At 42.3% G+C, this 72,089-nt stretch overlaps 1 protein-coding gene and 1 pseudogene across 3 annotated transcripts; both read right to left on the bottom strand.

Annotated features, from left to right (window-relative positions):
- Positions 1 to 30,142: 30,142 nt before the first annotated feature.
- LOC147881032 (LYR family of Fe/S cluster biogenesis protein) lies at positions 30,143 to 50,388 on the bottom strand. Of its 3 annotated transcripts, XM_087370104.1 has the most exons (3): positions 50,352 to 50,388; positions 50,063 to 50,167; positions 30,143 to 30,679 (listed from the first exon to the last, which is right to left on the bottom strand). In XM_087370104.1, the coding sequence occupies exons 2-3, from the start codon at positions 50,132 to 50,134 to the stop codon at positions 30,398 to 30,400; spliced, it is 354 nt and encodes a 117-aa protein (XP_087226230.1). In that variant the 5' UTR covers positions 50,135 to 50,167; positions 50,352 to 50,388; the 3' UTR covers positions 30,143 to 30,397. The 3 variants fall into 3 exon arrangements, with proteins under 3 accessions (XP_087226230.1, XP_087226231.1, XP_087226232.1); XM_087370105.1 differs by lacking the exon at positions 50,352 to 50,388 and having other exon boundaries at positions 50,063 to 50,244; XM_087370106.1 differs by lacking the exons at positions 50,063 to 50,167; positions 50,352 to 50,388 and adding an exon at positions 49,865 to 49,983.
- LOC147881033 (uncharacterized) lies at positions 43,661 to 45,590 on the bottom strand (annotated as a pseudogene).
- Positions 50,389 to 72,089: the final 21,701 nt, after the last annotated feature.

Here is a 72,089-nt window from a genome sequence, read left to right as displayed (position 1 = left end):
AGAGGAGATGAGAAATAAGGCCTCTAACATGGCCTCTTTCTTTCGTATCCATTTCCTAGATCTAGTACCAATACTTATTAAAAACCTTCCTTGTCATTGCCATTCCCACATTCTATGTAATATCAAACTCTACAATATAACCTACCCGAACAACAAGTTGCTTGATGTCAATCGCTCTCACCCTACCCAAAATCTACTTGAATGCTTTCCTTCTCCATGTTTGTCCTAGACCAGCTTGCACTATAGTACTTGAAAACGTTGTCTTTACATATGGTTCTTTAATAGATGGTCAATTATGGATTTTTCTCCATATCTTTCCCTTATCCATGTCTATGTGCCTCAATGGACTCGAGGAGCTGCAAGCAATCTTTGCCATAGCACTCAAAATGATATTGACACTTGGACTCATATTCTCCAAATGTGTTCCCACACACAAATTCACAACATTCACATGGCTTGCCATAATTAAGCCATCCACATCCTCTATGAGAACTTTATAATGATGCAAAGCAACTTGAGGTCAACCTATAGGGTATTACCACATCCTCTTGGATAAAGGTCTTCAAAAAGATTCCACTTCCCCTCCAAGCCTACAAAAACATTATTGTTATAATTCATTGAGTTTACCCCTTGCGATTGTAGATTTTCAAAAGAGGCTACCAATAGAAACGAAGAAACATACAAGCCACTAATAGAAGTTTTTGAGGGCATGTATGGAGTTTAAAGGTTTGTATGTAAATGTGTGGAGCTTTGAAGGAGGAATATGAGAGGAATATATGATGTAAGCATCTCTACAATTTATTCATTGGGAATCATGAACTATCACATGTAGGAAACTATTTTTAGAATACATCAAATTGCCATTCAATTCATGGTGGGCAATTTGGTCACCATGAAAAGAAAGCTAGAGATACCTAACTTTAGATCACCCATTTTGCTTCATATTTAGAGGACTTTATCATCTACATTGTAGGACCTTGACATTGCATTTGTTTTCATACTCTTTTGGTGTGATGGGCCTTGTGGATTTGTTTCTTTGTCAATCTATGGGGCCTCTTAGACCACCATACCTTTGGGCACTAGGCCCTTCTAGATTGGTCCCTTTGCAAAGCTATAGGATCCCTCAACATGCCTTACCTCTCTCTCTTTAGTTGTGTGATTGTCTTGTATCCATAGAGTCCACCTCTTTGAGGATGTACCCATATTAAGGAACTAAGCCCTTTACTTACTTTGGCTTCACCAAAGTTTTGTCTTTCTTTATACGTTTTTTTCAATACACTATAATATAATGTAATCTAATGGAAAAGAGGTCCAAATGAGTCCCTATGCATGGTACAATGTTAAATATATTCATTTTATACATGTTGATCTGCAATCATGACTTGATGCATCTTTAGTTGTTCTTGATCAAATTTTGCATCGTTGAGCTCTCTGCATAGAGATCAAGGACTGTAATCTTATCAAACAATTTTGTTCCTCATTGTTGTATACAATGGAACATTAGGACTAGTAGAGAGTACTAGAGGACCAACGATTAAGGCCAAAGGAGAGCTAGAGGTTGCATAATATCTTGGAACCCTTTTGAATTTGCAAGCCACACTATATAAGAGAAATGAGATCACTAGGGGCTCAGAAGGCCCCAGAAGATAGATCAAGTCACCCTAATGAGTACATGATGACAGATTGAGAGGAGAATGAGTTTTGTTGAGAAAAAGACACAAAGTATTTAAGGGAAGCTTGGATCTACTTAGAAATGGATGATTACTCCACGAAACTTGGTACCTAGTTGTATGATTGATGAATGTCAATCTTGTATATCAAGATTTGTATCAAGGTGAGACATGAAACCAATGGAGTGATGGTATCTCATGAGGAATAAGGGTTAAGAAATAAGAACAAACTACCCATATCCAAAGGATAAAACCCAAATTAAGATAAGAATAAACTACCCAGATCCAAATGATAAAACCCAAATTAAGATAAGACCACACCCAAATGAAGGTGACCCAAATGTAGGTATTTCATGAGGACCAAGGGTTGAGAAATAATACCAAACCACCCGAATCCAATTGTCAACAAGATGCAAATGCAGGTGACTTATATTTGATCAAGGAAATGGGAAAGTGATATGCTTCTTCTAGGAGGAGGAATATGTAAAACCAAAAGGTAAGCTATTTCAAGAGAATTACTATTGCAATGTAAGCTCTTGCAAGAACATGTGAAGCTACTTTAGTCAGAGAAGATGGATGTTGATGTTCATCATGGACTAGTGCTACTTGAGGTGATTGGACTAGCCTTTTCATTATGATTGTCACGTCTTGATGCTAAGGTATATTACCTTGGATAGTGAGGAGAACTTAACATGAAATAGGGGATATTTGAAGGGAGTAGATAAATGTAATATAAGTAGGTATGGCGGGTTCCTTAACCGTGTGATAAACAAGACCCCAAAGACTAAATTAAGGATTCAAGAAATATTGCATCAATTGAAATAGGCTTTCATGAACAAGTAGAAGTTTATGTAGATTGGGACATGGAGTTGCTAGATTGACGCTAGAAAGTAGAAAGAGTTGGCTAGCCTTAGAGGCTATCAAGTCTTTGGTAAAGAAGACTTTTAAAATGTTCTCTGCTCCCTCTTTGGATAGAAATTTACCATTAGACTTCCATTTGTTGCAAGTCGATAAAAATGCCACAGATGATCCCATGATTTTGAGTAGACATTTGTAGATGAGAAGAGAGGGCACAACTAGAGAGGACACCACAAATGATTAAATGTACACTAGATTTTGTTGAAAATGTAGAATATATACAAACCCCTTTACGGTTTCCTTTATAGCACTCTTTTGGGTTAGTGCTATGCACATATGATAATAAATGTTGTTGACATGGTTTCTCATCACCTTTCCTCAAGATCAACATCATGAAGTAGGACTTCCCTCAAGATGATTATTCTGGAGAATTGAAGGACTAAACATTAGATTCCATCGCACCCCTTTACTGGGAATTTTCTTCCTCTGCATCAAACCAAGAGCTTGTCGGGTCTTTCTCAAAAAACTCTTTGCCAAGTGGTTTGGTAAAGATGTCTACAACATTCTCTTTTCTGTCACAATGTTACAATGTGATCCCACCAAGTAACACTCTTTCTCTGATTAAGTGATCTCTAACATCAATGTGCTTGGTCCTAAAATGGTATATTGGATTGGCTAATGATTGGCCCAGTTGACTATCACAGTATATTGTTGTTGCCTTTGATTCATCAAAGTAATTTGTTTTTGACAATAGTCTTCTTAGCCATATAGTCTCACATGCACCTATTGTTGTGAGTGCCCTATGTTATGATTTTGTTGAAGGCAAAGAAACAGTGGGTTGCTTGTTTGACACAATTATGTAGCACCTTGACCAAGGGAAAATGCATATCCTTGTGTGTATCTTCTAGTCTCATGAAATCCTACATAGTTACTATCATAGTATCCATGCAACCTTGGATGACTTTCTTTGTATTCTATTCCAAACTATATTGTACCTCTGATGTATCTCAAGAATCTTTTGGTTGCATTCCAGTGAGACTATTTTGGATTGCCATAAACTATGCTAGTGAACTTATTGCATAGCAAATATCTGGCCGTGTGATAGTTAGATATATAAGAGATCTAATGAGCTATCAATAGTATCTATCATTGATTGTGGGCTTGTCTAGATATTTTCTAAGTTTCAAACTCCAATCCATGGGAGAGGTTGCAATATTGCAATCTGCCATATGAAACTTCTTCAAGAGACTATCAACATATTTTAGTTTGACTCGTGAAGGTGTTTTCTAAGTCAACTCAATTCCAAGAAAATGATGAATAGTCAAATGCTATGGATAAGTCTTGTTTTAGCTTGCTAATGAAGCTATCATTGCTTCCTATTACAATCAGATCATTTACATACAAAAGTGCAATAGCTATGTCTTCCCCTTGAACTTTGTAGTAGAGAGTATGATGTGCATTGGACTTCATGTATCCCATATTAGAAAAATACTTGTTGATTCTACTATACCAAATTCTAGATGCTTGTGTTAAGCTGTAAAGATGTTTCGTAAGATGGCAAACGTGATGCTCTTTTCGTGGCTCAACATAACCTACTAGTTTGTGCATTTAGACTTCTTTGTCCAAGTAAACATTGAGAAAAGCATTCTTGACATCTAGGTGGTACACATTCCATCTGTTGAGTATCGCTAGTGATATCAAAAATCTTATGGAATCCATCTTTGCTAAAGGAGCATAAGTCTCATCATAGTCTTGACTATATTGCTGTGCAAATTCTTTTGCAACTAGTCTGGCTTTGTATGCTTCAATGCTTTCATATGGATTATACTTCACTTTGTAAACCCATTTGTTTTTTATGGCCATCTTTCTTGGTGGAAGGTTGCATAATTCCCACATATTGTTTCTATATAAAGCTTCCATTTCTTCATTCATAGTAGTTTGCCATTCTGTCTTGTTAAATGTATCTTTGAAGTACAGTGGCTCTTCTATAGCCATGATGGTAGTGATAAGAATATAATTGGTGGGGTTAAATCTGAATTGCTTTGCCTTTATGAGATATGTCAATCTTGCTGATGGTCTACTTTCCTTGGAAGACCATTTGAGTTGCTATTTCTCTTCTTAGGGTGTCTCCAGAAATTCTTGGTCTTCTTTCATCAACATTTTTTGTAGTTGACATTAATGGTTGTGTCTTTCTTTGGAGATAATGACCTTTTGGTTGATGGGATCATATAACTTCTATGCTTTGCTTTCTTCACTGTAGTAGCAAACCATGATGCACAATGTTCAATGCATTTTGCATGTTGGAGAGCCATCTATAAAGAGCCTTATTTTTGTCTCTCCAATCTTCAAGCTCGTTTTGCATCATTGCTAGCTCCTCAAGTCCGTGATGTCCCCATCACTCCTAGCTTCTTCAAGCCTACTATCTTGGAGCTCCTTGATGTGCTTCTTTGCTTCTTCTCTTCTATGCCTTTCCATATCGACCATTTTTGTAGTGGCCTTAGCTTGTTCTCGTGCCTAAAAGTCCCTTTCTTTTGCCTCCTCTACCTTGGCTTGTGCACCCTCGTTGAGAATCTTCTTAAAGCTATGTTGCCTTTGCTACATCGGTGGCTTTCTCTTGTAGAAAAGTCACCTTCTAAGACATCTTTTTATCGTATTTCTCAAAATTCCCTTTGAGGGTAGATGTCATCAAGTGCATTGCAATTCCAGCGGACTGATATGACAATTTGGATTTGCTTTCCATGCAATTCTTCACGTTGGTTATCATGCTATTGGAGATCGCCCTTGAGAAAGAGACATCACGTCGTTTAAGTTGCTCTACTACTACTTGAACCTGCTAGAACTTCACCGTTCCTCTCGTATTAGGAAAGAAGTCCATTGTCTTCTTTAGCACATCTTAGAGGTCTATTGGGAAGCAAGAAAGCTTGACTCCACCCTCTTTACTAATCTAAGCATTAGGGTATACATATAGAATATCTTGTCTCTTCCAGTGCTTCTCGAAGACGTGCTTACAAATTGCCTCCAGGAATGCCTACTTCATTTTCAATCATGATTTTAGTGATGGTAATCTTTTGATCTTGGTTGACTATGTGTCCCTCCTTCATGTTCAACTAACCTAGTGAAGTTGCTGAGAGCATCCAAATTGGGCTTTTGTAGAGCGAGAGGAGCTCCTAGATGTCATAATTTCAAGATTAGGGAAGGAGAGGCTCTTGCATTTGCTCTAGAGGGGAAGGAAAGATTGTGTGAGGAGCTCCTAGACTATGCAGGGGGGAGGAAAGATCATGTGAGGAGATTTCAAACTATGCAAACATGTTTTGGAGCTCAGTGTGTCTAGATAATTCCATTGCGAGAGGGGCTAGAAGTTGCAAGAAGAGTGCAAGGGAGATAGAAATGGTCGAGAGGGATAGAAGATGAAACAGTGAAGGAAATGGAATAGTGGAGGCTTAAGTTTGTAGTCTGAGTCCAAGGGAGAAAGAAATGGGGTCAAGAGGGATAGAAGATGAAATAGTGAAGGGGATGGAATAGCGAAGGCTTAAGTTTGTGGCCAAGGAACTATCAAGGTGAGAGCCATGGTGGTTGGCCCAAATTTTGATTAATTCAAGGCGGTAGTGTTACCTTGGATGGTAATGAGTGATTAGAGGTGGTTAGGCTTCATGATTTACGTTGGATGGACAAAAGTAGTAGAGCCTAATCCACCTTCATAGCCACCCTCATCCATGTTTAAAACACAGAATAACAACAATCACAAGGCAAGGCATCCATTCAACATCATTGTCTCTACACATACCTTCTGATACAACTCACACTTTGGCCACACTTTCTCCAGAAGCCAGACAACCTCTAACAAAAACCCAGTGGACTACACAGCCCAACATAAGCTCCATTGAGCCAAAGGCTCTCTAGCCTCAATCTACAATTAATGCAAGCCCATGCTCTCTACAATGACCACACTATAAACACATAGCCAAAACTCAGACAAAAGGACCTTGATAAGCGCCACCTGCACCACCAAACTCATCATCACCAAGCACCTAAAGTCCATTTACAGTGCCAAGCATGCAGTCAGAGTTCCACACCCTGTCATGTACTTATGCCTTCACATGATATGGGCACTCCACCACCTTCCTCTTAAGCACAACCTCCTTCATCTATGAGCCTCTCCATCCAACTGATCATCCACCCTTCTCTTGAAAAAGCCTTCTTCAAGGGTGACATAGATCCCTCCACCAAGCTCTTCTCGCTAGTTCCAAGGTCTTCCAGCTCTCGTAGTAGTGACCATGTACCTCCTCTACATCAACAACAATCACATCCCCCTTTGTAAGACCTCTAAACCTGCAATAATGACACCTCTCTTTAGACCCTAGAGTTTGTAATCACGTCCTCACTGCAGGCACTCTCCCTTGCTCTAGAGCTCATGTATCTTCTCGGCATCCCCACAGTACCATGCAGATAGGCTTCGCTATAGTTTAGTTACTATTGTAGCCATGAATTCCTCCAAGAGCTTCTACTATCATCCACAAGCTTCTATTTGCACTTGACCACCCAAATTTTGCATGCGCTACTCAATCAAAGCCCGTGCCAACAAATCAAATGATGACTGAGTGCTGCTCCATCTGCTAGCCTCCACAGTCTTGTTTCCATGATCTCCTAGATCGCATATGCATAACTTATTCTTAGTCTCCTGAAAGTCTTCATGAGATCCACCTGCAACTTATAGTTGTGCGCATTCAAGGTGATGTCGAACTATTTGCCTTTCTAGGCTTGTTTCCACGACCTTCCTCCGACTTCTCTTGTACATAAGACAGGCCGAACCTGTTCGTCAATGCTGCATGGACCTCCCACTATCAAACAATAGACCACATGCATATATTAGGAACTGCAGTTGCTTGTCGTGCATTTACTGTGAGCCTTCACGCGATCATACTATCTCATTGCTTCTCCCCTGCTCATGAAGCACACATCAAATCCAGAAGCTCCCCACACCAGCCACAGTCGACTTCTCCACCACCAGTAGCCCTTCCCTCCTGTGAACTCCTCTACTTCAGAGATCCTCCTAGCCCCTATCTTTCACTCCCCACACATGCCTCCTTTACGAGAAGCTCTCGTCCCCCTTCTAGAGCTCTCTCCTCCCTCTGTTGTGACTCCCGAGCTCCACGTGAAGTCGACCCTTCCTCCAAGCCCATGCCCTTCTGGCCAGCTTCCATCTGCACATTCATGCCAGCTCTCACGATCCATAACCTCCTCTTTCCTCGTTACGTAGCATGCATGGCTTCCTTTGATTATAGCCACATCATCATAGTTAGCCACCTCATGCTGCCTTTTTACCACTCTCTAAGTATTCCCACAATTTCATACACCAAGGCACTTAAGCACATATTCATTGAATATGTGCACACAAATGCATGTCACCGACATTTAGCATCTAATCGCCCACTGACCATCCACATATGATGAACACAATCCTGACCCTAGATACCATGAAGTGCTTGAAAGCTGCTCACACAAAATCGGATTGAACGCTAGCAAGCATAGACACAATTTGAACATCACACATGTACATATGTACAAGACAAGTTTGGGGTTTTCAAAAATATTCACAAACCTTTAGCAACCCCTTCTCCTCTGCTGTGACATCAGCAAGCCACCTAGATCAAAAACAAAGCAAGCTTGTACTCTATGCCTCTGCTTTCCTCCTCTCGACTATGCATAATCCACCATCCCCTTGGATCAAAAGGAATCAACAATACACCAATTTGATATACTCCTTCCATATACCCACGTTCTCACTGAGCCTTAAGGATCCCATAACTTATCCTGCCACATAGATCTCACGGGCACAACCAGCTCATTATCTATGATTAGGGACTTCTCAGCATACCCTATTGCCTCAACCTTGAAAGCTGCAAAATTTAAACCATCACATGAATTATCAAGATCACCCAGGAGCAAACAACCATCCTTCCCACTTGAATAATGCTCAAACATATTAGCACACTCTTTCTTGTCATTACCAACCACACATGCAAAATCCGTGAGGGTATCATCAAGTAAAGCATCCAACTGATCATCAACCACACTATCACTACCATCTTGCTCAACATGCATACTGGTGTTTACATTCTTTTTTGAAGAGATCAATGCTAACATATCATCCAGTTCATCATCAAGAACACAATCCAACTCATCCTCTGAATCACCATCATCTTGTAAACACTAAATCTTAACCTCATCATACACATCATAGTCCACATGCACACAATCAACACTTGCTGGTCCCACCCAAACTAAGTGTTTTAACTATAGGTCTTTCACTTTATCAGTAATAGCCACATCAGCTTCATCACTGTCACACATGATTGAGCTCTCATCTTCACCACTATTTTCACACCTCTCTTCCTCACTTGCTGAACCTGAAACCTCAGCCTCTTTAGTATGCACAATCATAGTGTCAACCACTAACTGATTGCATTCAACCATCATAGGCACATCATCACATAACATTGGAGCATGATCATCATCTACACACATAGACTTATCCTTAGCTACCATTAATGGGCTCTCAACTTTTTAGCCTCCATTCATAAGTGTAATGATTTCCAGCTCCCCTACATCATCAACTCTATATGCATCTAGTTCCTTCAATTGTGAAGACAACTGACTCTCTTCTTCTGATGAGATGCTCTCTTCATCTGTCTCACTCAAAAAATCTATCTCTTCATCCGTGATTGTCTCCTCAGGTTCCTTTTCCAATTCCAACCTACAAATCATCACATAACCTGGTACTCTCCTTGCACCAGCGGAACTTTCTTCTCCTCCATCCATAGCCTCTCTCTTGTTATTTTAACCTCTACTTCTTCCTGCAGTCTCCATCCAATTTAGGCTGAGTCTTTTCATGAGCTCCACAGCTTCATGTAAATCCTTTCTCAGGGAATCATCCTACATAGGAATAGACACCGGCTCTCTCTCTACATATGCCTTAATCATTTTTGGCCTGCTGACCAGGGTTTTAGGCTCCTCTTGCATGCCAAGCTCCCTCAATCTCTTGACTTTCCATTCCTTCTCCCTAGCCACTCTGACTGCATCCTCAAAACTATCAATATTCTTCAGCTCCACCTTCAAACAGAGTGAAGGCTCCAAACTAGCCACAAATCGGTCTCTCTTTATCATATGCAGGGGTACTTCAGGAATCAAAGCCTCACACTATAGACTCCATAGTCTACCAAACTCTATCAGATACTGATCCACATCCTGACTATCCTTTTGCTGAATTTTGCACAACTCCCTCCATACTTCACTAGGGCTCTTGCATTGTGCAAACCGTGCAAGAAAAGTTGCTCTCACCACTGTATACTCTGGATTTTGTTGCTAAGGATGAGCAGTCTTGAAGGTAGCCACTTGAGTCTGCAACCATGCTTTTGCATCTCCCTGCAAACAATAATTCATGATATGAAACAAAATCTCAGGGGTTGCCCTATCCTTCATCAGTGCTATAAATTCCATCTTTTCCAAGAATCTCACTGCATTCTCATATGGCATCCCCCAAAACTCTAGGAAGTCTTGTGCCATCTCTCTCGGATCTTCAACACTACAATTGACTGCATAACTTCACACTTGTAAACTGAAGTGCACAGTCCTCTGTGGAGGCACCAAAACGTGGATGGACAAAAGCAATAGAGCCTAATCCACCTTCATAGCCACCCTCATCCACGTTTAAAACACAGAACAACAACAATCACAAGGCAAAAGGCATCCATTCAACATCATTGTCTCTACACATACCTTCTGATACAACTCACACTCTAGCCACACTTTCTCCAAAAGCCAGACAACCTCTAACAAAGACCCAGTGGACTACAAAGCCCAACACAAGCCCCATTGAGCCAAAGGCTTCTCTAGCCTCAATCTGTAACTAATGCATGCTCTCTACAACAACCACATTATCAACACATAGCCAAAACTCAAACAACAAGACCTTGATAAGTGCCACTTGCACCACCAAGCTCATCATCACTGAGCACCTAAAGTCCATTTACAGTGCCAAGCATGCAGTCGGAGTTCCATACCCCGTCACGTACTTATGCCTTCACATGATATGGGCACTCCACCATCTTCCTCTTACGCACAACCTCCCTTCATCTATGAGCCTCTCCATCCAACTGATCATCCACCCATCTCTTGAAAAAACCTTCTTCAAGGGTAACGTAGATCCCTCCAGCAAGCTCTCCTCACCAGTTCCAAGGTCTTCCAGCTCCCATAATAGCGACCATGGACCTCCTCTACATCAACAACAATCACATCCCCCTCTGTAAGACCTCTAGACCTATAGTAGTGACACCTCTCTTTAGACCCTGTAGTCTGTAATCACGTCCTCATTGCAGCCACTCTCCCTTGCTCTAGAGCTCATGTATCTTCTTGTCATCCCCACAGAACGATGCAGATAGGCTTCGCTACAGTTTAGTTACTATTGTAGCCACGAATTCCTCCACGAGCTTCTGTTTTGCACTTGGCCACCCAAAATTTGCATGCACTACTCAATCAGAGCCCATGCCAACAAATCAAATGATGACTGAGTGCTCCTCCGTCCGCTAGCCTCCACAGTCTTGTTTCCACGATCTCCTAGATTGCATATGCATAACTTATTCTTAGTCTCCTGAAAGTCTTCATGAGATCCACCTGCAACTTATAGTTGTGTGCATTGAAGGTGATGTCGAACTGTTTGCCTTTCTAGGCTTGTTTCCATGACCTTCCTCCGGCTTCTCTTGTACATAAAATAGGCCGAACCTGTTCGTCAATTTTGCATGGACCTCCCACTATCAAACGATAGACCACATGCATATAATATGAGAAACTGCAGCTGCTTGTCGTGCGTTTATTGTGAGCCTTCACGCAATCATACTATCTCGTGGCTTCTCCCCTGCTCACAAAGCACACACCAAATCCAGAAGCTTCCCACACCAGCCACAATCGACTTCTCCAATAGCCCTTCCCTCCTGTGAACTCCCTCTACTTCAAAGATCCTCCTAGCCCCTATCTTTTTCTCCCCACACGTGCCTTCTTTGCGAGAAGCTCTTGTCCCCCTTCTAGAGCTCTCTTCTCCCTCTGTTGCGACTCCCGAGCTCCACGTGAAGTCGACCCTTCCTCCAAGCCCACGCCCTTCTGGCCAGGTGCCATCTCCACATTCATGTCAGCTCTCACGATCCATAACCTCCTCTTTCCTCGTTATGTAGCATGCATGGCTTCCTTTGATTATAGCCACATCATCATAGTTAGCCACCTTATGATACCTTTTTACCACTCTCTAAGGATTCCCACAATTTCATACACCAAGGCACTTAAGCACATATTCATTGACTATGTGCACACAAATGCATGTCACCGGCTGGCATTTAGCATCTAATCGCCCATTGACCATCCACATATGATGAACACAATCTCGACCCTGGATACCATGAAGTGCTTGAAAGTTGCTCACACAAAATCTGATTGAACGCCAGCAAGCACACACACAAGTTGAACATCACACATGTACATATGTACAAGACAAGTTTGGGGTTTTCAAAAATCTTCAATGTATGTGGTAATTACTACCATCTTCCATCACTTGTGGCCATCGATGGTAGTGTCTAAGTTTACTAGTCATGTTTGTGGTGGCAGTTAAGATTCCAATGGGCTGGCAGTTAATTACAAGCCACCACAGTGGCTCGCAACAACTACTCACCTGCCAGTTACCACCATTGAGCTTGCCTACATGATTACTATGAGTGCAGTAAATTACCAGTCATCGGGCTTGCATGCTTAGTAGAGTGCATGGTTATGAATGATTTTAGGTCAATCCAATTAGGCTTCATGATTTTCTTTTGTGGTAGTAAATGCTCGGTGGTGGTGGCTCTCATCAGCCACATCTGTGGTGGCTAAGATTCCATTGGGCTAGTAGTTAATTCCTAGCCACCATAGTGGCCTACAATTACTCACCTACCAGTCACCACCATCGAGCTTGCATGCATGATTACTATGAGTGCAATAAATTACTAGTCACAAGGATTGCGATTAGAGGTGATTAGGCTTCATGATTACTTTTTTGGTAACTACTGCTCGGTGGCGGTGGCTCTCATTGGCCATGTCTATTGTGGCTAAGATTCCACTAGGTTGGCAGTTAATTACCAGCCACCATAGTGGCTTGCAATCACTCACCTACGAGTTACCACCACCATGCATCTACTTGATAATTATTAGCCACATTGTAATTAATTGCCATCGCCTATTTGGGGTGGCACCTAAGATTCCACCACGGTAGCCTACAATTAATATGGATGGAACACTAGGCCTCCGGGCCTCTAGCCACCATGGTGGCTCGAACTTTAAAATATATAAGATTTGTGGCATTTGGCATTTTAATACATTTCTCTCATCTGCCCTTGCTCTACTACTTTTCTCCACATGCTCTGCTACTTTGCTCTACACACCCTTCCATCTCTCTTCCACCCTTGCTCTACTTTGCTCCACGATCCCTCCTCCAACTCTCATAATTCATCTGCTCCCCTGCTCATCCACTCCACTATTCACCCACTCATCTTCACCATGTCTATTGTGGCTAAGATTCCACTAGGATGGCAGTTAATTACTAGCCACCATAGTGGCTTGCAATCACTCACCTACGAGTTACCACCACCATGCATCTACTTGATAATTATTAGCCACGTTGTAATTAATTGCCATCGCCTATTTGGGGTGGCACCTAAGATTCCACCATGGTAGCCTACAATTAATATGGATGGAACACTAGGCCTCCGGGCCTCTAGCCACCATGGTGGCTCGAACTTTAAAATATATAAGATTTGTGGCATTTGGCATTTTACTACATTTCTCTCATCTGCCCTTGCTCTACTACTTTTCTCCACATGCTCTACTACTTTGCTCTACACACCCTTCCATCTCTCTTCCACCCTTGCTCTACTTTGCTCCACGATCCCTCCTCCAACTCTCATAATTCATCTGCTCCCCTACTCATCCACTCCACTATTCACCCACTCATCTTCACCATGCCTATTATTGTAGCTACGACCACCCCTCGATGCAATGCGATCCTAATATTATCTGCCTTCTCATATAAGGTGATGGCATTGCACTCACTTGGACTAGAAATGCTTGCTCTAGTGGACACCCTTTGTTCCCATGGTCGATTCCCCCCATATCTGCATGTCACCACCTTCGACGACATGGTCATAGAGGGCCTTTATATTGATGTTCTATATGGGTTCTCCCTAGATGCCGACGAAGGCGGCAATATTTTTATACCAGAGTACTCTTGTCTTATTAGGGGGGATGTAATTTGAGTCCTAGCAATGTGCATGGTCTTTGGCCTCTCCATCTTCTCCTTCATTGGCTCCTAAAAAAATTTAATGCAACAAGCTGGGATGGCGGCAATACTGAGTTGTACAAATTTCCACTTGCTCAACAAGGGTCATAACCACTCATTAATGGATGGATGTAATCTTTTGGCCTTTAAGGCTCTCAGTAATCTTTTAAATTGCTGGCATGGATGACTTTTTCAAGTTATTTTCATTAAGAAGTTAAAATTTTATATTGCCATCGATGCCCTAATAAAAATAATGTTTGAAACATTTGCCAGGATTTGAAACTTTAATGCAAAAAATGTTAAAGTTTCTCCAAGATTTGCATTTTTTGCTTTAAAATTCAAAAGGAAAAAATATAAAAAGGTACTACATTCTAGTAATAGTGTGAAACTAAAAAAAAGATCTTGGAAACTCTTGCCAAGATTTTCTATTAATATATAAGCATAGCTTTGATAAAAATATCCCTGCTCACTGGACATAATATTTTAGTCTCTAAGGCTCTTAGCAGTTGCTGAGTTTTTACATTTATGTAATATCTTTTGTTCAATTTTATGCACCATTCTTAACTTTTATATTTGCGTGGTTATGGTCGCTAGATGTAATCTTTTGGCCTTTAAGGCTCTCAGCGATTGTTAAGCTTTTATAAATGTAAGCTCCTCTATTCAATTTTTGCTCAGTATAAGTTGTTGTTGCTTTTTATATAACCTTTTATTGGATGGTGATGTAATCTCTTTTGCTCAATTTTCACTCGATTGTAGATGGCACCATCGGGCCTGCAGTCACTATGGTGGCTCAGAATACTTTTGCCCTTATTTGGGATTTACTGCAATAAGCCTGACTAAAATACCAGTAAAGTAGGACTACAATTTCTTGGTTTAGGACCAAAATAGTGCTAAAATAGCTCCAACAACCCACCATTGTGATTGCATAGAGATACATCTAGAATTAGAGTTTTAGAAAGTGCAATAAATGATATGGCCCTTAATGGGTCCCCTCTAGGGGCAAGGGCCATATCGACATGCATTATACAATATCCAGTATGCCACTAGATAGATAAGACATGTTGATATGGCCCTTGCCCCTAGAGGGGACCCCTCAAGGGACATATCGTCAATTGCATTTCCTTGGTTGCACAAGGAAATACATTTTCCTTGGTACACAAATATATAACTCCAAGAACCAACACGGTGGTTGTCATAGATCTCCTTTTATTTCCTAGTGTGATGGTCATCATAGATATCCTCTTGTAATATGTAAAAATAGGTAATGGATCCATAACTCCAAGAACCAGTGCAGAGGTCACTCCAAGACAACCTTGAATTCCAAGACAACTAGTACAGAGGTCGCTCCAAGACAACCAGTGCGTCGCTCTAAGACAACCTTGAATTTTGGGCGATGATAGGTGGTTAGGCCAGAGACTACGCTATGGTGGTGTTTAAAATGATAGATTGTGTCTCATTATTATGCCAAGAACTAGCACGGTGGTCCCTCCAAGCCAACCTTGAATTTTTATGATCTGCATGGACGTGCTACCCAGTGACAGGTGGCAAAGCTGCAGCAAAAGGATGCATGATGACAGGTTGTTAGGCCAGAGATTGTGCTGCAGTGATGTTTAGAATGAAATATTGCATCTCATTATTACGCCAAGAACCAGCACAGTGGTCTGTCCAAGCCAACCTTCAATTTTTATGATCAGCATGGGTGCATTGCCCGTTGACAAGTGGCAAAGCTACGAAAAAAGGCAACATGATGATAGGTGGTCATGCCAGAGAATGCACTGCATGAAGTAGTATAGAGATGCATGATGTAGTGTAGAGCTACTGTATGTCAAGCTCTACGGTGTTCATAATAAATAGATTGCATCTCATTATTACCCCAGTGCGGCATCATGACATTGTGAAAATTTCTAGTGAGAGTGCAGGTCCATGCAAAATTCAAAATTTCACCTAGGTTCGCATCGCATTGCAGCCCCAAAATGGCCTTGAAAATAGTTTCGCGATTGGTTATAACCAAGAAAATGTTGATCCATCAGGTATTGTTCGTTCATGTAGTTTTACAATGTTTTTAGTTTCTAACACAATCAGGGTCTATCAGAGCAACTTGCATGGAGATTGAGGTGAGAAAACCTTTAGAACAATGCAAGACAATGAAAATAACAAGATTTTATGATGCAACTTTGAAGAAACAATTAATTTGTAGTTTGTTTTAGTAATTGTGTTGTTGTCTTTTAGTACATGGTTTGACAGAGGAAGAAGGATTTGTTTGTTTTAAAAGATACTCTTCTTATTGAGGTTTTTTACAGAAGATGGTTTGAAATAGATTTTGAGTTGTTTGAAAGCATATGATTAGTTTTGGAGCAAAATCCATCAAGTTCAGCATCTTGGATTACAAGAGGGACCATTGAGGATAAAAGTTTGATCACAATTTTCCTTCAAAGGTCCTTGTCAGGTATTATTCATTCACATAGTTCAACAGTGTATGATGATAAGTATATGTTTTTTTGAATTTATAGATTTTAATCGTTAGATTTTGTATGCAATTGGGGTTTTTATTTTTGCTTGGTTTGATACTATTTAACATGTCACATTTGTATATTATTTGTTGATGTCAATGTTATATAATATTAGGTGGAAAGTGTATGAAATCATGCAAGCCCCTAGGAATACAGAAATGTTAAAGTCTTGGAATCAACATTTGGTATCATCTATGCAAGCTCTTGGGGAGTTCACCTCATAAAGTTTTAGTGTACCACATGCATTCAAAAGGAGGGGTACTTTAATTCAAATTTTGGAAAAAAATTAACAAAATTACAATAACAGAAGGAATGTTGTAATACAACTTTATAAAAAAATCTATTAGTTTATAAGTAAAGAGGGTGATTTTATTGGGGGAAAATTTTTAGTTGAGGGGTTTTTAAAATATCCCTTGAAAGTACATGATACATAGGGTTTCTTAGTATTGCATCCCAGTGCAAGCTACAAGTGGTCAGATGTCTGCATATGATGGGATAGAGAAGAAAAATCAGGAATTATAGGTAAAGGTTCAAACATTAGATGCTTAGTTGTGAGAAAGAACTATAAATGCAATTTACTTACAGATGCAAAACAAAACTCTGAAGGATGAGATCAAAAAGGTAGAAAAAATGTTATCATTCATGAAGAATAGTCCAATGGGTCCAAGACTACGTAAGAAGAAATTGCATCCAATGGATGAAATATCCAAGACAAGTGGTCGCATTGATTTGGGAGCTTTTAGGAGTGTTTCAAAACTCATGTCTATCCATGATAAAAACTCTGATGCTATGGGTAAAGTGTTTATGAACAAAATGTTGGAGTCTATTATACAACATCCATCAGAGAAAATAATTGAGTCAATGAATAAAGTTGTGGAGCATTTCAATGCAACTCGTTCACAACAAGGAGTTTGTGATACTGTAGGGATAAGAACAAGGGCATATCGCTTCTTCTTCTTCTTGGTAAGAGCATCATACCTTGCTTTGCAATGTCGTTGTGTTGCCTCAAAATGTTGAATTGCTTGAAGCCGCTTCTCATCCAAGATCTCCAGCTGTATTGGACGTTGGGCATGTGTTTCTTCTTCATTGCACAATTGAGAAAAAGACGTGCGAAGGCTTGAGATTTCCAATTCTACTGGCAAGATGGCCTCCACTTTATAAACTAGTTGAAAAGGTGTGAAATCAAGGGAGAGCTTATGAGTGGTTCTATAAGCCCACAAAACCTCTAGTATATGCACATCCCACTTCCTTTTCATGGTGTCTACTAGCTTAGACAAGGGCCCACAAAGAAAACCATTAGTTTTTTCCACAAGAGTCATTCTAATCATCAGACATCCAAAGGCTCAGAAAAAGGTAGAGGTATAGGCCACAGAGCATCTTAGAGAAGTCATCATTAGCATCAAAATCAACATCAGTAATAGCAATTACAACTATATCAGCATCAGCATTCAAGAGGAAATCATTCCAATCAAGGGAGATTTCAAGAAAGAGGGAATGCATCTACCAAAGGGTCAAACATTTAGTGCAACTACTATCATAAGTTTGGACACTATGAAAGAGATTACCACAAGAAGTAATACGACTAAGGAGGTCAATCTAATAGCAATAGAGGGAGTTTTTGTGGAAGACAAAATCACCGTGATGGACATTCATGTCATAGTCATTATGCTAATGAACCTTAGAATATGTATCTTGCATGTGAGGATATCTAGCTCAGAAGAATATTGTGAGAAATAGATTAATTTGATGAGTCAAAGCCAACAATATACTGTGATAATCAATTGGCTCAAGCATTAGCCAAGAATCCAATATATCACTTCGAGACATAGCACATTGATGTTAGAGAGAACTTCATCAAAGAAAGAGTGTTACTTAGTGACACTACATTGCAACATTGTGACAGCAAAGAGAATGCTGCAGATATCTTTACCAAACCACTTGGAAAAGATATTTTTGAGAAACGCTGACAAGCTCTTAGTTTGGTGCAGAGTCAACATTTGCTTGGGTGTAGCCAATCGCAAAACTATTTTCGGGGCCATTTTGGGGCTGTGACGTGACGCATTGGCGGCTGAGATTTTGAATTTTGCACAGACCCACGCTCTCACCAAAAGTTATTTTGGCATCATTATTGCCGCACTAGAGTAATAATGAGACACAATCTTATCATTGTCAACAGCGTAGAGCTTGACCCATGGCACTATATGCATTTACTCTCATGAGCATAGAGACCATTGCTCTACTGACTACACCACATAGCTTTTGCCTTGCAATCTGTCATTACACAACTTTGCCATCTATCACTACAAAACACAATCTTTTGATGTGATGACCACCGTGCTGGTTTGAGCAATGGTGTTGGCATGGACTTTGGCCTGACTACAGCACAAAACTTTTGCCTTGCCACCTATCATTGCGCAACTTCGTCATCTATCGCTACGCAACACAATCTTTTGTTGTGCTGACCACCGTGCTAGTTCAAGCAATGATGTTGGCATGGAGAGACCGCCACATTGGCATCAAGAGCACTGTGGCATTTCAATCCCTAAAGGGGACCCCTCAAGGTCCATATTTGCAACCACCGTGCTGTTTGTTGGAGCTAGTTTAGTTCTAAACCAAGGAAAACATAGTCTTATTTTGGAGCTACTTTAGTCCTATTAGTCCTTGTGCAACAATTTCTCAACCACTGCACTAGTTCTTGGAGCTATTTTAGTTTCAAGCTAAGGAAAGTGTAGATATTTGCAATTTATGATAGTTTCCTTGCAACCACTGCGCTGGTTATTGGAGTGATTATAGTTCTAAACCAAGAAAAATATACTCCTATTTTGAAGCTATTTTAGTCCTACTAGTCCTTGTGCAATTTCTACTAGTACTTGGAGCTATTTTAGTGCTATTTTAGTTCCAAGCTAAGGAAAATGTAGTCCTATTTTAGAGCTATTTTAGTCCTTCTATAACAATTGCTTGTGCAACAATCGCATTGATAATTGCTTGTGCAGCAATCGCATCGATTGCACTGTTTGCATTAAATCCTAAATGAGGGCATTTGTGAACCTTTTTCACTCAGGGGGTTCCCCTTAGAAAATTTTAGTATACCACGTGCATTGAAAAGGAGAGGTATTTTAATTCAACATTTGGGGAAATTTTAACAAGATTACAATAACAAGAGGGGTTTTTTAATTCAACTTTATGAAAAAATTCATTAGTTCATAAGTAAAGAGGGGTGGTTTTAGTTGGAGAAATATTTTAGTTGAGGGGTTTTTAAAATACCCCTTGAATGCACGTGATACCTATGGTTTCTTAGTAGTGCACCCCCTAAGCATTTTCACTACAGTAACAACAGTCTTTTCAATAGTTTCTTGTGCAACGATCCCTATGGTTGCAATAAAATGTAAAGGAGGGAATAAATATGCCATTTGTGCTTCTTTAGAGCCACTTTCACTATTGAATTAATAGCAACATTTATGATAGTTTTCTTGCAACCACCGCACTGGTTATTGGAGTGATTATAGTTCTCAACTGAGAAAAATTTACTCCTATTTTGAAGCTATTTTAGTCCTACTAGTTCTTGTGCAACAATTTCTGCTAGTTCTTAGAGTAGTGGTGAGCTCTAGCACACTGATGCATGCTCTCAGTGTGTGAGAGCTCATTACCAAGTTGATTTCTTCTTCCCCAGTGTAGGATGTGCTCAATAACAAGAGGCTCATCACGAAGTTGAGTTTTCTCCCAGTTCCTGACCAAACAATGATGACATACATTCGTAGCTGAGAACAAGATCACATGCGATAGACCTGAAATCCGTTCTGCAATCCCTCCCTTAAGACCTGTTTTGCTTGGCTCCTCATCCTACGACTCCCTTGGTCATGGATATGGCTGGTCAAGTGTTGCAAGATGGAGACCCAAGGAAAAGAATGGATCCCATGACTTGGGCAGTATTATGGAGGGGCATCAAGGTTGCATTAGAAGATTAATCATAGGGGTGGAAGGGGGCTTGGAGAGCATGGAAGGGGAAGGAGAGGGATTTTCCTAGGTGTAGTGAATTGTTTCCCTACACTTAAGGTCTTTATATAGCTAGACTTGCTAACCTCCCACTCTTTTCCCCTTCATTTCTTATATCAATTTGTGTCTCTCAGTGCCGATCACTGCTAAGAGCACACAATCCACCTATTGGATCTTGCTGATAGCCCAGCCTAGCATAGGCGGTCATATACATCATCGTCTAGCCATGACGTGCAATTAGATGGTTGCCATGGGAGAATTTCTTGGTCATCGAAGCCAAGATCATAATACATATACATCATCATACATGCAATTAGATGGTTGCCATGAGAGAATTTCTCGGTCATCAGAGCCAAGATCATAATAATTCAATGGGATGAGGGGGGAGGAGCAATGGCACATGCACCCAGCTTGCTGGTAGCACAGCCTAGCATAGGTAGTCATATACATCATCGTCTAGCCATGACATGTGATTAGATGGTTGCCATAGGATAATTTCTTGGTCTTCAAAAAATTCTAACAATATGATATGTTCATACAACCCAACTCTAGTATGAAAATTAGATGGTCCCTCATGCAAAGTCATTATTATTACAGTCAACTGCCTTCAAGAAAGGCAAGATCAAAATAGGACATTTGATTAGCATTGAGTCAGTTCATCAGAGTGTAATAACAATAGTGGTCAGTGATAAGAACAAAAACTATTGTTATTACAGTCTAATGAACTGAGTGAATGCTAATATAAGCCTATGAACTAGATGTTCCCCCATGCAAAGTCATTGTTATTAAAATCTAATTTCGGCTAATTGCTAGTTAGAGCCTGTGAATTAGATGGTCCCTCATGCACAATCATTGTTATTACAGTCTGATTCTCACTGAATGCTAATTTGAATCTATGAATTAGATGGTCCCTTATGCATAGTCATTGTCACTAAAACAAGCATGGTGGTTGTTTGGGATTAGTATACTTTTTGGGATTTACATTTTCCCTTGTTTGGAATTTACTAAAACAACTATGGTGGTTGTTTGGGATTTACTGAACGTTATATTTTGTGGTGGTTGGAAATTAATCCTAAACCAATGAAAATGCATTTCCTTGCCAGTGCCTACCTCCTCTATCCTTAACTATAACACAACTAACCTATCATATTAATCAATGTCATGTGTGGGGAATCTATCAGTACACGAGTCTTCAAAGATGGCAAAGATCTCACTGGATTACATCGTTGAGCATGTCAAGATGATTGATTTGATAGATTAGGATATGTGAACATTTATAGCTTGGATAGCAGGATAGCAAACTAGTTTTAAAGCCCGATAGGTCTCAAGTAAAGGAAAAGAGATGCATTAGGGGAGAAATGGGGTCTCAAAAGGGCCTCCACTTAGTGCTTTCTAATTTCGAGGGATTAGAGAGTGATTTTAGGTGTACCAATGAGAGTGCTAGAAGGTGTAGGGCAATGGTATGTTAAGGTAGAGGGTGGGCAGGCCTACAAAGAGCCCCTATTGGTTGCTCCCCTTACACTAGGGACCACCCAAATCATACCCCCCTTCTTAACCCATGTTTGACCCTCCTACCAGGTACTCCTCCCCCACATGAGCCCAAAACTTCCTTCAATGGGATGGTAGGGCCCTTTAGCAAATTTTCCTTCTCCTCTCCCTCTTTCTAGGGCCTTTGCCCCCCACTGTTCTGGTCCAGCCTGCCAAATCACTGCATTTGAACCAAATCCCACACATTTTTCCTCTTCCCCCTCTTTTTCTACTCCCTCCTACTCTGGCCTACTTGCTGCAGCTCCTCTCTCTCTCTCTCTCTCTCTCTCTCTCTCTCTCTCTCTCTCTCTCTCTCTCTCTCTCTCTCTCTGTGCCTCTGTTGGAGCTACTCTGTCCCTCTCCTTCTCCCTCTCCTGTGCCTCTGTTGCTACTGCTCTATCCCTCTCCTTCTCCCTCTTTTGTGCCTCTGTTGGAGCTACTCTGTCCCTCTCCTTCTCCCTCTCCTATGCCTCTGTCGCTGCTGCTCTGTCCCTCTCCTTCTCCCTCTTTTGTGCCTCTATTGGAGCTACATGGCCCTATGTAGGAGTCCCATTCTTGTTGTTGCAACCTTTGCAAGCATGGTGAGAAGCAAGGCTACAAGACCACGCAATGATGTGACCTCTCGTGCCTTCCACAACACCAAAAATGCATTGGATGAGTGGATCCCTTGCATCTATAGCTTAAATGGCTGGATAGTGATGAAAGGATCGGCCAAAGGTCCACATAAGTTTCCCAAGAGCAAGACAGGTGACATATTGCATGATTGGAAAGGGCGCATCTTGAAGTTTAAGTTTGGGAAGAAAGGATGGCTCGCAAAAGTGCAACATGTTTACATGGGAAAAGATATGTGGCTTCCTTCCATCATTCAATCAATCTAGGATATCATCACATTGTGAGCTTTTCTATCTATGTACCTTTTTCACCTATAAGTGTAATGAGTCCATTTGGAAATTTTGTGTTTGGTTTCTAAGAGCTCTTATTCATGGCGGCAGATGTTTTCCCTTCGGACTTCAAGGAGTGGGAATTCATAGGCAAGTTCACTACGATTCATGAGGATTTAGGTCAGCAAATGCATGCTGGGGAGAAGTTGGCCTCCTTGCGAATGAAGAATGTGTATTGGTATAATGCAACATACATCACTCCAATGACATCATCACGCTATGGCCATCTACAAACCATTGCACCACCACAACTTCAAGACATGGATTGCAACAATGTAGACTCAAGGTCATTGAAATCGTACAAGGACAAGATTGCAAAGGATGTGGGCATGGCCATGAAGTTTACATTTGGATCCAAATCGGCAAGGTTATCTTGGTTTATGCCTCTACACATTTTTGCTTCTTTATTTTAGAATATACATATGCATAGAACAAAAACTATGTGGTCCTACAAGCGTGTAGGTAAAAATACTCTTGAAGGTTTACTTGGGATGAATTGGGGAACCAGGTCAGGCGACCAAAAGGGTGATGTGTTTCAATGTCACGCAAGTAAAGACAATGTGGTTATTAGATACCATTTGTCACACCAAATGTTGTATTTAGCTTTTCAGTACAGGCATTGGAAGAAAATAAATGGCCGGTGTCTTCCCCGAGACTCTAATGATGAAGACAATGCGAGGGTAAGTTTGTCTACTTTACCTTAAATGGTGGTAAGATCAGCCGTCGTGTGGAGAAGTGCATGCATAGTGCCAATTTCATTCCTCCTGCAACTTTGAATATTGCTAACAATGTGTTTGACTAGTGTAGCATTTAATTTTTTGTCTATCAAATCCTAGTTATTGCTTCAAAAGATGATGGACAATTAAATTAAAATGTTATTTCTTTTAATGTTTTCTCCTTTCAGTTCATGGCAAATGTTTTTCAAAAAATTTGGGGATTTTATGATTAATTTTAATTTTTAGGGTTTTTATATATATTAAGGGGTAAGAGCCCTTTTTACATCACATTCTCACTTTCACGTTTAGAGAGGCATAGAAACTCCCGTCCTCAAAAGTTACTCCCTCCATCAGCTGCTATTTGCCATGGATTCAGCTAGAACTGCATTCCATGACTTCATCTCATGAACTTCATTTGCAGATTGTGAGGAAGAGCTATTTTTTGTATTTGATAGGACTTTAGATGTCCTAGGCACATATATGCGAGCCAAGGATGACTTCTCAGATCTCATCCTTTACATGCAAGATAATTTCTCAAATTTTGCTTATACACTTGACCACTCTTCAAAGAGATGGGTTCCCATAGATTACATAAATTATCTGTTTGTAGAGGAACCCAGGTTTGTAAAGCGCTTGGCCCGCTTTTATGATAACCGTATAAATGAAGGGTTTAGGATAGTCAAAGTTCAAGACATCTTAGATGCGGGGATCACAAGAAATACAAGCACCAAATTCCTTTCATGGGAGATGACATTCATCTTCCTTCTCCAAGAAGGAAATTTAGAGGAAGAAGCCTCATCGTCTAGCACACCCTCTAGTAGAACTGCTGAGCTGGTCATCCCTAGACTAGACCCGGACATGTACATGGAAGAGAGTCTTGATGATGCAACATAGGAGATGGAAGCAAATCAAGCATTGAGCCTCCTTCAAGAGCCTCCAGTAGAGCAAGGATCTGCATCAGAGATCGCTGACCTAGAATCAAAATTATGATCCTTGTCCCCCCTCATCATCGATGGAGAAGAGTACGTATTCCTCCATGACATAGAGGTTCTTTTTGGACTACGAGAGGATGAGGCACTCTCCTATCGAGGAGGTTCGATATTGGCACAAGTGTCAAAGATCCCGGGGTTTTAGGTTCCGAAGGCCAGACAATGGAAGACTTTCTCTTGACGACATTGGTTCCAATGAGGGATGCAGACATGTCCATATACGATGCACAACCGTCTCATGTAGAAGTTCCACCTCCAACACAGGTCTGGAGAAAGCATCCACCTCCCAAATGGAACATCACACAGCACCTGGTTCCATCAACATTGCAAATGAAGAAGGGATAGAAGCCAACGACATTGTAGTGGTAAGTTCGAACAATAATTTTTATTTTGACGTTTTTTCAATATAATTTGTTTTGTCGGTCTTCTAATGTTTGTTGAATTGCTGCAGGACGCATTTGAGCTTGATGAATTCTCATCTCGACAGGGTAATGTTCGCAGTGCATTTGGGTGAGATCATTCTTTGGCCCATTACCTTGGCAAAGTCATAGAGCATATCGTGGTCTTTCACAACAAATTTTCTCCTCGAGGTCCTTTAGAGCTGCTGAAGTGCAAGGCATTGTCGTGCACTATCGCGGATACTCCAATATTACTCGGAATGCCGACAAAGTCATTTTGGCACACTGCGTGGCTACTAACAATGCCCTTGGATTGAACATTCATGGCAAGGTATTGACGGAAACGGCTATGTCTTCGGTAGCAAGAGAGGAGGAGGATGTTAGTGCTGTTGCGGCTAGATTTATATCTAGGAATCCACTAGGGGATTCAAAGACCCCTATTCTCGATGTACTCGAACTAGCCAAGAAGAAAGCGTGTGAGGCCTTTTGTATATAGAAACATATATTTAAATGGATATTTCAATGGATACACGACTACATGTCTCTATTATGTGTTTTAAGTTATCGTTGGTTGGGTGTGATTTTTTGGTGAGCTTTTTGTCATGAGCTTTTTTTCAATTTTCATGAATATTGCGAGCTTTTCATTCACCTGAGAGAGAGAGAGAGGGGGGGGGCGAGTTCATGGAGTTGGGTGGGTTGAAAGTTTGGGTTGTGGTTGCAGTTAAGAGGAGAGAGGGGGGGGAGGGGAGATAAAGAAAAGGGGGAGGGACGGGCGCATGGGTAAGGTGGCATGGAGAAGGGAGGGGAGGGGAGTTGGAACATATATTCGTTATCATAGTGGAGAACGTAGAGGGGGAACTTATAAGGTATGCAAAGAGAAGTGCAAGGAGGAGAGAGAGGATGAGGAATGTGAAAGTTATGTTCATCTACTAAATGTAAAGGGGAAGGGAGAGCATGTGGGAAATTTGTTTATTTTCAAAGTGTATAATTTGACAGATTTGACCTCATATTTAGATTCCTCGTCAAATTCCAATCATTTTGAGTACCAACATGACCATATTCCGATAAAAGTTGAAAAATTTGTGTTTTTTTCATGAATTCATTTTGACCTGTTTTGGGCGTATTTTGAGTCTGCGCTAGTGCAGACTCAAAACAGGCCCAAAACATGCCAAAATGACAAAAATACCATTTTTTCAATTTTTATCGGAATATGGTCATGTTGGTACTCAAAATGACCGGAATTCGACGAGGAATCCAAATATGAGGTCAAAAGTTTCACAAATTATACACTTTTAAAATGTACATATCTCCCATAGTTCCTCCCTTCTACTTTGAATATGGACATATCTTCCATAACTTTTTGCCTCCTACTTCCACTCATATCCGCCCCCCCCTTGTGCATAGTATACACTCTTCCACCCCTCCCACATGCTATGAAAATGAACATATCCTATATTCTCTCCCCCTCTTTCTAACCTCCCCATCTTTCTTATAACAAAAACATGTATGGATTTCTAAAAAAAGCTCGCAAAAACAAAGGAAATGGTAAAAAAGCTCACATTAAAAAGCTCGCCAAAAGATTTCCCCCTCGTTGATTGTCATGAATTCCATTGTATTTTGTTTAAGTCGTCGATGATATATTTTCACCATCATTTTAATCGTGTTAATTTAATGCATTTCTAGCCAATTTAGTATCATTTTCACCAATTTTGGGTATCAAAAGTTCATTTCTGTCAAATCCTGAAGGAATAGGAATTTCACCGTCACGCAGAAGGGAAAAGTATCTGAGACGTCGCCAGGAGCCTAAAAAGCCCAAAACCCACCACGGCACGAATTTGGGCATTTCGGCTTGCAAAACCCGCCACGGCACGAATTTGGGCATTTGGGCAGGCCCAAATGCCCAAATTCGTGCTGCCTGCCCAAATGCCCAAATTCGTGCCATGGCGGGCTTTGGGCTTTCTAGGATTCTGGCGATGTCCCGGACACTTTTTCCTTCTGCGCGACAATGAAATTCCTTCACCATTTGACAGAATTCAAAACTTACATTAAAATGATCAGTTACTTCAGTCATAGAAATGGAGAATACACAACAATGTGATAGTGTAGAGAATGTGGATATATTTTATTAAAAAAGATAGTGCCTTCAAGGGCAAGGGATTCAAAACGATAGTGCCTTCAAGGGCAAGGGGTGGTCTAAGTCCTAAGAGGGGGCTGCAAGAGAATCTAGGGCTTCAAGCTTGGGTCACTCCATAACCACTTCGCCAGAGCCATGTCCTTGTCCATGACCGTGACATGCTTTGCATGGATGGCACACAAGTTAGCATCCTCGAAAAGAGCGATGGTCACTTGCTTCGTAGCCTCCTGGAGCGACCCATAGCTCCTGTGCTGAATCGCACATCGTCCTTGTATCTCTATGCTATCTCTCGTACCATACATTGGAAGAGAGCACGTGGGATCAGGTTTTTGCTAGTCTTTTGCATTTGTTTGATCTCCCTTAGGACCCGCGCTCATGGCTTTGCTCTGTACGGCTTCTTGACTCTTGGTAGAGGCTTTACAGGTACCCGAACATGATCCCACCGCCTCTTGTCTACCTTGAATTTCTTCTGCTGCTCTTGTCTACGTCTCCGAATCCTCCTCTCGCGGACATCTTGAGCTTTGTCCTTCTTTGGGATGGGGCTTCCTCGGCATCTGCTTTACCCTCTTTGTGGGCACCGATACCATTTCTACAATGAGCTGTACCACCGAGAGAGAAAAGATTGTGCACTTCCTAACAGTCTGTTGGCCCTCGGAAAGCCTCTCTATGTCCGGGAGGTTATCGAATACATTTTGTTCGATCGGGGGAGTGCTCTCATGGGGAGGGGAAGGCCGAGGGGAAGGCTGGCAGGCTGAGGGGAAGGCTAAGGGAAAGGCTGAGGATCAAGCTGAGGCTGAGGCTAAGGGGAAGGCTGAGGCTGAGGGAAAGGAAGAGAGGAAGGCTCATGCTCTTGGGGCTTGGGAGTGGACTCACGAGGCTGGGGAGTGGGCTCACAGGACTTTGAAGGAGGAGAAGGCTCACGAGACTGGGGAGTGGGCTCACGGGACTTGGGGAAGGGCTCATGAGAGTTGGGGGAGGGCTCACAAGAGTCCTGGGAGACCTCACGAGAGTTGAATGAGAGCTCACAAGAGTCAAGGGAGGTGCCACCAGACCCGGATAGGTTCGTGTGTGCAGATGCCATGGAGGTGGTAGAGCTAGAGGAGGAAGGGTAGAGGCGGCATCCCGTGGTTTTAGCAGCGTTCTTCACTCTTGCCATTGAATAATGAGATTTAGGGTTTTTTTTAACGTTTTATATAAGCCCATCATGTTTTGACAACCCTTTTAATTATGTTCAGGGTTTCATTCTACCCCCTATCCCTGCCCTAACCCCTCCAAACCCCCCCCACCCTCGTCGCCCTCCCCCACATTGCCCTCCCCCTACTTGCCCCGCCCACACCCGTCGTCCTCCCCCATATCCCCCACCCTTGCTACCACTCCACCCCTCCCCTTGCCCCGCCCCGCGCCCCTCCCTTCTCTTCCCCCTCCTTCACCATGTTCCCACTTTCCCCAACGTCGTATAAGTACAAAAACTGTGATCAAAATAAGCAAGATATTAAAAAGTGACTACACAAATTGTGGTCAAAATAAGCAATATATTTATTTCATATTTGCTTACAATTACACCATAGCTTCTGTTGGTGGTTGAACCCATCTGCTCTCTTCTCTCACTCTAGCTGGCAATCACCGTGCGACTCCTCGACTCCCTACGGATGCTTTCCAAGCACTATGCCTTCTATTCTTTGATACAATTTGAACTTCTTTTACAAGTTCTGATGCCTTTGCCTTTTCAGACTTCAAAGTCCTTTCTAGTAAACATCTAAAAAACCAGTCGAAGATCTCATGCAATGCATTGCTATGAGTGATACCACCACCATGCCTTGAGTTCTTAAAGTAGGCTGCCTTGGCTCTATAGTGTAACTTCTCCATGCCTTGTGTATTCCAAATGGACAAAAGGTCCCAATTCTATACAAACCATGGTCTGTGTCCATAGAGAATATGCTACAAACATGATAAGAATCGCTTCAACAACAAAAACTGTTTATAAAGCAAGTGCTAAATATTACGATGGTGGCAAGATTATCATGTAATGCATAAATAACAAATACATTGTGAAGTAAGTCCAACAAGACAACGGAGGATGGTCTTGCACATGCACTTACGACACATGTGATGCAAGACACATACATGGCTAATAATGGCCTAGATTTGTGTGTGGCCAAGATTGAGTGCTTGACTTTAATTTCTAACACACCTAGGCCACTAGCTAAGCCGAGTCCAAGGTAGTGGCTAAGCCCAAAGCAACTAAGGAGCCAAAATAATATGGTGACTCGTGAAGTCCGGTAGCAACAGACGTGCAAATTGAGTTATCTAAAAAACACTTTGCACAGATTTGGGTTTCAAGCAAGTTCACTTCCTTATAAAACTATTATCAAGCATGTTAGAGCGCCTAGCCAGTGTGACATTGTTTCATAAATTTTATATGTGGTAGCTTACAATGCATGGCAGAGGAACATTGTTCGCAATAAGAGAGCAAATGCTTTATGGAATACAATCATGTGCTTGAAAAACTGATGAGCTAAGCTACCTTATCCCAACCAAGTCCACTTTCACTGGCCAATTGCAATTGAAAATGTAGATGCTAGAGCAATTATAGTATATTAGAGAGCACTCAAAGATGTAGAGCCTTGTCTACAAAGGAAGGAAGCAAAATGGAGAGTCTTCTTGATGCCAAATGACGTGACGGTTGAAGTACATGTCGTGGGATGAGAAGCCCCCTCCTTTTATCCATGTCACCAAGCAATATCAAGAAGAATGGAAGATTTATCCTGACACACTTTGAATGTCCACGATCCCTTCCCATGGCTACCAATTAGGTCAAAAGGCCAATCTAGGTTCTTGAAACAGCTCATCGGCTTCACCACCGAGAAACAATCGACAACAGTGGACAAAAAGCTTCTTGCTTCTCCAAACAAATCTAGCTCACCAGCACCAATTCAAGAAATGCCACTTGGCACACTTGCTAAAATAATTTTTATAAATATACAAATGCCCTGAACTGGACACAATTAGGGGACACTGGTAACACTGGCACAAATTATATCTTACACTTAAAATTCCAATGTAGAATAGAGATTCTTTCATTGAGAGCACAATGAGCTTTTGAAGACAACCAAGGGGCTCACAGCCAACAAGAAAGAACAGCCCCCCCAAACTGTATTCACGTTATACATTTGCCAGAACGGTTAGAAATACAGATGATTCCATAATCATTTCAAAAGCCTAAGGCTATAGAAATTCACTTCTTCATCGAGGCTCTGCCTTCCCAAAATTTGTCTACAATACAGAATGCTTAATTTCAGGGCCAGCAATCATTTCTCTCCAGTCTTGATTTCGATGATGTTTTTCATCCGAGGTGCATACAGAGAGTACACAACAGCTTGCCGCTTTGCCATGTTGAGAAACTCTTTGCCTTCATTAAAAGATGCAGCAGCAATTTCTGGACTTGAGGCAGATTGCTGCTGACGAAATCCCTGTCTTGAGCGCCGCTTCACATATTCACGAATATTGTAGTCCTGGAACTTGCGAGCCTCACGAAGCAGAGCTCTGAATAGCGCCCTTGCTTCAGTTGCACTTGGCGGTGTCAATGCCATCTGTAGAAGCCTTTACAGGGGATAAAAGGGATAACCATTTAGCATTAGACCATAATGCTGTCAAATGCGCAGAAACAATGCATACCAATAAGAATACATATGATTGAAACACACATGGCATATGCAATAATGTTACCCTGGTTAACCATGTATAAAAGGAGTTACAGACTGAAGTTCAAGTAGGTTGGGCCTCATACAATTGGGGATGATTTAGTAGACTACAGTCTGTTTGTGATCATCTGACATCTAGGTTTTACTGGAGTCCTCTCCTCTTTTGCTTTGACTCCAGCTTCCTCACTCACACGTACAATCTGTCACAGATTGCTTCATCTTGCATCATCCTCCTCCCTCCTATGTATTAAATGGGGAAACCGTTTGGGCTCGCACAACTTGACTTACGCAGCATATACCCCTTTTCAGTGTCATAGACTATTATGGTCTTTTTGAAGCATTGGCCCTTTGAAGGCATGGAGTTACTTTCCTTTCTCTCCTACTAACTTCATTCCTTTCCAAATTAAGTTTCCCTCCCTCTTCTACAAACTTTCTATTGGAACAATGATTAGGCTGTAGGAAATACAGAGTAAATTCCATAAAGATAAGAGAACAAGATTTATGTACCTCAGCAAACAAGAGTTGATCCAGGGCTACATTTTAGTGCACTCTTGTAGAACATGATCAAGAAAAGGACAGCTGAAGGAATGGCATTAAGGTAGAACAAGGAACACAGTTGATGCTGAAGATGTTGTCACAAGCTATATATTTGTTCCCTTAAATCTCTATTGCTAGCAGTGTGCATTGCAGGGACGCTATATATGGGGAGAGGATAGCAAGATGCTTATGCTTGGGAGAATAAATGCCACATTGCGTGTAAGAAATGAGCCAGTACACTCAGTGAGAGATAAAAAGGAGCACAGGAATGCCAATCACCATCAAACTATAGAGCCCAATTCAAGCCCACCTACAAATTCGCAGTCTAGTCTGCATATACCTAGGCCCTGAACAGTGAATACGGTGTCTCATACCAGATAGCTCATCTAGAGCTATATTTTCAGCACTAACCTAGGGCACCTGTGGGACTATTCAGGTCCCACGATGGTCCCCACTCCGGCTGTATACAGCATTGCAGTACAAACTGTCTTCCCTATGCATGCAAGTAGTTACTCTAATCCAGCAAACCTCTGCAGTTAAAATATGCAATCATTTGGTATGGAGAAACCTATTTTTGAAAGTTTCAAATGATTTGTTTTAACCCTGAAATGGAGGAAAACCCTCAAATTTTTATGGCTATTGGACTGCACACACTTTCTTAGTACAACACTGTACAGCAATTGGTAAAAGGATAATGAGACTGCACAGTGCCGTCTCAATCTCACGATAGTCACCCACAAGAAAACATTAACCTCTGCACTGTCATCATCAGGACCCAACGGAGGGTGTAGACCTTTTGTTCAAATGTCTGCCCTCACGCACACATATGCACACACCCACTGATATGTGAGCAAAAAGTACCAGAGAATCTATCCACTCTAGTGGAGTACACTTTCATTTGACATCCTGAAGTTTGAAATTTACAATGTCACAGATGACTGACTTCATCCATAACCATATTCTCATAAATGATGTTACTATAATGGCATATACCCTTCATAGACCATATATCTTGGCAACCCATGCCACCAAGATATACTATCTAGGTAGATCTATTAAGCATCAATATCAAAATATGTATCTTAGCAAATTACTTTTGGTATCCCTGACTCTTTTCTTTCAAAGAGCCATACTAAATTGGCAAAAGCAAATCAAGACACTGAAATCATTCGTTTGAACTACATGAGAGGGGGAGAGGAGTGGAAGAGAGCAAGAGAGTGAGAATGAGAGAGAGTGACACTCTAGTGCGGGTGTGAAGAGAGAGTGAGCCACACCACAAACTCACTTATGTTTTATTAGGATTAGGTTTACCCTCTGACTGTCTTAGGACAGTCATAGGTGTCCTATCTTTTAAAGAAGGGTTGGCAATGTGCCTTTACCCCAACAACCTCCCACCTAAAGGCCAATGTGCCTAAAGGGGAGAAAAGAATAAAAAATTACAGCAATATACAGTTACTGTATACAAGACCATAAAATAAGAATGGTCTCATCCTAATCCCATGATGTGGCGGCAATGTGCAAACCGCTCTGTAGGCAAGCTCTTAGTGAGCAAATCTGCAGGATTATCATCAGTATGTACTTTCACAAGCTCAAGTCGCTTGTCTTCCAGTACCTCCCTGATGAAATGATATTTTACTTCTATGTGCTTGGTCTTCTGATGAAAGACCGGATTCTTTGCCAACATGATAGCACTCTGACTATCACAATGCAAAACTGGCATATCTCCTGTAATGCCCAAATCTCCCACCAGCCGAGTAAGCCATATTGCTTCCTTGCAAGCCTCAGGGGGAGCAACATATTCAGCTTCTGTGGTTGACAGTGCAACGCATTTCTGCAATCGAGACACCCATGATATAGCACCTCCTGCAAATGTGAAAATATAACCGGTAGTAGACTTCCGGTTATCCGCATTCCCTGCATAGTCTGAATCTGTAAAACCATGCACCAATGCATCCTGCCTACCATAGCATGTGCACAAGTCTTTGGTACCCTTGAGATACCTCAAGACACCTTTCACTGCTTCCCAATGCCGCTTGCCTGGATTTGCCATATACCTGCTGATGACTCCCACCGCAAAAGCAATATCCGGACGAGTGGCAACCATGGCATACATCAAAGATCCAACTGCAGATGCATACGGAACCTTGGCCATTTCAGCCTTATCATCATCTGATCTGGGGCTGTCCTTACTGCTGAGTTTTAAATGTGGAGGCAACGGGGTACTAATGGACTTCCCCCCCTCCATTTTAAACCTCTGCAGTACTTTGTCAATATACTCTTTCTGTGACAGAAACAAAATTCCCTTGGACCTGTCATGAGTAATACGCATGCCAAGAATATGATTTGCATCACCCAAGTCTTTCATGTCAAAAGACTTATGCAGTTGTTTCTTCAAAGCACTAATCTCATGCTGAGATTTACTGGCAATAAGCATGTCATCCACATATAGAATGAGTAGCATCAAACTGCCATCCTTTGCCCGTTTGGTGTACAAGCAATGATCGGTCTCACACCGATGATACCCTTGGGACTGCATGAAGGCATCAAACTTCTTGTACCATTCCCTTGGCGCCTGCTTGAGTCCATACAAGCTCCTCTTGAGCTTACACACAAGCTGTTCTTTCCCTTTAACAGCATATCCCTCTGGCTGACTCATATAGATCTCATCATGTAGATCTCCGTGAAGAAAAGCAGTCTTCACATCCATCTGACATAAATCCATGTCCTCATGAGCAACAAGAGCTAACACTGCTCTCAAAGTAGTCATCTTGACTACCGGGGAAAAAATCTCATCAAAGTCAATGCCCTTCTCCTGCTTAAATCCCTTAGCAACCAATCTGGCCTTATACCGAGGTAAAGCATTTGAATCCACTTTGACTTTGTAAACCGACTTGCATGGCAAAACCTTTCTGCCCGTAGGTAGCTGCACCAAGTCCCATGTATCATTCTGAAGTAGGGAGTCCATTTCTGACTGCATGGCTTTCTCCCACTTCTTTTTCTCTACTCTTCCCATAGCTTCCTTGAAGCTGGAAGGCTCACCACAATCTGTCAGCATGATAAAATCAGCCACATTATTGGCTCCTGGAACAAACCTGGCAGGAGGCCATTGTGCACGGGTGCTCCTCCTAACAAAATGTTCTGGATTAGGCTGCTGTCCAGCCTGTTCTTCATGCATGACGGGTGGCTGTACCACCATATCTGGCTGTACTACAGCCCCATCTGTTGGCACATCCAGTGGTGCATCACTGGCAAAATTATCTGGCTGATTTTCAGCCTGTATACCCTCTGGAACAGGGTGATCTGAAGCAGGCTGCTGCTGCATGTAAATGGGCATTCTTTGCTGTCCAACATCATCATAAATAACCCTCCTGTATTCCACAGGTTGCACGGGTTCCTTGTGTACACTATCTTCTTTAAAGATGACATCATTGCTGCGTATAATCTTCCGTTTAACGGGATCCCATAACCTGTACCCCATTTCACCTTCGTCACCATAACCCATAAAGATGCATCTGATAGACTTTGGATCCAGTTTGGTGCGTAGATCTTTGCGTACATGAGCAAAGCACTCGCAGCCAAATACACGTAAGTGCTTATATGAGGGTGGCTTGCCAGACCATACCTCTTCTGGCACTTTCAACTCCAAAGCCTTATTTGGTGACCTGTTAATAATGTGAACTGCTGTTTGCACGGCTTCTGCCCAAAAGCCATGGGGTAATGCAGCATAAGACAACATACATCGAACCTTTTCCTGAACAGTTCGATTCATCCGCTCACTTGCACCATTTTGAGATGCATTATGAGGGGCTGTGAGTTCCTGTTTGATGCCCTTAGCTTGGCAAAACTGCACAAAAGCATGTGATACATACTCACCCCCATTATCGGATCTGAGGCATTTCAGCCTACGACCTGTCCGATTCTCAACCTGAGCGACAAACTTCTTGAAAGCATCTAAGGCATCTCCCTTATGCTTCAAGAAATAGACCCACACCTTACGTGTGGCATCATCAATGAAAGTAATAAAATATTTTGCACCCCCTAGTGATAACTGTGGCATCTCACACAAATCAGTGTGCACTAGATCAAGTGGTGCTCTATTCTGGGGAGGTCTCCTCTTATGAGGAGTCACAGAATGCTTGCCAAAAATACAATGATCACAAGTAGGCAAATCTGAAAAAGAGAGAGGCGGCAGATAACCCAAACGTGACAGTTCTTGCATTCCTTTAACAAACATGTGTCCCAACCGGCTATGCCACAATGAAACCTTTGGCAGCTCGGTTATGGCAACAACATGATTACCCACACTAGAAACATAAAGAGGGTACAAGGTATCACTCTTAAAACCCTCAGCCACTACAGTCTGGCCATCAGTAATCACCCATTTGGAATCCCCAATGTGGTGTGGTAACCACTGTCATCTAATAAGCCAGTGCTAATCAGATTTTTCTTGATTTGCGGCACATGGCGAACACCAATCAAGCATAAATGACTGTCCATCAGGAAATACAATCTGTATACTGCCAATCCCTGCAATCTGACATGCATAGTTGTTCCCAAGATGAACAACTCCATGAGTACCTGTGTAGGATGTAAACCACTCCCTATGAGGAGTAACATGAAAAGAAGCACCTGAATCCAAGAGCCAGGTGTGCATGTCATGGCTATCAATAACCAAAGCATGTGCTATTACAGCAGAAGAGCATAAAACATCATGTATGTCACTGTCACTGTCCTCTGCTGCAACATTCACTGCATCCAAGTCATCTGCCTTGGCCTTGCCTTTGCCTTTGCTTGCATTTCCTGCATCCTTTGTTTCAGCCTTCTTGGCTTTCTGATCCCGTATGAACTTGAAGCACTTCGACTTCACATGTCCCTTCTTGCCACAATAAAAGCATTCAATGTCCTTTTTGCCACGGGACTGACTGCGGGATTTGGACTTACTAGCAGATCTCCCCTTCTGCTGAGTCCTGCCTCTGTCCTGTACCTGCAAAGCATTTGAAGACTTGCTGCCCGCATTATTCTTCCTGCTCATCTCCTCCATAAGGAGAGAGCTCTCTACATCAGCATAAATAAGAGTGGCATTCGAGTTTGACAGGGTGGTCTTGAAAGTGTCCCAACTCTCAGGGAGGGTACACAGCAAGAAAGTAGCCTTGAACTCCTCATCAAGGTTCAACCCCTGTGCAATCAGCTGTGTAAAGATAGCATTGAACTCACTCAAGTGTGAGGTCATAGCTGTACCTTCCTTCATGCGAAGATCGACCAGCTTCTTCAGCCAATAAACCTTACTGGCTGAGCTCTTTTGGGCATACAATTCTTCTAGTCTTTGCCATAGACCATAAGAGGTCTTTTCAGCCTGTACATTGAACACAAGAGTGTCTGAAATAGTGAGCATGATAGCTGCCCTCGCGGACAAATCAAGCTCTTCCCAGTCATCAGCTGCCATATCAGATGGCTTGACACCCTTCACCCTTATGGGCTTAGCAATCTTCTTTAACAGAAGTACATTCAAGCACTGTTCTGCCCATAATGCATAGTTGTGTGCTCCTTCCAGTTTCTTTATGTTCAGAATTGAAGAATCACCTCCCCCTGATGCCATATCAGATGAGGAAAGTACCTGATTCCCTGGAAGTAAAAAAGGCTGAATAAAAGTTCTGATTTCTCAGAAAAAACCTGCTCTATTCTAGAGCCAGAAGCACTTTCAATGGTGCTGTTTTTTACTGTCAGTAAAATCTGCAGCAAAACAGTAAATGACCCTGCAAATACTGTACTTTCTGACAAACTGTTCTGAGCTCAAAGAGGCATAAAAAACAGTAATTTCAGACTGCTGCTGCTGCTCAACAAGTGCTTAACAGTGCACAATCATCTGACAAAAAACCACCAACACTGCTGCAAACACTGCTGTACTGACTGTACTGATCACTTCTCCCACCTCAGATGAGGTCTTGCACTGAGTTAAATTGCAGAAACCACTTGACTAACACCCCAAAAAAAAACAGTAAATGATTCTTCAGCCTGTCACAAAACCTGCAACAGTAAATGGGATAAATCCCAAGCAATCACCCTTATACCAAGGGGAGAAAATGCATCTGAAGATCTCTGTCGGTAACCCAAGTGCTATCAAACAAAGTCTGGGCAAAAGCCCCTTGATCTGACACCTGAATCAAGTGGAGAACACCTCAACACTGAGGTAGCATGCAATATGAAATCTCTCTGACACTTGTACCTGACAATGTGCAATGCATAGACTGTCCCTGTGTACTCAGTAACAACACAAATCACAAAGTACAGACACCAAGAAGAAAATCTTTTGAGCACTGTCAACGATGGGCAGTTAGGGACCGAGTAAACTCGATGCGCCCTGACCAAGCGTGGCTCAACTGAGATTTTCAAAGTGTGTACAAAGAATGTGACCTGCAACAAATGTTACCAAATGCACTGCGGAAATAAAGCAAATGTGTGCTCCCTGGCTACACACTGCCTCAAGGCATATACTGCAAACACATCCAGGCAAAAGCCCTTTGAAATGGTCACCCAAAACTGAGAATTGCACTCAGTAAATGCATAGAAGCTTCTGCAAAACAAGCATCTGACCTTCCTGAAAGACAAGTAACTGCGCAAACATCACCACTGTAGCACAAGTCACCTCAAGCGTGAGTGACACGAGAGTACCTGATGTACCTCAACAAATGCACAGTATACTGCTAAAATGCTTCAGGAATGTATCAGAAATACTTCATGTACTGCGCGCACATGCACAAAGCACTATTCCTCTTCCAATCAGAAAAATCTGATGTACTTTTCAGTACCTGCAAAGTACCTGCTGTACTTCTGTCCCTGTAGAGTACCTGTGTACTATCGGTGCCTGTAGCAGGCACGCTTCCCCAAAAAAAAAACGAGTCTTGCAGCAAGAACAAACGAGTGAAGGAGTCGTCCGTACAACCGTGAAGGAGACGCAGTTGTACGACAGTCCGTACGACTGTACGGACAGTCCGTACGGCTGCCATATGACTAGCTGCGCACAGCAGCTAGGCAGCTGCCTGATGCAGCGTCGCGGCGTACTGCAGCTGCTGTACTGCTGCAACAAAAAAAAAACGACGACGCCCTGAAGCCCGCGCAAAAGTCCTGCAGCCCGCGACCGCGCCTTCACTCTGCAGCCCTCGAAAAAGCGCCGCCTGCAACCTGACGATGCCCGCGCCCGCGACTTTACCCTGCAGCCCGCGAAGATGCGCCGCCCTGTACCGTCGACCTGCGCCTGTCGAGATCTGTCGAGATCTGTCTAGATCTGTCCATACGGTCGTACGGACGACGTACGGCCGTACGGATCTGTCCGTACGTCCGTACGGATCTGTCCGTACGTCCGTACAGAACGGATGAGGCTAGGGAGAGGAGGTGTGGCTAGAGAGAGGAGGCTTGATAGGCTCTAATACCAGTTGAGAGGGGGAGAGGAGTGGAAGAGAGCAAGAGAGTGAGAGTGAGAGAGAGTGACACTCTAGTGCGGGTGTGAAGAGAGAGTGAGCCACACCACAAACTCACTTATGTTTTATTAGGATTAGGTTTACCCTATGACTGTCTTAGGACAGTCATAGGTGTCCTATCTTTTAAAGAAGGGTTGGCAATGTGCCTTTACCCCAACACTACAAGTGTTTCATTCAGATAGGCTTCAAAATATGTTTTCCAGTCTTAGAAAAACTTTCATAACTTGTCCATACCCTGGTCGACTTCATCCTCAGTTATACCCATGAGTACAACACTATATTTTGGCCGAAGTGATCAGCTTTACAATGCACTGGCCTAGTGATCTTATGTTTTTTCAATTCTCGTTCAAAGCAAATCAGTCCTGAGATTCTACCTTTGCTTTTCTTGCTTCTTACTTTCACATAAACAGTATACTTTTCATCTTATAGAAAGTTAACCACCATTCCAATCACTTCAGTCCATGGTCTATTGGTAAAGGCTTTGAATTCCAATACTCAGGAATTCTGATACAGCCACTGGTAGTATCCATAGTCTCCCATACCACTACAGACCACCCCTCAAATGACCTATCAGTAACCTTAGTAGGATCCAAGACTACTCCAAAATCACATAAAATCCACTCTGGTTTTGTGAACCCAGCCCAGATTCCAAAATATCCAATCCAATTCTCTCTCTCTCTCTCTCTCTCTCTCTCTCTCTCTGACCTACTGGAAAAGAATAGAAACTTTACATGAACATTTTCTCATAGTGGAGCTAGGGGTTAAGGCACAGACACCCTACCCCATTCTACTGGCTGAGATAGGTATGAGACCTCTTACAGGGAAGGCATTACCTCATTTCATGGCATATCTCAACAAAGTTGAGAAGATGGATACCGGTAGGATACCACATCAGGAAATGGAAGTTCACAAATCACTGGGTGGTACAGAGAGGGGATGAAATGGATGGAATTATGGGGTATAACAGCTGCTGAGATACCAGAAGATGCATGTGGAATCAGGGAGTGAGTGAAGCAGAAAATGCTACAGAAATTATGGCAAGACCCGGGAGAAAATGCAGTCCTACAAACAGGAAATTAATCTGGTGGAAAACTATGGAATGCAAAAATACCTGGGGGAAGAAATATCAATGTTTAAAAGGAATCTAATCTGCAAAATGAGAACCATCTCACATGATCTAGAGGTGGAGAGGGGCAGTTGGGCGAGACCCAGGGTCCCAAGACAAAAAAGAATCTGCAAAATCTGCCCCACAGGAGAGATTGCAACAATGGTTCTTTCTCAATGCCATATTTGTTTATCATTATTTTTACTTTCTTGAGATCTCATTTTCATTGACCACACGTGTGTATTCTTCTATGTGAGTTCTTCTGACAGGGCTTCACATCCCAGCTGAGCATCTTCTGCTACCATGTGCACATCTTGATCGGAAATTCAAAGTACTCTCTTTACATGGCTGATAACCAAGCATTGTTATCTCCAATATAGCACTTGTCACCTTCGGTATGACCCTTTCCCGACATCAGAGCTCTTATCGCCTTCGCTGTGATCCATTGCCTTCAGCGCAATCCTGTCACCTTCAGCGCAACCAGTCACCTTCAGCATGGCTCTATCACCTTCAGTGTGATCTACCATCTTCCATACGGTCTTGTTTTGCCATCTCCAGCATGGCCTATGCTTACCATCTTCAGTATGGTCTATGTTACTATCTTCAGCACTCTCTCTCTCTCTCTCTTTCTCACACACACACACACAGAGATCACTCACACTTATCATGACATACATTTCGACCGCAGCCTCTCGCCTATACATACAGCTCGCCTTTACACACTTCTCACATATATTGACTTTATACCCTTACTAGAGGACCTGCTGCTCTGATCAACCGCTCACTACACAAGGCTGCCCTTAAAGCTTTCCCTCACACTACTCGCTCCACTCGTCCATCACCACCTGGGACCGCCGTCCCTTGTAATCGCTGGTACGATGATGAGTGCAAGGCTTTATGCCGTCAACTCAGATTCGAAACCAAAAACCACCTCCCGAACGAGCCAAAGACGCTATGCGAGTGTCATCGATTGGTGCGTAGGAAGAAGCTCGATTTCGTCCGCCAAAACGAGGAGGAACTACTGAATATTCTATTTAGTAACAACTCTAAGGACTTTTGGCAGAGATTTCTAAAGGAGCGGTCCCCGTCACCACTCACTAACACTGAAGTCTGGCATGATTATGCACGCACACATTCACTAAGGGGGGTATGAAGGATGCCGTGATGAGACTTCATAATGTCCAAACAAAAGATCATAAGGGCCTATGCACTGAATTCATTGCATATGGGATTAATCTCCCGGCTCCGATCCTAGCAAAGCTCTTTAATGAAGCTGTTTGTCTGGGGTTCCCACGCACTTGGACTATTAACACTATTTCACCCATCCACAAGGCAAGGGATCCCACGAGCCCGGAGAACTACAAGACCATTATGATCACACATGTCATGTCCAAGATTTATGCATCAATGCTTGATTCTGAGGTCAGTCGATTCGCAAAGATGCAAGGACTTACAGCAGATGGACAGGCTGGATTCCGACGCAATCAAGGGACCATGGATCACATTCTCACACTGTGTATCATTGAGGAGGCGAGGGCACGGAAACATAGGGTTTATTGTTGCTTTGTGGATTTTTGCAAAGCCTTTGATACGGTTCCGAAAGCTTGCCTCATCAGGCATCTATACGACTTGGTTTATGACCAGGAGATCATTTGGGTTGTCATGGCACTTTACGAGAGGGTCTCAGGCAGAGTTCGTTGAGATTGTTTCATCATATATATACCTAGGGATGCTCTTCTCTAGACCTATCTTTACTAAGAGTCTTCTCTGGACCTATCTTTACTAAGAGACCGACGACAAGTGAGAAGAGGACACGCTTCATTGGCCACACTAAAAAGGATCCGTGGACCAAGGGCTTACTTTTTAACTCCTTGGTCCCCGCCTTTGCTTTTTAACTCGGTCCGCCAAGCGGGGATGTATAGCAGCCCTAGTCGGGGGCCGGATCTGTAAAATATAGAGTGGGCTCGAAAGGAGCGCCTATAGGTTCTTATGCTATCACGGATGATTCGCGGTAAGCCGTCAATTCCTCGCCAGATCATTCAAGCTGAGTTTGGGGCATCTCCACTACAGCTTGATGTAGCATTTCAGATGAGCAGCTACCTATATCGAGTCAAGGGGTACGGAGATTGCACTTATGGACGCAACAGATTACCATGGCTAGCATTATCCTCCTCTGGCACTATCAGCAGCATGTGATCAAAGATGTTGGTTTGCAAGCACAAAGAGATGGTTTGAGCGACTAGGACTCCACACAGATAGGACCAACCCCCCCCCCCCTCCTTCCAGTATAGCATTGACGTGCATTTTTCCCCTCTCCTGTCTCATGAGGTCAACCAGGTCATTCGTGAGGATCTTTTGCAGCTACACACTTTCAGGACCTGGTTGGGACCGAGCGAGCTTCCAATGAAGCTCAACTTTTGATCGACCCACCAAGATATACACATTTCCACCTACCCCACTCACTAGGGATCTCTATTGGGCAGTTTCGGGTCTCTTCACATAGACTTCGCATAGAGAGTGGCAAGGGCATGAGCGTTTGCCCAAGGAGAGGCACATATGCACATTATGTGACATACAGGAGATTGAGTTGGAGGAGCATTTCATTTTCAGATGCCCATTATACTATGAGATTCGAGGACGCTTCTACTACCTCTTCAGAGACAGTTATGGGATATTGTTCCGCTTTCTGTCCTTTCCAGACCAGAGATGCTTAGGCGCCTTCATTCACGAGGCAGTCAAACATCGCAAGCGTCTACTTCGATCATGGAGACAAGAGCAGACTTCCTGGATAGACTCTTCTCAAAGCTCTATCATTAAGTTCTTCTAGCCAAACCATGCAAACTCCCTCACCACAAGACCCCGCCACGATCATGACATAGAGCCAGCAACACGACAACTCAAATAGAGGGTTGATGCACATATTACACATGGGGATATTCCTTCCCTGTTCTGTTCAGAGTTGGGGCTCCACCAACAAAGGTCACTATAGCCCTTGTCAGACACAGAGCTCCGACCAAGAAATGCACAGGACCACATCTACAGACAGCCGCAAGCACTCTATCTTTGACTTTATGCCCTCACTACCTCATCCCCCTCGATGCTTTGATGATGAGGATGTTAGTGTTGTGTCGATGATCATCATTCTGACATGACTATGTAACACTCGCCACTTATCATTTGCATTCTCCGTTGGGGTCGATGCTCGTTTAGTAGCTCCACCCACAACAACTTGTTTCTATCAGGATTTTTCACAGTCTCATAGACCCATCGGTCTTCCGAAGAATTTAATAAACTTTCTTTCTTCTTTCTTTCTATGCCATCTACAGCATGGCCATGGGTCGTACCCACCTCTAGCATGCAACGGTAATTTGATCGTGTAATTCACAACAAGACCTTTACACCTCTAGTGAGGAATTAGCGTTGTTTACCATAGAGAGAGAAAGGAGATGAGGATAGAGAGAGAGTAGAGTTGACAACCGATTGGGTCCCTGTACTCACTGAGGGCCCCCTCCCCCAACCAGGGGATAATTTGCTTTATACTTAAAAACTAGTGAAAAAGGACTGATCTTTCAACTTGACCTAAGGCTAAGAGACTGACTTACGTAGCTTGTGTCTGACCGTTCTCCCTGGACACAGGCTCACAAAGGGGTCATAGCATATGACAAAATCTATTAGGGAACTATTACGCACTTGTCGATGTAGCCAGTGTGTCACTTTGCACCCAAGTGCAGGGGTGCATGGGACATTCTCTCCTTAACTTAGCGGTAGGTTCATTGCTTCCAAGTAGTCCACCAATATCTGGGGAAACTCCCGGAAAAAATCTTCTTCCAACCACACTGCTTCATGGGTACCTCGATCACGGAACTTGGTGTAAAACTCTCGGATCCTGCGTCCTGACCCATGCTTGAATTTATAAAGAAGAATATGTTCTGGCTGCAAAACTTCGGCTTCATCAAGAACTTCAGGTTATTGCAAATTGGAAATCTCTAAAAGAGGAGGTCCAAAATATGGCTTCAACCAAGCTACATGAAACACACTGTGCATAGTCCAACTGTCTGGAAGGCGTAACTTCATTGAGAAATCGTTGATCTTCTTAATAATAGGAAATGGTCCGAAGCTCCTAAAGGATAGCTTAGGGCATCGCTTGCCCACCTGCTTCAATCTTTGCTTGATAATATGTAAATACACCCATTTTTCCTCTTTATACTAGACATCTCGTCTGGCTTTTTTAGCCTGGAGCATATACAATGCTTGAGCTTTGGCGATGTGGCTTTTCACAGACTCCGTAATCTTTGCCATTGATTCGGTGGTTTTGTTGGCTTCAAGAGATGGAGACACCATCCGGGTGAGGAGTGAGGTAAACCGCCGTCCAAACGCTGCTTCATAAGGTGTGCGACCAATACTCGAAGAATAGGTATCGTTCAGAATGGCCTGCACAAACGAAAGAAACTGCTCCCACTTTCCTTGAGCATCATGACAATATGATTTCAAAATATCAAATGCCATACCATTATACTTTTCCGTCTCCCATTCGATTGTGGATGGAAAGTGCTGAACATCTACAGCTTAGTACCAAAATTATCAAACAAGGCTCGCTAAAAGTTAGACGTAAACTTGGAGTCCCTATCGGATGTGATGGCCTTTGGCAACCCTGAAGATGCTGGAAGTGGGGGCCCACGAAATCCATACCTATGTCTTGAAAAGGACCGTCGAGGATTGGCAATGGCATAAGTAAGCCTGCCGCTTTCTTGTGGGAAGCCTTGACCTTTTGGCATGTCTGACAATTTCGAACATAGCCGTATACGTCCTTCCGCATCTTTGGCCAATAGAAATAGCGCTCTAACTTCTCCAAAGTCCCGTTGATACCTCTGTGACCACCGGTAAGGGCGTCATAGGCATCATGAAGAAGCAACTGCCGTTTGTCTTTAACTACACATAATCTTTTCTTATAGAAAAGCCAACCATCCTCTAATGAGTAATGGCCTGGAGCAAGCGTCGTGGCTAACTGGAACTGCGTGTCAAACTCTGCTGACTGTGCCTTCATGCTATCAAGATCCTTTCCTTTGATTTTGAGCACAGTGGCCTGCTCAATGGTCTGGATGGAACCTTTCTGACTAAGAGCGTCTGCAACAGGGTTGTTTTTGCGAGGAACGTACTCAATCATTCTCCCAAATTGCTGGAATATCTGGCTCCATCATTGTTGCTGATCGCTCCATTGCATACTAGGCATTGTCTAAAGCCACTTAAGGGCTTGGAGATATGTCTTAACTGTGAAAGTCCGTCCGTATAGGAAAGGCTTCCAATGTTTTAATGCCTGGATGACACCGAGGAGCTCTCTATCATAAACTGAATAGTTCTTTTCAGCATCGTTAAGCTTTCTGCTGTAATATGCCACGGGCCTATCTTCTTGTTGTAAAACTACCCCGATGGCGACATTGCTAGCGTCTGTGATTACCAAAAACGGATCATCCCAAGAGGCGATCTTCATAACTGGTGTTGTTGTGGCCAGCCGTTGCAAGTCATGGAAGGCCTACAAAGCTTTGCCTGTGACTTGAACTTCTTATCTGCGTGTCTTTACCCCCTCGAGTAAATCTATAAGAGGGGTTGTGTGTGTCGAGAAACCATCCATGTGTGAGCTGTATGCTTGACACAAACCCACAAAGGATCGGATCTCCTGAGCCATCGTGGGGACAGCCCAACTTGTGATAGCTTGAATCTTCTCTGGGTCCAATCAAATCTCTTGAGCACTAATGATGTAGCCTAAGTAATGTTATATTCGCTGAAAATGTGCCTTTACCTTGGCTGGAATGCAAAAGAAAGCCTATTGTTGATGCCTCAGATGTCTTTGATACATTGTTGCCTCTCTTTCAGTCTCCCACAGATACAGAGCAGCTAGTGCAAAGTGTCGTGCCATACACTTCTAGCAGTGCCCATCCTCTACAAGTAGCTCTTGCTCAGCCTGATATGTCTTCAGTTGATGGACATGCTATTGAGCAGGCAGTTGCACAAGAGAGTGCTGTCATCAGACAGCAAAAATCAGTCCCGAGATGGCTTTTGGACACACTCAGGGACAACAAACAAGCTAAGCCTTTGCCAGCCCACACTAGAGGAGCGCATAAACATATGCATGGCATCTGCATGCATTCAATGACTCCGTCTTCTTTGGCTTGCCATCTCCCCCTTTCTCTCTCTCCTCCTCCTCCTCCTCCTCCTCCTCCTCTCTCTCTCTCTCTCTCTCTCTCTCTCTCTCTCTCTCTCTCTCTCTTTGCTACTGCTTGCAATGAGGAATCTTTATGTCACAAGGATGCCTTTGACGGCAAGGAATGGATGGATGCCATGAAGGCTGAGCTTGAATCCATTCATGCAAACAACACTTGGGAGTTGTGTGACTTGCCAGCCAGCAACAAATGTGCCATAGGCACAAAGTGGGTCTACAAGGTGAAAAGGAAAGCTGATGGCAGTGTTGACCACCTCAAAGCCCGCTTGGTTGCAAGGGCTATGCACAGTAGCACAGCATTGACTTTGAGGAGACCTTTGCTCCCACATCATGCATCACTACTATCATGTGTGTTATTGCTATGGCATCTCATCGGCATTGGGAGGTTCATCAGCTGGACATCAAGACCGCCTTCCTTACAGGTGATCTTCAAGAAGAGGTCTATGTCAAGCAGCCACCTGGTTTTGAGTAATTGGGTTCTGAAAATATGATTTGCCAGCTTAGAAAAGACCTCTATGGATTGAAGCAGGCACCCAAGGCATGGTATGCGAAGATACATGCATTTTTGACAGCCTAATCTTCAGTATGCCATTTCCTAGTTGAGCAGGTACATGCACAAGCCTAGGTACATGCACAAGACTAGTACGCAACGTGGGCAAGCACTGAAGCAGGTCTTTCGATACTTGAAGGCCACGCAACAACTTGGCAGATCTTTTCACGAAAGCTTTACGACAACCCAAGTTTGAGGCATTTTGACATGCTTTACACCTTACATGAGGGATCACTCTCTACATATAATAGAATGCTATATCCCTCTGGGACAAATACGTGCAACCGTGATGTAATATCCAGGTATTCCTGAGATGTTTCTGGGATACTTCAGCCATACCATAAAGGGGGGTCTGTTATCTCTTAGCCCTGGTATGTGCCTTGTAGGTCAAGTCAACTCATAGAGTTGACTTTATTGGTCAACCATATGGTTGACTTGGGGGCCATATAGGCCACCCCTTCATATTTTCTCCTTATCCATTTGAGCAATACTACGTTTTGCTCCAGCTTGTTGTTTGCTTCCCCCACTCCACTCCCGTTCCATTGCTTCCTGTACCCAACAATGGTGTGCTCTTGTTGAAAATGAATCTGACTTCCATGTTGAAGCCCTACGATCTGGCAAAGATGGAGAATTTTGTTCCCACCCCTTTGAGGAATTAAATGTGCCAAAAGTCATTCGCGAGGAATTCGCAAATACGGTGCTACCTCAAAAGCGAGGGTTGTTGCGCAAAAGAACCGAACCATGGTAGATATGTCTCAGACCATGCTTGCACACCAAGAAGTTTCTCAGTTTCTCTAGGCTGAGGCCATTGCCACTACAGTACATATCCTTAACCGCTCTACAACTTCTGTTACTCCCTTTGAAGCTTATTTTGGGAAGAAACCAGATGCATCTTATTTCCGCATCTTCGGGTGTGATGCTTTTGTTCGCATTCCCAAAAAACTCTCTCAAAAGAGCTCTCAAACACACTGTTACAGCCTACAGGTATCAGGTGAACCGTGACAACCTACACGCTACAATCTGCTCAATGCTACAGCCTGCCTACAACCTATAGGGCTGACACCAGCCATTGGTTCCATTGCTGGGATACCTCACTCTTCCTCAAGAGGTGGGCCTTGGTAGTTTGGTGGAAGGATATCTTTGCTGCACTTTTTGATAGCTGAATATTACAACCATAAACATGGTGAGTACCCATGAGCAAGAGAGCTTCACAACTCCTCAAAGGAGAAGGCAAGAAAGCCTTAATGATCCAGCCAGTGAACAACTGCAGGGAGCACAACAAATGCCTTTTGAGCAGGCCACACATGAAGCTATAACTCAGCTCAATGGTGATACTAGTTCTAGCAGTGAGTCAGATGATGCAACTATGTTGAATGCACAGCTTGCAAGTGCAGTGAGACTGCTTTAACTCAGCTGACTCCAAACTTGGCTCAGATTGTGCAAACAAATGCCAAGAAGAAGAAGAAATCAAGAAAGCACAAGCACGGAAAGAGTGAGTACACACATGCATCAGCTTCTCATGGCAGACAGCACACTCATGCATCAGTTTTCCATGAGGGACAGCCATCAAAAATGACTCAAAAAGTGACTTCCAAGAGAGAGGAATCCCCCAAAAGAGCACTTGAGAAAGAGGTACAAAAAGTACAGCCAGTGCAACAGTATGAGCAGCCAACACAAGGCCTTGGTTTGGGTACTTCTACTCCTCAAAATAATAATGTGCAGACTATAAATGTGGCTCAGCCACCTCAGCCATATTTGAGGCAACAACCTGAATATTTTGGTACAGATTCTATCTTTGATGCTATGTTGATTTCACCGCCAACTAGGCATAGAAAGCAAGCCATGCATGACAATGTGGGAATGCAGCCAGGCATGCAAGCCACAGCACATGCTCCCATGCCTAAAGTTCAGCCAAGCATGGCTCTCCCTAGTGAAGGGAATGCTGCAAAAATACAGCCAACATCAAATGTATATAAAGAATTTAAGGATGGTGGTTCTCATGTCAAGTTTGAGACATATAATGGAGTACAGGACAGATACAAAGCCCTCACATTCCTTCAACAGTTTGATGCTGCATTTCTTGGGGGTTTGTTTACAGAAGCATCCAAGATGAGGAAGGTTGCCACATTTTTGAAAGGCTGCAGGCAATGCATACTATAGCCTGGTGATGGGAGGCCATCAGGTTTCCTGACAACCATCCTCATTCCCACTTGGCAAGACATTATATTCATCCTAAGCGCCATACGAGAGCATGGGACTCCAAGTTCTAGGGCGACCACTAAAAGGCGAGAGCGCTTCTAGAAGGCTTGGCCTGCATGCATCTTTTACACCATTACCGCCAGAGGTATTCACTGGATGTATAGACCACCACCTTGGTTGTTAGCCCCTGTTACAAAGACTCCCTAGCCAAGTGAGCTTGATTCTCTGAAAACAGGATGGTTTTTCTAACAGCCATGTTATGTTTTCTTTTCCATGATCAGCTCCTTTCGGATTGCCGATTTGCATAGAAGTTCCTCTTTCTGGGAAAAAAAATCCATTCATCGTAAATGACTCTTAATTTGTCAATCTTAGACGTTCCATCAAAGTTATCCCTTGGTGATAAATAAGCATGTGAGCATGAATAAATGTATGCACAAGAGAAACTTATCCTGGATGATAGTGCTGCAAGTTCTTTTCTAGCATAGAAACCAACATACATAGCAAAAGTACGGAAACTAGAAGCGCAAAACTCACAATCAGACGACCAAGGCTTTTTGAGCGTTATTGTACTATTTTTTAACATATAAGTTGGATATCTCAGTTCCGATCAGATCTTTTCTTAATGAAATCAAAGCGTTGTTTTAATGCGTGTGAATCTTTCTTAGATACAATGTTCCAAACAGCTATTCATTCAGGCACCTTGACAGAATTAGGCAGTGAGTTATGTACTTTAAAGGCCAACAAGGACAATTTCTCTAAGCACGTTGCTGCTAAGTAGGAGCCTCTCTTCATCTTATAGCTGAATATTTATGTATTTACTGGCTTTAATGCTCAACTGAGCAAAATTGATATCTTGAAAGCCATTAGAATATCCCAGACCCACGATGACTTCTGATTGCAGGACACCTGAAGTATCGAAGAATAATAGAGCAGCAGAAATTAAAATAAACAAGTTCGAAGCACCCAAAGAGAAAATGAACCGAAATGAAACCCTCAGTGGTAAGGGTCTCAAAGAAAGGCAAATGCATGCACCCGTTTCTTCTAGTCCACATTTAAGTGGCATGGGAGGACGAATTTGGTGAAAAGAAACTGCAGAGATTAGTGCAGGAATCCGTTTAGCGAAGAACTAAAGAATGTCATGTAAAGATATCAAACATGTTTTTAGTAGAAAAAGAAAATCGAAGCGCACCTCTTGTTTGTCGAGAGATTGAGGGAGCACAAGGAAGCGCCAAAAGCTGAGAAGCCAAAGATTTTGACACATGGAGAAGACTACTCATGAGGGGTTTTATGTAACCTTCGTTCTAACCTAAGGTCTTTAGAGCACTGGAGTTCAAGAAATGCGGGACCGCATGTTGTGCTTGACAACATTGAGGGATTTCATGTAACCTTAGTTCTAACCTAAGGTCTTTAGAGCCCTGGAGTTCAGGAAACACGGGAGCGCATGCTGTGCTTGACAACATTGAGGGGTTTCATGCAACCTTAGTTCTAACCTAAGGTCTTTAGAGCCTGCTCACGGGGTGGCGGACGATAGAACATCTACAAGTCGATCATGGCCGTCTAAACGCTCCGCAAACTGAGCGCATATGTCAAAATAGCACGGAGACACCATGACCAAACTCTGTCTCAACAGCCCCCATGTCATGAGAGAGAGAGAGAGAGAGAGAATAGAAAGAGTTAATGAGTGTGTCCAAAATTGATTGGGAGATGGGATGAGTGTCGAAAATTGATTGGGAGGACACTTTTTTGCAAAAATGTAGTAGAGTGACTGCTTGGAAGGCAGCGCTCAAAACTTGGTTGCAATTTTTGTTTTGTTCACACATACACATTATTTTATAGTCTACAGGCAAATGTTTAGACTTTGCAATCAAAAGATGCTGACGTGTCTAGAAGAAGTCGTTACAATAGTCATCATTGCTCCTGTTCTCTCCAAAGCCCCTCCTTCCAAGGAGGAGCTCATTCGCAACTAGTTTTAAATTAAGACATCGTCATTACAAAAAACCCTGCATACATGAACATTTTGATTTGCTGCCAACTCATCTACAATTGCAAACCTTCCTCTTTGCATGAATAGGCTCTTAGTAATGGAGAGTGACCATTTTGACATTTAGAAAAGTTCTTTAAAAACCTAGGTATTTGTTTCTCCTAGGAAAATTTTTGACAAGAAAAATTTGCAACTATAGTAAAAGCATCAATATAAAGTAGTTTGTATTCTAAAGAAAATTTTGACTTCATATGGAAAGTAAAAAACAAAAACACAGTTGTATCAACCTACATAGTTGAGCAAGCTAAGTGTCAGATAGAATAATGTTGGGGTTGGGCAATAAAAAACATAGTTGTATCAACTAAAAATAATGAGCAGGCTACAACAATGTCAAATAGAATAATGTTGGGGTTGGGTAACAACCATTTGAAATTTACAAAAAAATTTAATTTTTTATGCAAACTGAAAACATACCAATGTTGCAGATGGAATAGTATGTCAAATATGCATTCCACAGCTTCCTTCAAGATTCAGATATCAATTGCAAACATAGAACACAAAGTCAATGAAGCAAACAATAACCAAAATCGTAGGTATCACAGGAAGGGAAGGGAAGAAATATATTGCTGGGATTGGAGACTAACAATAAAAATCATAGGTATCATTGGAAGGGAAGAAATCATAGGTATCACAAGAAGGGAGGAAATAATATTGTTGGGATTGGAGACTAACAATGTGCAATGTGTAGCAAAATCAAACTTCTAGTGCAAACTAAAAAAAGTCCAGTGTTGCAGTTGAAATAGTATGTCAAACATACAATTGCACCTTCCATTAAAATTTGAATATTAGTTGTTGCAAAATTTTGAAACACACTTAATGAATCAATCTAGAACTGAAGTCCTAGGTATCACAGGAAGGGAAGAAACAATGTTGGGATTTCTCAACCACCTAACACTAGATTACTAATCAATACTCATGAATCAACACCAAACCTTGCAAATGTGTGGTGAAAGTGAATGTAACTTCACTACCCACCCAACAAATACACTAATAAAAGGTTACATTTTTGTTTGAAAACGTCATTGGAAATGCAAAAGTGAACACAAATACACAAATATAAAATCGGATTTTTGTTTGAAAACTTCACAACACACCCAACAAAAGAAAGCATAATTGTAGAAATAAAAGACTGCATTTGTGTCTAAAAACACAAACACACAAGAAAAGACCACATCTTTGTTTTAAAACATCTACTAAAGAGGCTTTCTTCAAGATTCTAGACCTTTTGTATCATAGACTTTGATCTCAAATGCAAAAGGAGACACATAATCAATCAAGGAAGCTATGACTGAAGTCCTAGGTGTCATAGGAAGGGAGGAAACATCCTTTCATAGAGTGCATATTCAATGACATGGTGATGAAATGACCAAACAAGACACGACACGGGCCAATCATTCATGAAGAGAATAGGGTATCTTAACAAAGCACTTTCTCAAAACCCCATTTAACTCTAAGCCAATTTTAGTGAAACATTACAAGTGTATGCATGACATAGAATGAAACTTAGTAAGTGAGAGAAGAAGATAATGTTTTTATTTAGAAGTGGTCCACTATGATGGAAGAAAGTTGAGATACTGACAAGGTATGACAGAATTATAAAGATGCATGCATGCTCACAAATGACAAAAGCACTTTTGTGACATGTGAGCCAAGTTAAAAAATAAAATCATAACAACTACTACTACCCAAACAAATGTCCTTAAAACATAAAAATTTTCAATAAAATAACACAACCTTTTTTACTTAGAATCTATTGAACTTGAACCCAAAATTGGAGATAAGATGAACATAAGGATACAACACAAATAATAACGCAAGCTTGCATGCTCAAAGTAAGAGAGTCAAGTCAAAAAGTAGATCAAAATAGCTATGGACAAATATTTTTTTGCTTTTTTTCCCAATCACACACCCATACACACCATGGCCATCTATGAGGGGCTATGGCCAACGCGGACAGGTAATTGGGGCTTCTTGAGGGAATTGAATGGGTGCAGCCAGCTTAGGTGGACAACGCCCAATTGCCTGAGCTGCCCACTGCTCGTTTGACAAATGTTCTTAAAACATAAAAACAAAAATAAAATAAAACACAACCATTGTACTCAAAATCTATGAAACTTTTGTCTCTTTTCCTTTGAATGTAAAACATTCAAATCTTATGGTTTCCTTTGCTAGGCTTGGAAATTTCTAATTTCGAGATTACAATAGAAAGGAAGAATAAGGATGAGAGGGGATGTAAGCCTTTGTATACCAATTTGACAATAATCTTGTTCAATGAAGAATTGCTTGCTCTACACAATTTAGTGATGTGTAGAAGGCCGAATAACAAGGGAGTTAGGCAATGGATGAATCTATGGGATGAGCATGCAACAAAGTGGTGTTCTAGGGAATAAAGAGAAGAAAGGTACATGCTCTCATCTAGTGAGCAAAACTTCTTGGATGAGATTGTGGCCTCCATACTAGATAGTTGATAGGTTGCTTAAGGTTATTCTAACATCATGCAGGAGTCCATGCCTTTTTTAAGATCTCCATGCATTTGGGAATGTTTTGATACTTCTAGCTATGGACAAAGAGTTGTAGGATGGGGTTTCCCTCAGTTCCACTTCTTGATGGGGCTTCCCTCAGTTCCACTTCTTGATGTGGAAAATCATCATGCCTTGGTTACAAGTTTGTGGTAAGCTTGGGAGGTTTCTTGAAATTGATGTAGCTTGCCCTCAATGTAGGCGAGCAGTTGAATTTGTGCCTCAATTATTTTGTCTTTGCAAGCTAGTATGATAATGTGGAGTGTGTTATAATATTTCACATGTGTCATGCAAAGGGCCGAGTGCCATATGTGGCCTCCTAGCCGTCTTCCTTTTCTCTGAAAAGGCTCACCGGGGGAACAACCGAGAGAGGGGTCTTCATGCAAATTTTATGCTAGTACCTTCCATGTGCACTATTCTAACTAGGATCATCACTATGTCTAAGTCAAATGGAGGTACTTGTATGTTGAAAAATGAGTCAAAACATAGTTACTATAGAGACTATCACATCCAAAGAATGCTTATACATGAGATAATTTTTTGAGGAAGTGAATGCATTGATGGGATAAATGCTATGCTAGCAGAATGTATCGATAGATGAGCGATTGTGTACACGACCAATCCTGAATCGAAAATACAATAATGAGTTGAGACAAAATGTAACATCGCATTGGGTCAAAATACTCATATGACCAATGACAGAACTCAAAGACGAAGTTAAAGAGTAAACAGAACTGGACAGAAGTAAATGAAAATGATAGCTGAACCAAGAAATGAACTGCTAGAGTTTGATAAAGGAATTCTATGCCTGCCCCCAGAGTCTACAACTCAACACCGGGATCAAATGAGCGATAAGACTTCTCATACAACTAACCTCTACAATAGCCCTTTAAATCTTCTTTCCCGTCCCACATGGTCATCCAGGACATGGGATGCTACGAGATGTTTAATTAAGGAGACATTCAAAAACATCTGACACATAGCCACCTTGGTCTCTAACTGCCTAAATGAGTTGACGGTGGGGTCATAAAGACCCTGGCACAAATAAGGCTACGACTAGGATTCAGGTAGCTTTGGCTAGTGTTAGAGTTTCTCGAGGATTACCAAAAAGCGAGGGAAGAAAAGCGAGCGAGGCCAAATAAGCGAGCGTGGACAAACAACAATGCAAGGTGTTATCTGTTTAATAACAACCACATCATATTCATCAGGACAGCCAATTACCACAATTTATGCTCCAATAAAGCTTACCCACTCGCCTACATCTTGGCTAGCATGTTTCCAGAAGTACATGTTCAAATCATGTTTCCTTTGCTGTGAAAAAGTAATGATAAAATAAAACATTGAATGCTTTCAATAATGAGAATAGTAACATATTACATGAACTGCTCTTCATGTTGTCAGAAGACACCTTTTTTCTAAAAGTTATTAACTCCATAGCACAAAAAGCATATGTCATACAAACAAAAATTAATATAAAAATTTGATGCTTCAAAATATCTTCCAACCGTTGGAATGATTGTACAAAATGTTTTTTCGTGCATTGCCAAAACATGGAAGCACACCTATGTATATCATCCGCTTCCAAAGGAAATATAAAAAAGGGACATCTAGGCTGCCTACTAAATGCTTGATGGGTTTCTTCCACCTTCAAAAAATACAACTTAGTGCAGCTTCATGCAAGGAAGCACACCTACATATATTATCCGATTCTGAAGGAAATGCAAAAAAAGGGCATCTAAGCCATACACTACATACTTGATGGGTCTCTTCTACCACCCAGAGCTTGAAACAATTCAACTTTTGTCAATGTAGCCTGATGCATAAACTGATGCACCATTTCACTTAAGCCCAAGACAACAATAAACACAAAGTATATGTGCTTGCAAGGCATGTAGGGACTTTTTCTTGCTTCCCTTTCTGTGAAATCAAGGCATGTGCAATGTGGAAACTCTGAAATCAAGACACTATATGTTAGCCCCTTGGACATTGATCCTATTGCACGAACATGGAATACATGCACCTCATGTAGAATAATGATGTTCTCTCTCACCACCTCCCCATTTTCTATAACTGCCTTGTGTATCCTTTCCTTGAAATCTTTATTCAACTTACTTCTCCATGAAACAAGCTTTCCATCACGATGAGAAGGGCGCACATGGCTAGGTGTATGGATTTGCTGTGCATAAGGAGGTCCCATCACACCAATAGAATCATCACTATTAAATACGAACCCTGCCCTTACAAGGGCACCCCTCTCATCTACAGTGATTGATTTCCCACTTGCAACCTTCCATCATACACCTGGAGAGACCCCAGGAACACCTTGAATGGATTTATGCCATGAATCCACGGAATTCAGGTTTTTTAAAACCATTCTTCTCCATTGTATTGTTCAGTAGCTCCCAGAATCGAACTTGAGCATGGTTATCCTCCACCTTGAATTCACATATTGCTATAGTTAATAGTTCCCTTATGAATGGGTCATACACATGAGCACCCATTGTTGACCATCCCCTCACTCGATGCACATGGTCAAAATGAACCCATTGTGATCCCAAGCTTCCACCAGGCTGCATGCGATTCACTAGATCAACTCCTGATCCTGGACCAATGGTCGACATTTTGAAGATATGTGGTTGTTGTTCATCTTGCAATTGTTCGAAAATAGGATACTTTGTAGGTATGGATATTTGCATCTCCTCTTTAAATCAAGTATTGAATCCATTCCACCATCCCCTCCTCTAGCCTCACTTCTTGCGCTCTGCACCACTCTCTGAAGCCTCCTTCTCTGGGTCATTAGTGTAATGGTTTTAAGCACTTCTTCGAACTTTTGATCATCTAGTGGCTCCACAACAACCCCATCCTTTGCTAGCATCATCTCCATCACAAGGTCTTGTGCCACAAACACCTCAATATTTTTGCAAGAGGAATTTCCATTCAACCTAGCACGCATTGAAATGAGATCCTCTACTTGCATTTCCTTTGCTCGACTTCTACCTTTTTCAACTAGATGGTCATGGAAACCCACATGCACTGCGCATCTCGTTGTCTTCACTCGTTCATGGGGAAAGCAATAATATATAATAGCACTGCACAGGTAAACACACTCTGGTATTGCATCACAATGCTTGCACAAAAGTAACCCCAAGGCAGGATCAATGGGACCAGGTAGAGGAGGCCTCCTGAGCTTTCCTTTCCATTGTGTATCATTTAAAATTCCCATTCGTTCAAGGAAAGACAATCCAAATTACAACATCTCAAATAACCTGAACATCTACTCATTCTCACAACACCATTGAAGCAGTCTTGCGAACATGTGGAATATTTTGTCCAAACATGACCATCAGCATTCTGTTCCATTCCAGACATTGGTGAACCCTTAGGCATAGGTGGAAGTTCGAAGACAATATATCCATCGTAAGTTGGAGGAAGCTCAGTAACCTTCTCCACCCGAACTGCAGATTTGAGCGCAACATGAAGAGAACTATTCAAAGGCATCCTCTCTATAAGTGAAACCACACTATTCAGTTCATGATTCATAAAGTCACCAGGAGTACCTCTCTTATAGGACATGTGAACTCTTAAGGTTGATTGTTGGCCACCACTAATCTTGAACCCTTTCTGACCATCCTCTAAGTTCACCACTGGAAGTACAATGGCAAGCTCATCTATTCCGATTTCTTGATGCAACTCAATGTCCTCATTCTCAATGTGAAAGTGTTCCTTAAGCTCCTCCAATGAAACCTCTAGGAAAGGAGTGTCAAAACGAATGGTCAATGATTCGTGTTCTCCAAAGCGAATGAAAATTGAGAAAGGCATGATTCAAATGCTAGAGCCAAGATGTAGCATTAAACGACACCAACCAAAGAACAAGTGAAAAGCTAGCTACACAAAGGGTCCGAAAGTAGGGAGGCAAAAGAAGAAATGGCATAGATGTGTTGGAGACCGAAGAGAATGGAGCAAAGAGAAGTGTTGAAAGAGCCACTGCATTGAATTATGGGAGAGAAGCAAGTTCGTCTCTGTAAGTGTCAAATGCATATGGATGTCACTATTAGCATCCAAGGTGGTCGTTTAACTGCAGGTCTTTATTGAACAATACGTGTTTATTTGTTTAGAATAATGGTAATCTTTGAACAAGATGCCTTCATGCATATAGTAACTTGAATGACGTCTCCATGCATTTCATTCAGTAAGGGTGTACATTTAATATAAATGAATAAAAGGAGAAGTAACTTTCAAATTTATATATTGGTATTGAAAGACTAAAATATCAAGAGAAAAATTAAAGATTTATAATTACTGTATTTTACTAGCAATAGTTAGAATGAGTAGTATCTTCAAATCCATATCTAAAATGAAAACTATCGAAATGTGTTAGTTTACTTCACATTTGCATGAACGAGCAATATTACTATTTCCATCATGAGTCATTACATGGTGTTCTCCTCACTATTACAAGGTGTTAGTTATGCGGTCTTCTCCTACCGTATAATAATGACCAGGCCTGCAAAATCCCTCAAAAATCGTTTCTCTAAAGGCTACGCCTGCAAAATCTGTCTAATAATGACCATCGCCTGCAAAATCATTACTACAAAATCTCTTGCAAAATCTGGAGATATTATGAGGAAGGGCGTGGTGGGCTGGGTCAGATTCTATCTCTCTTTCTCTCCAGCCTTGAAGCGATTTTATCTCTCTTTCTCTCCAGCTTTGAAGCTTCCCCCAAATTCTCCTAACACTCCTCCAACACTCCCCACCCCCTTCCATTCTTGCCCTCTCATCTTCCCACAGTTCAAAAGTTTAGCGATGTCGACTCCTTCCTTTCCGAGATGCCTGCCGTGACATCAAGCTCCTTGTGCTTTCAACAAACTTCAACGACATCGACCTCCTTGCGGCCTTCAACAAACATCAACGAGCAAAGAGCTTTTGAGGTAAGTACTCCTCTTTTCTCTTCAGAAATTCAACGACCATAGCCTAGGGAGGCAAGCGTAACGGTAAGAGTGCAAGCAAGAAAGAGATATGAAGCAAAGTGAGCCAAAAGAGATATGAAGCAAGGTGGCTCATTGTGGTGGCGGTTGGACTGCCTGGGGCAGCAAAAGAGGCAGCGCGTTAACGCGCTGCCTCTTTTGCTGCCCCAGGCAGTCCAGGAAGGAAGTTCCACCACAGTGAGCAAGGTTATCCAACTTCCTTCCTGGACTGCCTGGGGCAGGGTAAGCATGTTCATATAGATTCTTAGAAGAGAATGATGAGGAAGACAATCAATCACAAGCAGTCCAAAGGTGACTCGCTGTGGTGGCAGTTGGGCTGCCTGGGGCAACAAAAAAGGCAGCACTTTAAGACTGCCTGGGGCAACAAAAGAGACGCGCTGCCTCTTTTGTTGCCCCAGGCAGTCCAGGAAGGAAGGAAGGCAGTCCTCTTTTGCTCGAGGCTCAGAAGCGTAAAATGGAATGGAGGAGTGAAATGTCGGATGATTTTTGATGCTCTGCTAAACATGAGAAGAGAAGTAGCTGAGCGCGTATTCTCGTAAAGACAGAAGTATGAGATCGTCGAGCACCGGCTGAAGTCCATAACAAAAACCAAAAGCCCTCTGGTCAGTTTCAGGACTTAGCGGAAGAGAAAGCAGCAGCTGCTATAACGAAGGAAGTTGGCAGGAACTTCCTTCTTGGATTGCCTGGGGCAGCAAAACAGGCAGCGCACCCAAGTCTTGCTTTGGGCTTGAAGATTCTCCATTAGCTATGGTGGCCACAAGCTCTCTATATTCTACTACTGTGTGTAATCACAATATATATATCTTGCTCTTTTCCTTCTTCTTCTCCATCGACTTCGTATCGTCTGCTTCATCTTCTCTTCGTACATAGCTCCATTGACTTCGTATCTTCTGCTTCTTCTTCTTCTCCATCGACTTCGTACATTCTGCTTCTTCTCCTTGCGCTTCTGATCATCGTCGTCCCATGGATCCATTGCTCTCCGAGCTCCCAGCTTCTTCTTCTTCTACCCTCATCCTCCCCCCTCGTCTCCTCCATTGCTCTCCGAGCTCCCAGCTTCTTCTTCTTCTACCCCCAGGCAGTCCAGGAAGGAAGTTGGACTGCCTTTGCTAGTGGATCGTTTGCCTTTTCATTTACATGAGCTGGAGGGTAGTGGAGGAGACGAGGGGGGAGGATGAGGGTAGAAGAAGAAGAAGCTGGGAGCTCGGAGAGCAATGGATCCATGGGACGAATCCTGGACGATGATCAGAAGCGCAAGGAGAAGAAGCAGAATGTACGAAGTCGATGGAGAAGAAGAAGAAGCAGAAGATACGAAGTCAATGGAGCTATGTACGAAGAGAAGATGAAGCAGACGATACGAAGTCAATGGAGAAGAAGAAGGAAAAGAGCAAGATATATATATTGTGATTACACACAGTAGTAGAATATAGAGAGCTTGTGGCCACCATAGCTAATGGAGAATCTTCAAGCCCAAAGCAAGACTTGGGTGTGCTGCCTGCCTTCGACTCCTGAGTCATGTGTCCCTTTGCATGCTGTTTTCAGTTGTAACGTCTCGTATGGTCTCTATGGAGATTTCGTGAATCGTTAGCCTTGGACATGGGGATTTAGGGGATTTACAAGCTTTATCCGTGAACATTTTCGCATCAGAGACATTGCTGCGACTGCATCTTCCCGATTTTTCTATCGCTTGCATGGCTTGTTGCTGAATTTCGTGGGCTTGCACACTCTCCCTACAATGGTCTTAGCTTCTCTGATTACATTCTTTGCTTGCAAAGGTTGCCTTCTTTGAAGCAGCGTAGTGAAGAGGCGAAAGATCAGCTTGGGCTTCTCCTCGAGAAGAGCTTGGTTGTCAAGCCTTTGTAGAGTCGGCCTGAGTGGCTTGAGTGCGTGGAGGTTCGGCCTGAGTGGCCTGAGTGTCCATTGTCCCTTGAAGACCGTGTAGGGAGACGCCACGCCTGCAAGAAAAGAAAATCGGACGTGCGAACTCCATGGACAACACGGCCAAAATCGAGCTTGACAACAAATTTGCAAATTCCCTCAGGTGTCATTGTCTGAAGATTGAATCTCTTCGAACATCTCTTCGGAACATGCAAAGATGGGAGGTACAATTTTTCGCACAATTGCAGTAGTGGGAGCTCTACTATACATTTACATTCAAGGGGATCCATGGCGCAATGGTAGCGCTTCCATTAATCCTGGCTTCGTTTGTGCTTAGCAATCTTTGTTCTCCTTTATGAAATACGTTTGTGCTTAGCAAATTATATTTCATTTTCGTTTGTGCTTAGCAATCTTCGTTGTCTGTTATTCTAACAGGTGTCTCCTTTATGGTCAATTCCTCTTATTCCTCGTTTCTGCCTTTGCATCAGAGTACGATGAAAAGGTATTTTCTTGCAGTTCTTTGTTGCTTTCTTTGCGCATCATCGATCTATTGCATTCTCAGAATTTCCTTGTACAGCTTCGGTTACGCAAACTTAATGTGACTTGTTTTGCTTCCGAGGGCCGTTTTGTCTGGCTAGAAACCAAATCCCCGTTCATAAATGTGGTAGGCTTGGTCAGGTGTTGGAAGGGAACGAGCCGGCATCAGATTTAAGAGTAAGGAATGTATCACCGAAATGGTATATGATTTGTCCAATGACTACCGAAAGAGCAGTTATCCAGGGAAGCTGAAGCTCTTCGAACTGATAACAAGCAGCTCAAGCTCTACTTGGAACTTGGCACTTGGAGGAGATGCAGGCTCTCCTCCTCCTCAGCTGCTCCTCCTCCTCCTCCTTTTCATCGCCTTTGCCATCTCCCACCTTCCTTCCTTCCATCCTTCCCCTCTCATTTCCCTCGCCGTTCCTCTCATCACCTTGCATTCGCTTCTATCGGTTTTACCACAGAGCCTCGCGCCCGGGACTCCATCCATTTCTCTTTTACATCAATCTTTCGTCTCTGCTTTGCACCATCAACCTAGAATTTGATGTTGCTGCTGCTACTGCTGCAAGATTATTGTTTGTCTCTCGTTTCTGTGTACACTGTATGGATTGGGAAAGGAGGGCTGCTCGAATGCGGTCTCTGACTGCTCTTATTTCAACCCCATTTGTGATAAGGTCATCAGGATAGAGAGAGCAGGGAATGCCTTGCCAAAGGATGCAGCATCGCTTCTTCTGTATCAGGAGGTTTTGAGAATTCCAGCTGCTCAAGCGTTTCTTAAGGTTGTTCTCGCTCTTCGCAGAGGTGAAGGTAAGTTCTCTTGAGCAATGCGCACAATTTCCTCGAAATACAATGTACTAGGATCCAAGGGAGTAACTTCTTGCAACGTCTTTTGTTGAGCAAAAGCCTGTATCCTTTAATACACAATTGGTTTTGAAGGTTGGGCTGAGTCGTAGGAGCTTGGCGTTGCTTTTTAAAAATTGAGAGTTGTCAATCCATATGCACAAGGAGCTTCGAGAGTGCCTTGCAGACAACTTGTCGAGGCCTGCAAATATCCACCGAAGCCATAGATCTGAATCAAAGATCCGTTCATGATCGCTGAATTAACTAAGCTACGAGAACACATTCTCTGCAAGGTCCTATAACTTCAAAGCCAAATTGCAAGATGCGCCTGACGATACCATCTAGATCCCGAAACCAGCTATCATCTACCTTACTCAGGAAGGCAGTCCAACTTCCTTCCTGGACTGCTTGGGGCAGCAAAAGAGGCAGCGCGTTTCTTTTGCTGCCCCAGGCAGTACAGGAAGAAAGTTAACGCACTGCCTCTTTTGCTGCCCCAGGCAGTCTTGGAAGGAAGTTGGACTGCCTTCCTGAGCAAGGTAGATGATCGGTGATCGTTTGCCTTTGCGCGCGCATGTAAATGCTATGCCTCTCTAAGATGCCGAGCGTCGCTCCATCAGACTTCGCTACGGATTTCGATGGTGCTCAGGAAGGCAGTGGAACTTCCTTCCTGGACTGCTTGGGGCAGCAAAAGAGGCAGCGCGTTAACGTGCTGCCTCTTTTGCTGCCCCAGGCAGTCCAGGAAGGAAGTTGGCAGTCGTTAACGCGCTGCCTCTTTTGCTGCCCTAGGAAATCCAGGAAGGAAGTTGGACTGCCTTCCTGAGCAAGGTAGATGATCGGTGATTGTTTGCCTTTGCGCGTGCATGTAAATGCTATGCCTCTCTAAGATAACGAGCGTCGCTCCATTAGACTTCGTTGCGGATTTCGATCGCGCCACCGCTGCTGCTCCCATCGATTAACAAATATTTTGCCTTTGCTCTCTCTCATTGGGTCCCAAAATCAACTTCCTCAAGGTGGCAGATAGTCGCATGACTTGCATCGTGGATCTTGCCCATCTCGATTCTCAAGGCTTGATCGCTGGTGTTTTTGGAGCCACATACATCTTGGTCCTACATTGCTTCTTGATGAACTGGGTGCAGCGCCTTTAGATTAAGCAAAAGATCTGCCATTCACATTATGGGACAAAGAGGAACCAACCATATCTGTGTTTGGACTGCGTCTATATGAAGCGTTTTGTCAATGTCCTAGCTATGGATGTTATTAGCTTCTCGCCCATAAGCCTTTTCTATGCAGCATCTGTGCAGAAGCTTTGTTCTCTGCTCATACTAAGATCATGGCGTTTAAAGAAAACCCTGTGAAGCTTCGCATTAGCATTTCTTTGTTTCTATGGAGGAACTTAATACATTGTTTCTATATTAACGACGCTAATTGGTTAGGACCATGGAATGAATCAGAGTCCTTAGATCTAAATGGTAGGACCATGGAATGAATTAGAGCCCTTAGATCTAAATGGGTGAATATAATCCAACCTCAAAGCACAGATATGTGTGTGTGATTTTTAAAAGATCGTTTTTCTTTCTTGTGAGTTTTTGATTCGCACAACAACTCTACTGAGGAGTGAGTTGTTGTGCGAATCAGATGCAAGGGAGGGGAACTTGTATTGTCAGGGGTAGTAAAAGAGACAGCGCGTTAACGCGCTGCCTATTTTGGTCCCTCGGGCAGTCCAATAGTCCCCTCCTTGCATAGCGTTCAAAAGACCATGTGACCTATCCCTCCAAGAGTCCAATAGCATTCCAAAGACCATTAGACCTGTACACCAAAGCATACTTGTAGACAAAAGATGAAATGGTCGAAGCAACCTTTTGTGAGTATGAAAGAAAGTATTGATACATGGAGAATTGAGTAGAAAAGCCTTCATGAAAAGACAACTTCAGATGCCAAAAAGGATAGCGCGTTAATGCGCTATCCTTTTTCGCATTTCAAGGTGTCTTTTCATGAAGGTAAGGGGTAGGCATAGAAGTGCATATTTACCACTGCAATTCCATATATCCAAGTGTATAGATACCACTGCAAGTTGATATACTATGTGCATTGGAGATGAACCTTTTTCTTTTAGGACACAAGTGGGTGAATGTTCCCTAAGCTGGAAATCAATTGCATTGGTAGATACATGTATTTGTTTTTAGTTTTGGTTTTTATTGAAAAGGTTTTGAGAATTATGATTGGAAAAATGCCGTGTTTTTTGTCTTTTCAGGATGACAGGAAAAAAAGGCAGAAAAGTTCAAGTGGCACATTCTACAAAGGTGACAAGAGGAACAAAAGTAGATCACAATGTTGAATCATCATTAGGTGGAACAGAAAAGCAAGAAAGTGTGGTGGGTCCAGAGGTTGAAGTATCATCAACTCAAAGAGATGAAGGTCCAAGAGTAGAGGAGGATGAGTTGGATGATAGTGAAGTTCAGGTGGAAGGAGGAGGTGATGTGATTGGCAAATGTAGGATGCTTGATTCAAATCAGTGTCCTCGCATTCCCTTGTGTAGGTTGATACCTTATGCAAGAGTGAGAGGACTTCGTGATGATGTATCTTCACTCAAAAGTACATTTCAAGTGGAGGGCTATCTCCTAGAGAAAGGGTCTTTCATTGTATCTGTCTGCAAGAGTGATGGAGAGGAGATAGTTGTGACAGATGATATGAGGAAGAGTTGGTCTCCCACCTGGAGAGAGGTGGATGGGGAGTTTGAGAAAGATGTGATGTCTAACACTGACTTTCATTTTATGTCGCAAAAGATGTCATTTGTTTGGGAGGGCAATCATAGGACCACTGCATGGATGAGTGTTATCAAGGAAATCTTTCCTACAAACAAGAAAAGACATGTACGAGTGGTATGCACAATAATTGACCCAAGGAAAATTAGTGAGATTGCTCTCTTGGCAGGGCTACAATGAATGAATTCGTAAGTACATGGACTCTTTGAATCTTCTCCACATTTGTGTTTTATGCTACTTTGCATTTATTGATTGGGTTGTGTACTTTGCTGTTTGTTTTCTAGCATGAATGAACATGCCATTATCAAACCCAGTCTAAGGGACATACTCATAAATGCACACAACATTTGTGAGTGTGACTCTATGGTGTTTATGAGAACATTGTCTTCGAGTGAGATCAAATCAATAGAGAATTGGAGGTCTCAAGAGAGTAAAGGGAAGAAGCCATGGTTTCCATTGACAAGAGGTTATCTAGCAAGGCTTGTCTTCCAGGTAGAATGTTGCATTTGTATTGATGCTTAGATCTTTATCACTCCTTTGCTTTCTCTAATTGGAACTTATGTATGTAGGTTGAGTACAATACAGATCTTAAAAAAGCAATGGACAAAATATCTACAAAGCTACCTTTAGATCAAAGGGGAGAGGCAGAAGGAAAGCAGCGTATCATAATTTAAAAGAGAATTGCTGATAGGATGGGAAAGGTGTGAATTGAATTTTCTATACTTTGTTGCATTTATTTTGAAGTTAAGTGACTGACATGTGATCTTTGGATAGGTGTTGAATTGTATAGATCTTGGTCTTGGAGAGGCTTGGTTGGAAAAGTTGTTTGCCTTGCGCTTTGATGGTATGGACTCTTGCGTGACATTGGAGAAGCTCCAAACAAGTACTGGTGCGAGAAAGAGAGTTGTACAATACTTATGCTTCACAAAAAGCCAATGAAGCAAGTAAGGACAAAGTGGAAGGAAGCTCAAGGAGAGATAAGAAAGACAAAGAGAAACAAGAACATCCTACAGAAAAAGGTAAGGAAGATACAATATGATTGTTTGTTGATGTTGTCTTCAATTCGTTTTGACATTGCATTAATAAGTTTATGATTGTTCTCTTTCTAGATGAGGGACCATCTAGTCCTATGCGGCATGAAATGGATCACATAGAGAGTGCAGGTAAGGGTGTTGTTGTGTTCTGCAGATGTAGTTGTTCCTTTAACACTACTTTTACTTGTAATTGTTTTGCTTTTGCAAATAGGTGGAGAATTAATCTCAGGACTTGTGAAGCAATACGTGTTCCATCGATCACAGTCACCCGACATTTCCTTGGCCCGTGGCATCACACCTTTGTTTGCTTGTATAGTTGGAGATTACATTGCAATGGGCAAAGACTTTGCTGACCCTAAAAGAAATGATAAGTATGCTATTTTGCATGAGTTTTTTATTACAGTGGCTAGTCGAGATCAGGACTACAAGAGGATGGGTAAGAAGGTGAAGTGGGCTTCAGATTTTATATTGCTTGATTTTCCATCTGGCTTTCCACTTGATGAGAGAGGATCCACTCCTACTTGGAATGTCTTGCTCGAGGACCATGTGTGGCATGGGCTTGCAGTTGCATCAGCTTCTTTGTCTGATAGTGGTTGGTTGGCATGCATATGTCCTTTGGTAGGTAAGGCACAATACCACAATTGACATTTCACATTTTTTGTTTCCATTCTACTAGTTTAAAATAAAATTAATTGCTTGCAGGACAATGTATTGGTTGGATGGAACGGTTTGCATATGTCCAGGGCTTGGAGGTTGTCAGACGTGTGATCATTCATGACAAGTTTCCATATGGATTTTGTAGAGAACATGATAAAAGTGTTAAGGTAAGCTACCATTCCATGCATTCTATGTTTGCATTCCATGATAAAAGTGTCTTTGACAAATGTCTCCTCGTTAGTTCTATGCATGATATGTTTGGAAGGATAAGTCCTATGCATGCTATGTTTGCCATCTTTCATGCTATAATGCTTGCTAGTTGAAGTCAATATACTATACATGTTTTTCTCCATGTGGTTTCCAGATGCAATCTTCAGTATTAGCTCTAATGCATAGAGCCAACAGTTTTTTGGGAGGAGAGCTTTCCACTTTTCCAACAGCTTTTGATTGATCCACGTGAAGATGTCTGGACTCATCACATACCTCCCTCTTCAAGGACAATCGTGCCGATGTCTTCTCAGCTAGCACGAGGTGGACTAGAGAGGAGTAGTTTTTTTGTGGGTTGCATTATCTCTCTTCTCTATGTTCCTGGAGGGCTGGTTCTAGAGATGGGTTGTGGTACAGCCCCTCTTATGCGTGCTTGTCAGGCCATTGGCAGGCCTTGTTTTTCATTTGATTCAGACAACGGTATTGTGGCTAGCATTGTTGAGCCACTTGTGGCAGATCATTCTGGAAAACGGATCAGGTCAGAGCATGATGGAGAGGGGGAAGAAGAGAGAGTGGAACCTGTCACAAACCCCTTTGATGAGTAGTATGCTACTAGCCCTGAGTTTTTTTGTTATATATTTTGAATGCTAAAATTGAGGACTTTGAAAGTGTAATTTAGCATCTTTATAATATGGTAGATAGTGAAGATTTACGGGTCCCTTTGAATCAAGAAAGTACAAATTTTGATGCTTTGGATAGTGTTTGTAAGGCCTTGATCTAGCAATTGATTTTTTCTGCTTTTTGTTGGTAGCGAATTGTCTTTTGTATAACACATAAGGATGGCAAGTTCTTCTTATTGGAAATTATTTTCATTGTTCCACTTTGACTTACTTTCCTTTGAAATGTATGTTTTGTTGTAGTTTGTTACCATGCTATGTAGAAAAAATGGCAAGATTCATGACAGCCGACAAGAGATATGATGAGTGCCAATTAGATAAACCACATGCGCGCAACTACTTTTATGAATGTCAGGGGGATTAGAATATGGTTTAAAACACCATTTTGTTCATAGACTGATAATTGTTGTGGTGAACCATGGCCCACATTTGGAAAATTTTGGTCTAGTGCATTTTGCAGGTGAAGTGGTATTTCAATAGTCATCTATGTTATGAGTTTGGTAATTAGTTTATGTTCTTCAAGTGAAAGATAGGGTGGATTGTAAGTCTGATTATTGGTATGCTTATTATGACAACATCTTGCTATAGTAAGCTTGGTTTCAAATTTGTTCTCATCGGAGGAATTGTAAAAAAACTCGCTCGCTTCATTGGGCCCGCTCGCTTTTTCTCGTCACTCTATTGACTACCTCGAGTTTCTCATGTTATCAAGTCGGTCCGACTGGAGATGGAAGGGGGTCGGACAAGTAACACTTTGGCACACCCAAGGGAAAAGATGACTCATCCAAGAACCTCATAGGCCTAAGAAAATCTAGAATGGAGTGAAAACAATTGACAGAGAAGATATGTACATCTATTTAGGAAAATTGCTTGGGAAGAGAACCTTAAATGACTCGAATGATGCTTTAAAAGAGTCATAAATGACTCGAATAATGCTGAAGTCTCGTGATCCTGAATATGACTCAGCATTGGATGGCAAAAACACTAAGTAGCCTCCCAAGGTGTAGGTGGAATTTTATCGTGGTAGGCTCTTCCCTCTTCCACCTATTTCGTTGAAGGCACGCTCGAAAAGTTCCTGGACTATGGTGATGCAGACCATCAACTGTCGAGTGACCCTGCTTTGAGTGCAAGTCGGCGGGTGTAGATCAACGGATTGGATTGGACATCAAAGGGCCGTCTGCAATTCCCTCTAGCTTCAATGAAAATCTTCGTCCATCCACAACTTCAGTATCCTCTTTATAGTGGAGGTCAGCTAGCTTCATCTGTTCATGGGAGGTCATAGTTGATCTGTTCTCTATAAACCTATGATTTGAGGCCTTTGGTGGTGGAGATCTGAGATAAGTTGGCCACCAAGGCCAAGGCATCAAGATGAGCCCCCTCTATTAAGGGCTCCTTGCAAGCCCGATGAGGCACATCCAGTGGGGCTACTAGGGCTTGGGATGTTGTTCGTGTGGGGTTAAAGGCCACTGTGCCTTAACCCCATTTATGTACAATACTCAAAGATATATATATATATATATATATGGATGACATAGAAGATTAGGGTGTTCTGCACCAACCAAAACTTGTGTGGCTCTCTTATGGCTCTCCCTCTCTCTCTCACCCTCTTTTGCTCCACTTCCGTTGAGAGCACTCTCAACAAGTATCAGAGCGCGGGTGGTCTATTTGATGCTCGTGGGCGGTCTAGCCGAGCCCATGTGTGTGCATGGAGTCCGAAGTCTACTACTGCAGCTCTGTGGGAGGAAGGAGAAACTATGTGGGTGACTTTACATGCATCCTAGTGTGCACAGACCTAGAAGGAGCCTTTGTAAAAGTAGTTTTGGTTTTTTAGAGTGGTTTTGGAGCAAAAAGATGTCTTTTGATGATTCCCTTGTTCCTTTCGATGATTGAAAGTCCAAAATGACTTGTAGAGGCAACCATTGCCTACTTTTGGTGTCCATTGCACCTCGGAAGTTTGAAAACCCCTTCATCAGAGACCTAGAAGGAACCTTTGGAAAAGTAGTTTTGGTTTTTCTAAGTGGTTTTGGAGCAAAAAGACGTTTTTTAACGATTCCCCCATTCCTTTCGATGATTGAAAGTTCAAAATGACTTGCAGAGGCAACCATTGCCTACTTTTGGTGTCCATTGCACCTCGGGAGTTTGAAAACCCCTTCATTCTTGAATTTGGGGTCATTTTGTTGGATTTTTGTCTCACTATCTCTGCTTCAACGTTTTTTTGCCAGTGTGTTGAACTCAAGTTTAAAGCAACCATTCGTAGATCTATCTTAAAACTTTTGTGTTGCTCATCATTCGCACTCTAGTGGTGTTTCCAAATAGATTGCTAAAACATTTTTCAATCTGTATGTTGGACCCGATGATTGGGACCACGATTTTTGAAACCGTCTGTTCCATTGCATTTCAGAGGCCTCAAAACCCCTTTCTGTCAACTCTTGCTCGATTCCATGGAGATTTGGAAAAGTTCCGTCTCTCTAAGACATCGAATCGTATGTTTCTTTGTTAAAAATCCATTCAAAGGTTCAAACCTTTGATTTTTTGACATATGGCATTTTTTATTGAACCTTAGGCTTCTAAAGTTTCATTTACAGGTCAATTGCAAGCTTTGACTTGGTTTTACTTCACATCCAAAGTGATTTTTTGAAGTATTCTTTGAGCAACGCGAAAAGTGGAGAGATGGGCTATCATCTCTAGGATCCAGAAGTGAAGAAGATCACATGAAGCCATGATGTGGTCTTCAATGAGAAGAAGATGCATAAGACATGAGCGATGTGGAAATGAGGAGAATCACTTTCTAGGATGTTAATCCACCTGCATATGTTGATAGACAGCAAGCTAACCATGCACCGGATGTGCAAGAAATGGTGCCACCATGTACTCCCACAAGTACACAATCAAGGGCATATGATGCATCATCTATTGGTGGAAATGATGATCCAAATGTGGCTGATATGTAGGTGGGACAGCAAGCTGAAATGCCCTTGAGAAGATTAACTAGAGTGTCTCAACTGCTTTTTGATATATTTGTTCTAGGGGAAGATGATGTGATGCTTACTGATTGCAGGGATCCTTCTTGCTTCAGAGAGGCTATGATGTGCGAGGATCAGTGCAAGTGGGACTTGGTTTCTTTGCCACATGGAAAGAAAGCATGCCATGTAAATGGGTTCACAAGATGGTCATGGGTGATGATCTGCCTAAGTACGAGGCCCGTTTGGTTGCTAAAGGGTTCAAGCAAGAGAAGGGTGTGGACTTTGATGAGATATTCTCTTAGGTTGTGAAGATGACCAAACTTAGATGCGTACTTGGACTTATGGCAGTAGAGGATATGGAGCTTATGCAGATGGATGTCAAGACATCTTTCTTGCATGGGGATCTACATGAGGAAATTTACATGGTGCAGCCGAAAGGCTTTGAAGAAAAGGGAAAAGAACATTTGGTTTCAAATTGAAAAAGAGCCTCTATGGCATTAAGCAAGAGCCTAGAGAATGGTATTAGAAGTTTGATGCTTTCATTTGGTCCAAGGGTTTCAAAAGAAGTGAGATTGATCACTGTCTTTACACTAAAAGGGCTAAGGATAATAGCTTGATACTCCTGGCACTTTATGTAGATGATATGCTATTGGCTAGCAAGAACACTTATAAGATGGATGCATTGAAGGCTAAGTTGCATGAGGCCTTTGACATGAAGGATTTGGGACCTACATGTCATATTCTTGGTATGCGCATCACGTGTGACCAGAGTAGGAAACTCCTTTGGCTTTCACAGAAGGAGTATGTTACAAAAGTGTTGCAACATTTCAATATAGAGGGGGGGAATGCATTAAGTACTCCATTGCCTCCATATGTGAAAGTAAGTTAGGCAGATAGTCCCAAATCAGATGAGGAGAGAGACATGATGGCCTAGGTTCCTTATGCATCAGTGGTTGGGAGTCTTATGTATGCTATGATAGCTACTAGACTGGACATTGCATTTGCAGTGGGAGTTGTTAGACAATATATGGCTACTCCAGGAAAGAGGCATTGGGAGGAAGTTAAATGCATCATGAGGTACATGAAGGGTACCAAGGAGATGTGCATCTGCTTTGGTAGAGGAGAGATGTGTGTACTTGGGTACATAGATTCGAACTATGGAAGACATGTGGATAGCAGAAGATCCACTTCTGGTTATGTATTCACCTTTACAGGTGGTGTAGTGTCATGGATGTCTCACACATAGAAGTGTGTTGCTTGTCTACCACAAAAGCTGAGTATGTTGCAACCACCACAGAGGGTTGCAAGGAGGCTATATGGCTTGATCGGCTAGTGGGAGATTTGGGGATTCACACAGGTGTACCGACATTGCATAGCGATTCCATGAGTGTTATTCAACTGGCACAAAATCTGGTCTTTCATGCAAAGACCAAACACATTGAGGTCAGGTACCATTTCATTAGGAAGGTACTTGAGGACAAACGCATAGAGCTTGTCAAGGTTCATGTAGATGATAACCGTGCAGATATGTTGATGAAGAATCTACCTAGTTAGCAGTTTGAGTATTGTCGTGTATTGATGGGCATTGGATAATATGTCCACTGGTTGTTCTTTAAGTGGGAGGTTGTGGGGGGGTTAAAGGCCACTATGCCTTAACACCAGCTATGTACAATACTCCAAGAGACACACACACACACACACACACACACACACACACACACACACACACATGGATAACATAGAAGATATGGATGACATAGAAAATTAGGGTGTTCTCCACACCCACCAAAACTTGTGTGGCTCTCTTTTGGATCTCCTCTCTCTCTCACCCTCTTCCTTTTCACTTTCGTTTGAGAGCACTCTCAGTTTGCTTGTCCACTAGGGTAGTACCTTGGGTTGGGCTACTATCATGCTTAGCAGATGCTGAGTTGGTACCTACTATTAGGAGAGTCTACGGAGCTGGCACAACAAACTACCTACATGCACCGCCATGGTTGTGATCAATCTCGGGAGAAGATGGTCCGCATCTTGCAGCTAGGCACTAAGATGTGGACCAACTCATCAAGGTACTATTGCCATGTTTCTGTTAGCTCATTGTTTGTGGCATCGGCTAGTGCATTGA

Source organism: Dipteris shenzhenensis, chromosome 31, assembly GCF_047967505.1.
Source record: "Dipteris shenzhenensis isolate YYH24624 ecotype China chromosome 31, Dip_SZ_1.0, whole genome shotgun sequence".
Classification (NCBI taxonomy): domain Eukaryota; kingdom Viridiplantae; phylum Streptophyta; class Polypodiopsida; order Gleicheniales; family Dipteridaceae; genus Dipteris; species Dipteris shenzhenensis.
Note: the sequence above shows the minus strand (reverse complement) of the source record. Positions and strands in the feature narration are given on the sequence as shown.

Bases quoted from the DNA above. Each gene is read 5' to 3' on its own strand.
- LOC147881032 (XM_087370104.1), bottom strand. From the start codon at position 50,134: ATGTGTCAAAATCTTTGGCTTCTCAGCTTTTGGCGCTTCCTTGTGCTC. The intron at 30,680-50,062 runs GTGCGCTTCGAT...AGGCTTCTACAG, and splicing joins AATCTCTCGACAAACAAGAG to ATGGCATTGACACCGCCAAG.